The 71,099-nt window shown below is 31.3% G+C and overlaps 6 protein-coding genes, 1 long non-coding RNA gene and 2 pseudogenes across 9 annotated transcripts; 7 read left to right on the forward strand and 2 right to left on the reverse strand.

Annotated features, from left to right (window-relative positions):
* The first annotated feature begins 8,713 nt into the window (after positions 1–8,713).
* Positions 8,714–10,784, forward strand: LOC105765072 (probable enoyl-CoA hydratase 2, mitochondrial; annotated as a pseudogene).
* Positions 10,785–11,637: 853 nt separating this feature from the next.
* LOC105762265 (AP2/ERF and B3 domain-containing transcription factor At1g51120-like) lies at positions 11,638–12,606 on the forward strand (annotated as a pseudogene).
* Positions 12,607–12,788: 182 nt separating this feature from the next.
* Positions 12,789–36,037, forward strand: LOC105765075 (ubiquitin carboxyl-terminal hydrolase 3). Of its 3 annotated transcripts, none has more exons than XM_052624973.1 (9): positions 12,789–12,952; positions 33,203–33,334; positions 33,472–33,510; positions 33,939–34,044; positions 34,424–34,482; positions 34,609–34,683; positions 34,928–34,976; positions 35,178–35,254; positions 35,638–36,037. In XM_052624973.1, the coding sequence occupies exons 1-9, from the start codon at positions 12,878–12,880 to the stop codon at positions 35,740–35,742; spliced, it is 717 nt and encodes a 238-aa protein (XP_052480933.1). In that variant the 5' UTR covers positions 12,789–12,877; the 3' UTR covers positions 35,743–36,037. The 3 variants fall into 3 exon arrangements, with proteins under 3 accessions (XP_052480933.1, XP_052480932.1, XP_012439444.1); XM_052624972.1 differs by lacking the exon at positions 33,203–33,334 and adding an exon at positions 19,750–19,881 and having other exon boundaries at positions 12,791–12,952; XM_012583990.2 differs by lacking the exon at positions 12,789–12,952 and adding an exon at positions 32,786–32,996.
* On the reverse strand, positions 21,801–22,737 carry LOC105765073 (uncharacterized). Its single transcript, XR_001124786.2, has 2 exons — positions 22,491–22,737; positions 21,801–22,405 (listed from the first exon to the last, which is right to left on the reverse strand). It is a non-coding gene; the product is annotated as an uncharacterized LOC105765073 (long non-coding RNA).
* LOC105765071 (probable enoyl-CoA hydratase 2, mitochondrial) lies at positions 28,438–30,846 on the forward strand. The gene is made up of 8 exons (XM_012583987.2): positions 28,438–28,780; positions 28,897–29,066; positions 29,316–29,390; positions 29,698–29,788; positions 29,914–29,965; positions 30,052–30,155; positions 30,243–30,319; positions 30,503–30,846. The coding sequence occupies exons 1-8, from the start codon at positions 28,597–28,599 to the stop codon at positions 30,677–30,679; spliced, it is 930 nt and encodes a 309-aa protein (XP_012439441.1). The 5' UTR covers positions 28,438–28,596; the 3' UTR covers positions 30,680–30,846.
* LOC105765074 (AP2/ERF and B3 domain-containing transcription factor At1g51120) lies at positions 31,775–32,683 on the forward strand. The gene has a single exon (XM_052624971.1). It carries the CDS (start codon positions 31,779–31,781, stop codon positions 32,652–32,654), a length of 876 nt encoding a protein of 291 aa, XP_052480931.1. The 5' UTR covers positions 31,775–31,778; the 3' UTR covers positions 32,655–32,683.
* A 1,110-nt stretch (positions 36,038–37,147) lies between the features above and the next one.
* Positions 37,148–38,284, reverse strand: LOC105765076 (ethylene-responsive transcription factor 2). Its single transcript, XM_012583991.2, has one exon. The coding sequence runs from the start codon at positions 38,125–38,127 to the stop codon at positions 37,360–37,362; it is 768 nt and encodes a 255-aa protein (XP_012439445.1). The 5' UTR covers positions 38,128–38,284; the 3' UTR covers positions 37,148–37,359.
* A 12,383-nt stretch (positions 38,285–50,667) lies between these two features.
* On the forward strand, positions 50,668–51,827 carry LOC105765078 (ethylene-responsive transcription factor 5). Its single transcript, XM_012583992.2, has one exon. The coding sequence runs from the start codon at positions 50,784–50,786 to the stop codon at positions 51,738–51,740; it is 957 nt and encodes a 318-aa protein (XP_012439446.2). The 5' UTR covers positions 50,668–50,783; the 3' UTR covers positions 51,741–51,827.
* Positions 51,828–56,666: 4,839 nt separating this feature from the next.
* Positions 56,667–57,818, forward strand: LOC128035320 (ethylene-responsive transcription factor ERF105-like). Its single transcript, XM_052624730.1, has one exon. It carries the CDS (start codon positions 56,766–56,768, stop codon positions 57,726–57,728), a length of 963 nt encoding a protein of 320 aa, XP_052480690.1. The 5' UTR covers positions 56,667–56,765; the 3' UTR covers positions 57,729–57,818.
* The last annotated feature ends 13,281 nt before the right edge of the window (positions 57,819–71,099 follow it).

The following is a 71,099-nucleotide window of genomic DNA, read 5'->3' on the forward strand; positions in this document are numbered from 1 at the left end:
AGACCTTTAAGCAATGCCGAGACGCATTTCTGTACTGCAAGCCGTTGATACAAATTGACGGTACCTTCATGTTCGGTAGGTACACTCATCGGCTATTGGTTGTAGTGGCACAGGACGGCGGTGGGAGAATTCTTCCAATTGCATATGCAATAACACCGGGGGAGTCGTCTGATGACTGAGATTTCTTTCTCTCTAGGTTAAGGAGGCATGTGTGCCCCCAACCTGATATCTGTGTTATTTCAGATCGGGGCGCCTGTATACTAGCTGCATTTGATCGAGAGGGAAGCTTGTGGCAGCGTACACACCATAGATATTGTCTGAGACACGTTACTTCGAACTACTACAGGCAATATCCATCTAAGACGGAACGACGACAAGTGACCAACATGGGTATTTACTGTATAACTGTATTATTTCGTTTGTCAAATTGAATTAGTTTTATTGGTAGAAGCGGTATAAAATATTCGCTATGTTCTTATATTGGTAGGGTATGAAATGAATAAAGATCGTTTTCACGAGATGTTGGCAATCTTGCGATCCCAAAATGCAGAAGGGGCGGACTACCTTTGCAACATACGTTTCGAACAGTGGGCACAAGCATACGACGGAGGCCTACGATATGGCCATATGACGTCGAACTGGCGTAATGCATAAATTACGTTTAAAGGAACGCGTCATCTACCGATAACAGCGGTTGTGCGAGAGACATATTTTCGTTTGGCGGCGCTATTTCCAAAGTGAGCAGCAACTTATGCAGGCCAGATGCAGGGTGGGCATGTATGGTGCAGTAAGGTAATTTAAGAAATTAACAAGGCGAAGGTGAGGGCAAACATCATACACGCTGTGTGTCACGATCGAGACAATTTATGATTTCGCGTGACGGAGTTCGACATACCACACCAAGGTGTTGTTGGCGGGCAATATCGTGTACACTTGCGAAACAGGACTTGTGATTGTGGGAAGTTCGATGCACTTCGTTATCCATGCGCTCATGTTATTGCAACCTGTCAGAAACTCCGTCTGGATCCGCTGAGTTATTGGGACGAAGTGTACAAATTAGAAAACATGTACAACGTATAGAGACACATTTTCCCACCGGTCCCAGATGAACGTAAGTGACCGCCCGTATCTGTTGCTCCTTTTAAGTTGTTACCGGATAAAGAATTACGTCGCAAGCCGAAGGGTCGACCTTTCTCCACTAGAATACGGAACAATATGGATATCCGAGAAACAGCCAGTCAACAGAAGTTGTGCGGATGGTGTAGGAACCCAGGCCATACAAGTCAATCATGCCCTAATCGTAATAGTTGAATGTAATTATAGAAAAAATTACCTTTTATTCAATTATTAATTGATAATTGTATTAATTATTAGTAAAATTATCAAATTACTACAATTTCTTAAATGTTAGTACCAGTCAAAACATTTTACGAAATCCAACATTATGTAAAACTACAATTTCTTAAATAGTTAGTAAGATTATCAAATCCATTGAGTTATGTTAGGGTTTTTACATTAATTAAATTAGGTTAGGGTTTTTAATTAAATTAAATTAGGTTAGGGTTTTAATTAAGTTAGGTTAGGGTTTTAATTAAATTACGTTAGGGTTTTTAATTAAATTAAATTAGGTTAGGTTTTAATTAAGTTAAGTTAGGATTTTTAATTAAATTAAGTTAGTTTAGGGTTTTAATTAAATTAGGTTAGGGTTTTAATTAAATTAAATTAGGTTAGGTTTTTAATTAAATTAGGTTAGGGTTAGGGTTTTTAACTAAATTAGGTTAGGGTTAGGGTTTTTAATCAAATAATGTCAAAATAACTCGGAAAAATTTCTATGTGTATTACATCGTCATAAACTTCTATTTCATTACATCAAATGATAAATTTTAATACTGTAATCAATGTCTATGACCAGGGGATTCGGTTCCACATGGCCGCCGTCGACGGTTACGAGCTGGATTCCTCCTTCCTCTAGCTTCCGGCGGCGGTTGTTTTTCCTCGGGTGGTGATTGTTGTTCTTCTGCTTGTCGGACTTGGGACGATGATCCACCTTTAAAGAATAGTGTATGTGGAGGTGTTTGCATCATGAACGGCGTCGGAGTTTGAAAGCCATGCGTTGTTGGCGATTGGTAAAAAGGAGAGCTCCCCGACGGCCCCCCTTGCGACCCCTCCTGCGCCGATGGCCTAGTTATCGGTGGTCCGCTCGGTATTACAGGAAATGGAGCTGATCCGGGCATTTGGCTCCAACCTGCCATAGGATTCGAAAAAGGATACATGTACGGGTTAGGGTACATATAAGGGTTAGGAAACATACCTGGCATCATAGGGAAAGGCGATTGCATGGGTATCATCTGTTGAATTGCTGCGTCAGCTGACTGCGTTGGTGCTCTCGTTGGGAACGGTGATTGCATGGCCGCTGATGATGAGCCGGGTGAATGTCTGGGCCTCATTGATGGGCTGCCCTCGTAGTCTTGTCCCCTTGGATTTAGAGGCCCACGCCTTTCCCTTCCGACACGTATTTGCCGCTGCCTCTCCTCTGGCGTAAGTAAATACGGCTTCCCATGGATCATAAACCATGGCATGTATTCTGGAACGCAGGCTAACTCGGGAACGATGATTTCTTCCCGAGTAGGTAGATATTCATTCCGATTTTTCCACATTTCCGTGTACTCTGACCAGTATCTAGGCCAATCCGTACCTAATAGCCGAAGGTCGATTTTGTGGTGCTCTTCAAACACCTCAGGGTCCGCAGGGATCTGTTGTCTACATCCAAACTGTCGTAGGACTCTGTCTGTCTGGTGGGGCTCCACAGTTGCATAGTTGATCAACACCACTTTCACGTGCCAAGCGTCCGGATTTTGTAAAAACTCTTCCGGGATTACTGCCCGGATTGCCGGATCCTCGTATGATGTCCATTGAAACTACATGAACATGATAGAAATATTACTTATATACATAATACTAAATAGGAAATACTAAATATCAATCCACTAGCGAATGTATGGAAATATCTATTTGCAATAATACTTACTTATGCTTCCGACCGTTGGTCCAATAGAAGCCGTATATATTCAAGTTCAGACGGTAATCCACGATAACTCGCCGGATGGTTCCACCTAATTAAATAAATTTTTAGCATACTTTTATTCTTACAAATCTACATAACAATTTCAAAATGTAATATAAAATTTACCTCGTTACGAGTGGGAATGTATATGGGTGGTTCACTCGAGGACGTAGAAATGGAAAGCGAAACCGTGCCCATGATTGCAGTAGTGACAGGCATCCTCTGATTTTTGCTCTCCTCGGTTTGGTCGCCCCGCACATCTCCCGATATAATGTTGCCAAGACGGCAGACCCCCAACTAAATTCACCTGCTGCTCTAAAATCAATGAGTTTTAGCAGCCACCTTAGATGTACACGGCTCCGTGACGTGTCGGCCATGAGATAGCCTCTAATTATTTGAAGAATGTATGATCGAGCATATCAGATTCTTTCAATTTCGGTTGAATTTTCATTCAGATCGGGGAAGGTGGCACGTAACCAGCCCATCTCCACCTTACCTCCATCCATTTTATCCGGAACGACGCCCAAAAGCTCGTAGCACACCGCCTCCCAATTGCTAGATTGGGCAGACCCGGTCACTGGGTGCCCGTCCACTGGCAATCCCAAATGCAGATAGACATCTTCTAGAGTGATAGTGCACTCTCCACATGGAAGATGAAATGTGTGCGTCTCAGGTCTCCACCTCCCGATCAACGTTTTCGGCTCCAACTTGCATCCCCGGCCTACCGTCGCCACGTGCCAAAATCCCGCTTCCCGCAGGTAGTTCTCTACTAACGGTGATAGAGGAGCATGCATATTCCGAATATTGCATTTCAATACCCGATCTTTAGCCTTTTATAACAAAAAATAAATTAATAAATATTTAAAAATACATAAATAAAAATATCTTGAAATAAAATTTAAAATTTAAATTTAATACTTACCATGTTCATTTGCTCCACCGATATGTGATTCCTATCAAGACGAATCAATAATCCGGCCATTGTTGAAAATATTAAAAATTTTAAAATTATTTAAAAAATTAAAAAAAAATTAAAATTTTCTTAAAAAATGAAATTTAATGGAAAAAGAAATTTAATATGGATTTGGAGATTTTTTGAAGGAAATTGAAAGGATTTTGAAAGGAATTTGAGAGTTTGAGAGAATTTTGGAAGGAAATTGAGAGAATTTTTGAAGGGAATTGAGAGAATTTTTGAAGGAAATTGATATTGAATTTGTTTGTGAAAATAAAAGGGGTGGGGGGTTTATATAGTAAAAAAAAAATTTGACCGTTGGGGGGGCAACGGTCAATTTTTTGACCGTTGGGCACTGTTCACGCGCGCGGCCACATCGCTTCCACGTTAGCGCGACCTGCTGACGTGGACGCGATGTCCTGTCACGTACCCTGACATCGCGCTGACGTGACCGCGATTTCGCGAAAAATGGCCCATTCCGGTAAATAATTAAAAAACCGGCCTATTTCGGTATTTTTTTAAAAAAATGGGCTTTTTTTGGTAAATTAACCGAAATTATATCATATGAGAAAGAGGAACTGTCTAATTTTATAAATTAAATAATAATAAAATTTAAACATAATTAATAGAATTGTTGAAAAGATTATATTAAATAGCATTTATATTCCTTTTCTTTTCCAGATTCCTTTTTTAAATATATATGATATATTTTAGAGCTGAGTCTAACACTTTAATTATGTTAGAATAAAAAACGATCGGTTGAACCCGTTAGATTAGGAATCAGTCAAAGTATCGGTCTAAATAATGACTTTGAACTAGTTATATCAAGAATTGATATGAATGGATTGAACTAGCGATGATTTTTTTTAATAATTTTTTAATCAAATCGTTTGGACCGACAAACTAATGGTTTGACCGATTCGACTATTGATTCATTTCTAAAATCATTGGGTATGTCTAACCCCATTAGTTTATGTATTCTTTAAAATTTTGAAATTTAGTTTCAATATTTTAATTTCAAAACTTTGAGCTTTATATTTTTTGATTTAACAATGTTGAACTGATTACAACACTTTCTATTGTTCATATGTCAAGTTAAGTCGAGTTACAACTTATTTCTAAAGCGTACCTAAACTTGAGTCTCATTTGATTTGATCCAATCAAAACGACCAACTTTATTGTTCAAAAAATAATAAAATAATAAAAATATTATTTTATATTTATAATTTATAATTAATTTTATATAAAAATATTTTTAAACCGTTTAACTTGAATTACTATCCACCCCTAAAAGCTTAAGGTTTAAAAATTCTTACCCAATCCTTGCCTCAAGTGGGTTAAGCGTGTCACTTACTCATTAACAAGTTTAGTTAACGTGGTAAGGTGTCATTCGGCTAAACAATCACTTAACTATTAATAAATTTCTTTTTGGTTATGCAACTATGAAAATTTACAAAATAGTCACTTAACTATTTGATCACTTAACTATGAAAAGTTACAAAATAACCATTGAACAATTTAATTTTGTCTTTTTTGGTGACATGCGACTTTAAAATTAGAATAACAGCAACTATTCAATTTAACTGTTGTAGTTTTAAAATTAGAATAATAGCAACTTTAACCTCAACATTTATACATTGTATCAATTTGTCATTACTCTATAAAATTTAACCCTCAACATTTACATATTGTGTAAATTGATTTTTTTTGTAGTTTTTTTTCTTTATGACCCTTTCACTTTAAAAGCTAAAAACTATTAGCTAAATTTGATTGAAAATATACAAAATGGAAACACCCAAAATTCAAAATAATAATTTTATATTCTCATTAATTTAAAATTAACCCTCAATGTTACAAAAGGAAAAAAATAAATTACACAATATGTAAATGTTCAGGGTTATTTTTTAGGATCAAGACTAATTTCACATAAGTTAAAATTGTTAGGCAACTAGTGACGAAAAAGATAGAATTGAATAATTTATTGATTATTTTATAACTTTTCATAATTAACTGATTGAAAATAAAATTTACTAATAATAGGGTATCTATTGTATAATTTACCGTTAAATTAAAAGGGTGACGTGAATTTGTGTGCCCATATGATATTTAATGATAAGAGCATGTGATACCTAATTTAATTTAAAAGATTTAAGAGAGTATAGAGTACATCAAAATTTTTTAGCATTTGATATATTCAAATGGCTCAATTAAATTTAAACAACTTAAAATATATATTTATTTAATACTAAAGTAAACTAAATATCTAATTTTTTAATCAAAATCAAGGTATTTATTGTTAGTAGTCGTAGTTAATCTGTTAGTTGTAAGTGCTCTTAAAAGAAGCAAACATTAACTATAAAATATATTTCATTTTTTAATAAAAATTAAAACCCCAACGATATAATTAAACAACCCTTATCATTAAAAACATCCAAAAGCTTATTCTTATCCATTATAATTAATAATGTTGGTAAAATTAATTTAATGCCAGTGTAACATACATACGATGGCTTCTCAAGCCCTGTAGACCTGTTTTTTCCTTTGGTAGGTCCCACGGTTCTTTCCTTGTTGCTCACCAGAGAATTTTTGAACCAAACTTTCTCCAAATTAGAGAAAGAAAATAAAGAAGAAGAAAGTTTCATGTAGTTGAACGACAGCTCTCCATTCACATGCAACCATCTTATTATTGCCTTACCCCTAACCCAATTAATTCCTTTCTTTTCCCATTAATAAATTTATCCACTTTTAACAACCTTCATTTCTTTTCAAAGGTTGTACCTAGAAATTAATTTCACATTGGTGAAGAAAAGTCTTTGGGTATTGAGTATCTAAGTTTGAGGTTCATCATGCGTAATTATATATGCGTGTCACTAAATTTCATCATGTGCGAGATTTAGTTCAATTAGTTTAGTGTCTAGATTGCTCTCGTTCTTAATTGATTAGTGTTATAATAATTTGATTCTACTATGTGATTACTCAGACTTTTCGTTATGTTGTAATAACTTAATATTTACTGTACTCTAATTATAACGTACTTGTAACACTTTAAAAATAAAAGTGGATGACAAAGAAACGAAATAGAGAATAACTCCAAAACCATATATACTTATATTTTTCTACGAATTAATAGTTTGATGCCAAATATTTTAAAAACCATTTTATATATTGGAACATTTTTGTTAATGAAGACTTGGTTGGTTGGGGGGACAAACACATTTTAAGATGTTTCAACACAGAGACGAGTGCAGACATTAATCAATTCCTAAATTGTAGATAACTCAAAATTTAGGAAATTTACCAAGTACCAATTGGACTTTCCTCATTAATTTGTCTTGTATAATTATAATTTATAAAGTTAGATGAAGAGGTGTCTATTTCATCATTTTAACTTAAGGTATTAATTAATGATATTACAAAAATAAAATTAAAATATAAACGTATTTATCTTTTTAAATAATTATAAAGAAAATTTCCTAAGGACAACTTTTATTATTAAAAGTTCCTTCAAATGTTTTGTCCAGAACTTATAAAATTATATGGATATCTTTAGTCTTTTCGTTTTCTTTCTCATTATGTAATTAATATAAATATATATAAATATATATATGAAGGGTTAATATTTGATATGCTGACAATATGTATTTTTATTCCACGGGTGGTTTTAAAAATTCAAAATATTTTACTATATTCTTATAAAATAATTGTCAACTACTTAACCTCGATTGTGGAGTCTAAAAACTCCATTGGTAATATACCAAATATTTTTCCATATATTAATATAAACACACTTCACCAAAAAAGGTTTTCTCATTATATATTTAATATAAACATGTTTTTTCATAATTAATTAATATAAAATGTTCCAATAAAAATTGCAATTTATTAAAATTATTTTATATTGTCTTTAGTGGCAAAAATTCAACTTTAATCACTAGTTTAATTTATAACCACATTACCTATTAAGGATGGGTGACGAATTTAAAAGTTAAGTTAATTCATATATTTAATCACTACTTTATATAATTATTTATATTTTAATAAAATGTCTGATTAAATTTGATGTCTTAAATCAAGTGACATAAACTCAATTGGTAAAAACACAAAAAGTTGAAGTAATTATTTTGTTAAATATAGAAATAATTATATCATTCGAACATTTTATAAAATAAATTAAAATTTTCAGCTAACTACTTAAAAATCATTTTCTGATTCATACCTAGCTTCCACTACATGAAAAGCAGCAACACTATCAATTTCGACAATAACCTTCTTTGTACCTAGCTTCCAGGCTTGTTCCAGACCATGGTGTGCACCCAGAGTTCAGCTTCGATAATTGAGAAAATATTTTAGAGGAAGCAAACTGGTATCAGTTTAATCAGAAATTGATTGATCCAATGGTTAAATCAGATAATTTAACCAAATTTTATGAGAATAGTTTCAACCCGTACTAAACCAGAAACTGTGAACCCAATTTTATCATCATTTAAGATGGGCCATTTTACCAGTTTTATAACTTAAACCCAAATATTAACCCAACAAAACTGCGCTCTAACGGGCTAGGGCACCACACATCATCCTTCTCAGCCTTTTTCAACACTGCCAGGCTATGCATTCATTAGGGAAGCGTTGCGTTTCAAGTCCGATGACGACATGACGTCACGACCCTGTCATTGACCATTTTGACCCTAAGCAACGGCCGAGGCTCCAATAGGCGAAAGCTCACCCACTCTTCCTCGCTCCACGCAGCAAATTTTATTTTTTGCTTCCGATAAAGAATTAAAGCAGAAAAAGGGGCCAAAAATGGCTGCATTAACCGTTCTGACAAAATCGCTCGGCTATCACTGCGCCAAAAGATGTAAAATTTCTACCTTTTCTCAAAATTTCCCTTCACATAACTCTCGGTTTCAAACATTAAGGACTCTGATTTTAGAACCCTCTTTATCCGAATCTGTCAAGCTCAACCGTCTCTCCGACTATGATTCCGGTACTTATTTTTCCTTGTTTTACTTGTTTCTTTTATTACTCTTTGTTCCTTTGCCTTCTGAAAGTAAAAAAAGAAAAAGGGTATTTTTTGTAAAGTGAAAATTTGATTTCATCTTAAATGATAATGTGGTTATTAGCAGTAATGAGGGTGAATTTCCTGCTGGGGGATGCGATAATTTGATCATTAACGGTCAAGCTTGAGTTAAGTGAGATAATTTGATCTTGTTGTTTGCTCGGCCTTTGATTGGCAGGAACGGAAGAAGATGACTGCTGCTGAGGTTCACTCTTTTGTCAACTACTTACAATCCACTTTCTCGTTAATAGAGGTTATTCCTTAGTTTCTAACATGTTTTGTGATGGTTGATTGACTTGTTAACACATTGATATTCAAATGGTATGATTATTATGTTTTTGTGTGTATATATATATATATATATATTCAAACAGTGAGATGCGAGGAAGTGTATGTCTCAGTTCCAATATTTTTCATCCTAAAGCTGGGTCCGGGTTTCAATCTTTTAACATTGTTGCATAAAGATACACTTCACTATCAACTTCATGATTCCTTTACTAATGCTGTTGGAATGGTCTTTTCTTAGATTGAGTGCTTACATGGACTACTGTTTATTTAGTTCAGGAACTTCAAATTCCTACTATTGCTGTTATCGAAGGTGCTGCATTGGGTGGAGGACTTGAAATGGCTTTGTCATGTGATCTTAGGATCTGTGGTTAGTCTTATATTTTAAATCATTTCGTAATCACCTTTATTTGCTTCTAGAGTGTCTGGTTACATTGTCTGTTTTTTTTCCCTCGAGATTATCTTTTTAATGAATTTTCCTTCAAATTTTCGTAGGGGAAACTGCATTATTGAGTTTGCCAGAAACAGGACTTGCCATAATACCCGGGTTTGAACTAAATCTCGTTTCAGTATTTGATCATGTTTTCGATTGAAATCTGAAGGTGGTAGCTCATTGGCCCCTATATTTAACAGTGCAGGTGGGACTCAAAGACTTCCTTGATTGGTTGGAAAATCAATAGCAAAGGACATTATTTTTACTGGTCGAAGAATGGGTGGCAGGGATGCAATGTCCATGGGTATGCAAACCAATAAGCTTATTTTTTCCCTTCCTGTGTTTTATAGCTATCCAACTCCAGTAGTAAACAAGGTCTGTGATATTTCAGGTCTTGTTAATTACTGTGTTCCTGCTGGTGAAGCTCATCCCAAAGCTTTAGAAATTGCTCGGGAAATTAATCAGAAGGTAATATTTATGCATCTTCAGAATTGTCTTTGCTTGGAAGTCCATGTGGTATTTTCTTTCTCTAAGTTCGTTCATTTAACATCCATGAAATTTTAATTTAAGTTTAATCAGAAATGCAAAGGCTTCAGCTCTATGTTACCCTATACAAATTATTGAATGTTCAAAGCAACATATTCTTTGCAGGGTCCGATAGCAATAAGGATGGCAAAAAGGGCTATAAACGAGGGGATTGACAGAGAGATGGTTTCAGCTTTGGATTTAGAAGAAGAATGCTACGAACAGACTTTGAATACAAAGGATCGCTTGGAAGGCTTAGCAGCATTTGCTGAAAAGCGAAAGCCAATATATACCGGGGAATAAGAAAGACCCAGACTGTTACTAAAAAAATGGCTTCTTCATAAGTTTGTTTACTGATAACAGTTCTCACTTTGTTCTAAATTTGGACCTTTGAGAAGTCTTTATGACAGAAATAATAATTTATATCAACCTTGAATGCCAAAATCATTTCTATGGTGGTTTGAATTTTTTAAGCAGCTGTGTTCTTAATGGTATTTGTTTCGAAGATCTAAATCCCCACTTTCCGAAGCCCAAGCTTTATTCATTTGAAAATAGGTTCATGTGGTCACTCCTGAGAGCATAGCAAGTTTAGGGTTAGAATCTCTGCATCTAAAATCTTTCTCCAATTCTTCCTTGTAAATAAGAAAGGGAAAAAAAAAAGTGATTGTAACATACCCACTTCGATTACACAATGTGGGTATCGCGTGAAGACATTTGATCAATAGGTCCAACGTTGAGCTTTTTAGCTTTCATAATAAATGCGAAATATAAAACTATCATGTTTGTAGTATTACCATTCATCACCAACTAGGGCTTCAATAATTAAAAGCAAAGAATCAATAAATGGTAACTTTTATTAGAACCGTCGAAATAATTTGAAAATCATGGTATTGATATATAACTTTTGTACATAAATTTTAATTTCTAATCAGTTCATCGTCAATTAACAGTATGTATACGTTATATAATATATGCGTGTGATGTTTGTCCTTCATTATCTGGTTGAGAAATGTGATAATTATACATGAATGAACCGAATCAATGACAATACTGAAAAGGAAAAAAAGCCAACGACAGCTCAGCAACAGCCCTGGAATGTGTCATTTTTATTAACAATTACAATGTCTCATTCCATAAATAGAGTATGGCCTCAAACAAGTTTTTTACTTTCCATTCTTGTTAATGTCTGAAGTTCACGTTAGGAAAGTCAGTGATAGGGCTACCATAACAATAGTCATGTTTGATGAATTTTCCAGTCTCTAGTTACCATAACCAGCCCTTTCCATGTTGGGCTTTGTACAAGTTGCTGTCCTTGAGAAGTAATGGTTTCTCCTTATAAAAGGCAGAATCCCTATGGTCTCTGGGTGTGTTTTCATTTCAAACAGGTCTTTGTAGGTGGAGTAGCAATGGAAGGAAGTCCAAATTCAAACAACAAGACTACCCCATATCAGAAGATCAGTGGCAGATGCAGCGGCACCGACACCGGCAGCAGGAGGTTGTCCACGAGATTCAAAGGAGTGCTTCCACTCGAAAGACACAAATGGGGTGCAAGGATTTCTTTCAATTACAGAGCATACTGGCTTGGAACATATTACACAGAAGAGGAGGCAGCCATTGCTTATGATAGAGCAGCTCTCAAGTTGCTGAAAACCGACGCTCCCCTAAACTTACCTTAAAACATTTACACACCTCAAGAGAAATCATTCCAGAGCTGGTACTCAGATGATGATATCCTGAACATGATCAAGGATAAAACATACTCATCTCATTTCCCCGCCTTCCTTGTACATCAATCTCTGGCAAAGAAAACTCTACCAGGCAGCTTAACAAACGCAAAGGGTCTCTCATATGAAATGTTATTCCATAAGGAGCTGACACAAATAGATGTGAGTAACGCCGACCTGTTTCAAATCCCCAAGGAATACGCATTGCAATTCTTGCCCCCAGTTGGTAACAACAGTTCAGGGAATGGAGTTCAAATGGGAAGAGACTCCATTGATATAACTTTCTATGACAAATATTACAGACCCTGGACTTTCCGATACTCATATTGGGGTAGAATCAAGGTTTTTTTATTCGCTAAAGGATGGAGAGACTTCGTTATAATGAACAGCTTGAACCCTGGAGACACTGTCATCTTCTATGGATGTTACCATGTAGATGAGGAAGGACAAAAAAGAATGTTTTACATGATAGATATACATCGAAATGTCCCAGAAAAGTACATTGTTGGTGAACGATATGTTGATGGTATTAATGGGGTTAAGCTTTTTGGTGTCAGAATAGGCTAAAAAAGCACCATAAAAACATGATGTACTTGCTGTTCTTGTTTTATTTTTTTCAAAGTTAACTGTACGGGCCCATCAAGAGCCCATGAAACAAAGTTTATGTTTTTATTATTAGTCCTTTTTCATCAGATTTAAAATTAAAAAGAAAAACACTGCCAAAGCTTGAAACTTTTAATCGACTCATTGTTCAGTTTTCCCTTACACTCCAATCCGAAACCCTATTTATTGAAAATATTGAATTCCCCATTTATATCAAAACAAAAAAGCAAGCAAAATGGCAACTCCAGCAGGAAGTTCTTCTGCTAAGAGGTGGCTTCCTCTCGAGGCTAATCCCGATGTCATGAACCAGGTGCTTTTCATTTTCCAACTTTCTTTTTCTTTTCTTTTTTTTTTTTTTTTGTAATCCACTTTCTTAATTGTACAGCCCAAATTTGCCCGGCCCCGTTACCAAAATTAAATGGACCAACCCAAGTACACTAACCCAACAGACCCAAACGGCCCAAGTACAAAAAGCCCAAAACCATAGCCCAAAATATCAAATCAGAAGCAGAAGAAGGGTCAAACCCTAGGTGCGCCGCACCTAGGGTCTGTTGACCCCTGACCTGCTATAAAACTCATTCAAACAACTAGCATTACTTTTCAACATATTTTTACAAAATTTCCTTCTTACCACATTATCATAAAATTTCATGGCAAACATTAACAAATCTCCCTCTAGATATACATATAATAAAACATAATTATCACTTATAACATTAATCAAAAACATAGGATTTGGATGCTAGCCGTAGTATAGAAGCAATATTTGAAAACGAAATTTCATTATTTTCCTACTGAAAACATGAAACACCATCAAGATACATCTAAAAACACAAATTACAATTGCAAGTTCATGTTGCTTACAAGCTTCTGATTTGATGTATTCAGGAAAAAGCAAAGATAGCAATGACGGCTTTATGATGTTGGAAATCTATGAGAACTCGAAAAAAGATAATGAAACTTACTATTTCTCCTCTTGTCCATTATCTTCTTTGACTAAAGAGATCAAGTAAAACCCCAAACTTTTACAATTACTGCAAAGTAAACGTTAACTACTGCATAAATTCTAAACTTTTACTTATGCACTTCTGGAAAAGTTCAAGTTCTGAAGCCAATGGTTCGAAAATACTCGGCTAACATACTTTCATCAGTTCCCTCAGGTAAATTACAAACATAGATGGAACCATTTGTAGGGTATCCTCTTCCTGAATTGGTTGCCATAGTTTCTTCACCTCATCAAAATCCTTCTCGAAAGTTCTAAACAAAATTAAATGCTTCGCTAAATTTATAATTAGAAATAAAAGTAAAAAAATGCTTAATTGATACTGCATAGTGGCATTAACAGAAAATATTATAAAATTTATTAATATTACAACGAAATAAAAACAGATAGAAAAAGAAAAGATTGAACCTAAATCGAAATTTTAAACTAAATAAATTAAAAACACTAAAATTTAGGATAATCGGGAAACATAGATAAAGATTTGAAGCGTAGAAATTAAAGGAAATGAGACAAGGTATTCTCACTGGTAGTAGAGGCGCAAGCGGCGGTGCTGGAAGTTCAAATATGTGAAAGTGATGACATTTTTTGTAACACCCCTTACCCGAGACCGTTGTCGGAGTCGAGCACGAGGCGTTACTTAGCTTATCTTACTAATTCGGAGTATAAAAACTTGTTTTGAAAATTAATTTCACTATTTACTGCAAATCTGTCCAATCGTGTAACAGTTACTAAATTAATTATAACTCGAGTTACGGGATTCAAAATTTAATTCCACAAATTTTCCCTGAAACTAGACTCATATATCTTCCTACTATAAAATTTTCTGAATTTTTGCTTTAGTCAATTAGTACAGATTATTAGTTAAAGACTCCCCTGTTTCACCACTTGACTGTCCTGGCATCTTGCCACTAAAAATAAATTTTCTCATTGTAGGATTTTCATATGAAGTTATTACTTGTTTCTACAGAAAATAGACTCAATAAGGAATCTAAGCATGTAAAATACAACTCATAAATATTTTTGTACAATTTTTAGTGATTTCCTAAACTCAAAACAGGGGACACCAAAAACTGTTCTGACTCTGTGTCACGAAAATTCAAATATCTTAAAATATAAAACTCCTTTTGTTAAACCTTTATTTTTACATGAAAATAGACACAACAAGATTTAATTCCATATATCATTCACCTTCTAACTCATTATATACTATCCTAGGTGATTTTTCAAAGTCACATCACTGTAGCTGCTTGAATTCTGTTTATTTGCAAACTTTTACTCTTTCATGATTTCCATGCATGATTTATCATCTAAATATACATATTACCAAACATTATCACATACTCACACATCTTCCTTTAGCAATATCATAGATAAAAACATTCAAAATGACTAATCCCTATACATCACTTAGGTATAAACATTACTTAGGTACATGCCACGTTATCAAAAGAAAGGTACATCGCTAAATTTCACTGAGGTCGGGACTACTCTGGATGCTGGACCGAACACTGGTTTTCTACTAACCTGCGCACGGAAACAACCGTACGCTGAGTATAGGAATACTCAGTGGTATTACCATAATTCAAATTTATAACATTAATCGATAAATTATATATATTCAATTTATATCTACAATTATTCATTAATTGTCTCATACTTTAAATCAAGTAGATCATTAAAAACAATAAGCAATATTTCAAATCTTGTATAAATTGTATTCAAATTAACTCATACACTATTTCTTAATACAATTTATACCATTAATATTTCAATAAACATTTAATACATTAAATCAACTTGTTTCAACAATAACAATGATAATAATAACTATCTTTCAATTCGATTCGTTCATTTATAATCAATTTACACATATGATCTTTTAACACTCAATTTGTACATTAAATCCATAAATAAGTTTTAATAACTTGTATTAAAATTTCATATTATTCACTATTTCAAATCATTTTATTTTCACTTGTCATTTTACATCATTTCATATTACCAAAAACTATTTCATAAAATTTATCATTATTTGTTTCTTGAACCATAATTCTCACATTCCATTTTCACATCTCAATTCAATGTCTTATTTCAAATCAATTTACTTCAATTCAAATTGCTTTTAATTTCCAATCCATATACTTTCAAATATTCACATAATTCATAATTCAATATCATTTCTTACTTCAATTCTTTTATTTTCCCCTATTAACATGACTCGGACTTTGGCGGATACACGGATCCAACCAAACACACCAAGACGGCACCCAAGGCCTCATCGGATAGTTCAAGCAATAGTTGACACCAGTGTCTCATCGGCAAAGCCAAGTAAGTTGGTACCCAGTACCTCATCGAATCTATCCGAAATAACAAGATGACACCCAGTGTCTCATCGACTCAAGGTCAAGTATCCTGAACACTTCCAAATCCTATGGCATGCCAACTATATCCGACTCAGCCCGACTAGTTAATAGGGTATTCAAATCATTTTTCTATTTCAAACTCACTTTCGATTCAATTCACAATTCAATTCAAATTCACTTTCCACTTTCAAATCAATATACAATTCAATACCAATACACATTTCAGATATTCACATGTAATCATACCTCGATTTCCAAGTCACATATCAATTCACAATTCACATATTCACACATAATCATAATTTAATTCACTTTCATTCAATTCATATTTTAGTTCATTTTCCAATCAAATTCAAATCACTAATTTATTTTTCATTCAATATACATTTCAATATCACATTAATTCTTTTAATTCAAATCATATCACTAGTAATTTCCATTCAATTCACATACAATTCAAGATCGATATTCACATTATTTTTATTTACTAAACATATTATTCAAAATTCAACGATTACTATTAATAAATTCAATATCAATACGTATTTAAAATTTAATTCAATCGTGATACTTACCTCAATTTGCTTATCATGTATATTAATTTAAATTTTAACGATTAATAAGTAAATTCGAATTATGGTAATACTAACCGAAATTTCTCTCGAGTCACTCATTGTTCACCTTCTCCTTTCCTTTCTCGGACAATAACTCTTGCACGACATTAGCTACGTAATTAAACAATTAAAAATCATTAATACACAATTTCATTAAAATATTTCCTTTTGTACCTAAACTTTACCCAAATTCTAATTTAATTCCTTATCAATATTAATTTCATTTTCCCATTCTAACTCCATATTCTCTCTTAATTCTTACTACAAACTCAATTAGCTCTTCAATTTCACCATAAATCCCTAATTTCGGGATTCTTTCAATTTAGTCCCTACTTTTCAAAACTTACACTTTATTTTACAATTAAATCCTTTACTAACTTCTAACTTGAAATTTAATCAATTTAACCCCTAATTCTTTCATTTATCAACATAATCAATGTCTAGAAATATAATAATATAATATAATTTACAATATAATAAAATAATAATATACTTAAAAAACCTCAGATTTTATCATGCATATGCCGCCTCATTTATGGGACTTGGCATATTTACTTATTTAGTCCTTTTAACTTTTCTTTAATCTATTATTTAACTTTTACCCTATTGTAATTTAGTCCTTTTAATCAATTAACCATCAAAACATTAAAATTTCTTAATGAAACTTTAATACTACCCTAATGACACTCCGTAAATATTTATAAAAATATTTAGGGCTCAGTTTATAATATCGAGGTCTCGATACCTCATTTTCGACCCAATTTTCCTAATAATTTCTTTTAAATCACAAAATTCGCTAATTCAAAAATATTTCTAAAATCACGCTGAACTTATAATTATTAATTAATAAATTTTTCTAACGTTTTCATCAGATTTAGTGATCTCAAATCACTATTCTGACACTACTGAAAATTGGGCTGTTACATTTTTCGTTCCTGATAAAATGAAGAGCAAAAACGTAGGAGAAGATGGAGCTGAGGGCAGAAATCGGTTTTAAGTTCCCAAACGTAAGAAGGAAAAATCAATGAAGAAAAGAAGTAAAAAGATTACCTCTGCAATCAATGGAAGGGAAACGTCGGAGAGGATGAAGCTTGATGAGGGCAGAAAAAGATTACCTCCATTCCCGCTACTGTTTCTCAGTCGCTGCAAGAAGCGGAAGAATGGTGAGGCCCTTTGGCTGTCAGCATACCTTTGGCTGGAAGAAGATGAAGGCGAATCGATTTGGCTGGCAGAAGATGTGAAAACGTGAAGGCGAATCAATTTGGCTTGATTTGAGAATATGAAATTGATGGGAAATTTTTGGGGAGAAGAAGGCAGGCTATTTTGGTCTCAAAATTAAAGAAGAAAACAGTGAATAGCTATTACAAACTAAAATCTCGGAGTACCTATTACAGCTGCAGAGGGAATAGGCAAGGAATAGCAAAACCTCCGAATCAGTAAACGGTGAACCAAACGGCGTATTGGGTGGGGCCACCGAATCGGGGTGTAATGGCTAATCCATTACACCCAACCAAACATGGTGTTAGATTTGTCAAAAGTATGAAATTTTAAGAATATAAGTAATACTCGGTATTTGGTATCTTTGAGAGAATCGAGCCCTAACGTATTGGGTTCCGATATTCTTCGTTGAATCTAAATAATCGAGGTTACTCTTTTAAAAATAATAAAAAGCTAATTATCGGGAATTCAATACGTTGTATCCTAACGCATTAGACATGACACGTTATTTTCCCAATAGGAGAATTTTTAAAAAAATAATAATAAATGCAGAATTTTGCGTTTAGATTTGAGATAGTCGTGCCCTAACTTACTGGGTTTCGATTTTCACAATAAATCTAAACACGTGAATATTTCCAAACTCAAGTTTTAAATGATCTCGGGAATAAAAAAGATCTTGTCCTAACTTACTGGTTGTGATCCCTTTTTTAAATTTGAGATAGCTAAATACCTTTTAAATTTTCGGCATTCATTCGCGTATTGGGAATTCGAGACATTGTGTCCTAACTTACTGGATATGATGCCTTTTTTTCGATTAACGTGAAATATGCCCCTTTTTCCGAAAATTTTTAACATTTTAATACAAGGATCGTATTTTTAAAATTCTTCAAAGTTTTTAATTTTCGACATTAAGACATTAACTAATCAACTAGGTACCAATTTTGGGCGTTACGAGGGTGCTAATCCTTCCTCGTACGTAACCGACTCCCGAACCCGTTTTTTTGAATTTCGTGGACCAAAATCGTTGTTTTAATAAAATCAAATCGTTTATTAAAAACAACCACTTTTCAAGGTGATCCGATCACACCTCAAAAAGGATTGGTGGCGACTCCCATTTTCATTTTCAAAATCCAAGTCGACACCGTTTTCATCAAAAAAAATGGTGTCAACATTAATGTTTGGTTACAGAGAAAAACATCAAACTTTTTTCATCGTAAATTTCGTTCCATCCTAATAGAGAGTTGTTATTTTCCCCCCTGAAGCAAATTAAACTGTAATCAGTCTATTGCTGATATTAGAGCATGTTTGCCAATACACCCCTAATCGGTGGGCCCCACTTAAGCCTCCTTTATTCACTTGTTTGGTTCATGGTAATACTATTACAGGTGTAATACATTACTGACCAAATCGGTGAAATCCACCGATTTGTAATAAATCCCCAAAGCTCAGTTTAGGTGCTGTTTCGTTTACTCTCCCTGTTTTACCCTCCTGATTGGCTTTCCCATTGCGTCTCCTCTTCCTTCCTTCTGCCTTCTGTCGATTTGCTCAAGTTTCAACCGATTTGCTCCCTCTGTCTCTCAACCTTTTCTTTTCTTTTACTTTACAACCATTGCTGGAGTTCTTGCAAGAGCGACAACTATACCCAGATGAACAGATCTTGAAAGCAAAGATCGAGCTTTTGAACAAGACAAATATTCCATAAGAGCCTGTACCGCACCGATGATGTCCCTCAGGACATGGTCGATAGGAGAGTCGAGGTTGTCGCTCGTCTCAAAGCTTTGGAAGATGCCGCCGCTCCTCTCGTCACTTTCTTGCAAAACGCTAACGCTGTTCAGGAACTGCGTGCTGATATTAATATATATATATATTTTAATTCCTTGGAAATGTTAATATGGGTATTATTCTGCAGTTTCTTTGGGGTCTGGGCCTTCCAGAGAATGAAGCAGAGTGTTGCGATGTATACGGCTTGGAGGATGAACTGTTAGCAATGGTTCCTCAGCCTGTTCTTGCTGTCCTTTTTCTTTTCCCAATAACTTCTCAGGTATTTGTAACTTATAGACTTTAATTCTTTTCCAGCATTGGCACTCGCCTAGTCGGCTCATATCTTGGAAATTAACTTCATTGATACAACTGAAATCAACACAAGTTGTAATGTTTCAATGGTTTGAATGTTTTCAGACTGCGGCAGGATAATGAGAAAAGAGTATGTGCAATTCAGTTCTTTTTTTTCCTTTGCGCTTTGCATTACACTGTTGCCAGATTAACCGGAAATGTTTAATCCATAAAATGGTTGCAATTTAAATTGTGCAGACTTGTGTAGTTACGCCTTGTGATTGCTATATGATTATGATCTCGACTTGTTCAAAGAACTTGTACATTCTATATATATCCTCCTTGTCAACCGCATATTTGTATATTTGTGTTGGATACTGCATAGTGTTCATATTTTTGAATTTATTAGGTTTATGAGACTAACTACTCTATTTATGATGGAGTTCATCAAATTACCAAAGTACAAGGTTTAGAATTGACAATGGTAACTAATAGATGTAGTTTCTGATGGTAACTAGAAAATGAAATTTTTAACTTTGTATGATTCAGTTCGAAACTTTTTCTCTTTTTTTGTTTTGAGTGTAGGATGCTAGCTGCAAAGTTTATTTCATGAAACAAACCGATGAGTACATGACTTTTGACATAGAGAGATTTTGTCTCTCTCGTTTGCGAAGGAGAAATTATAATAATAATCGAATACTTTATTTTTAAAATTACAATTATAAAAATTGGATGAATTATCAAATAAAAGAATTTCACGGTTAAATTTGTAATGCCTCTCACCTGTCCCGATGGTAGGTACGAACGTGAGACATTAACGGGACATTTTCGGGAAAAAAACCAATACTTTATTTAAGAAAATAAATGATAAAATATTAGAAAAATATTTAAATTCTATTCAAAATGAGTTTTATGCTTCCAAAACAAAGTTCAAAAAAATCTGAAAAAGCCAATTAAAACAAAAGAATTAGATAATTTGTAAAATATAGGAATGTTATTTAGTTTGTTAAAAGTTACTCAAATCGTTAAAGAAATTATAAGAAATTAAGTAAAACAAAAAAGATTAATAGTATGTTAAATTACCGCCAAGGTGGCAACGACTCCCGTCTAGACGGTACTGGAGTTATTAGTTTTTTTTTTTTTTGCTAAGGAGCCTCTTAAATATGTGATGTTACTATGTGACTTGAAAACAAGGTATTTGTTAGTGTGCTACTATATGTGATGTGTTTAAGGTACATAAAATATATATGTATGATCTGTGTTCTGTTAAATCTGATGGTATGTCTCTATGTTGCAGTGTTGTTTTTGAGTATAAGATGTTTGAATATGTTGAACTGTAAATTTCTGAATTTTCTAAATGACCATGCATGTGACATTGTGATTTTTCTGGTCAAAGTGATTCGTTATCTAGTATATTTGTCTGCAAAGCGTAATTAGAGGAATCAATTTGTATAAACAAGAAGGGAATCCCTAGGGCCGAGTATGTTGGTCGCCTATTAAATGTTAATCACACATTCAACACTACAAACGAAAAGATTATGGGTCTACTGTTGTCGCTTTGCGCCTTGCACTATCACTTTCCAAAGGGTGCTGCTCCCTTTGATTTTTTATTTTAATAGTATTAACTATGTTGAAATTCTCATTTGATTTTTTCTACTAAAATAGTGATTAGAGATTTAATGCTAATTTAATTCGACTCCTACGATAGAGATATCTTCGTCGATTAATAAATATAGATTTACTAGATACATTCACCACCTATTCTAAAATTAGTATATAGATAGTGAAAAGTTCTCATTCCACAAAATTGAGATTTTGTCGCATATTTTTTTCTTTTTAACCTTTTAACTACAATTTAAGACCACTGCTAATGTATTAAATAATTGTCCTCCATATAAATTTTGAATATGACAAGAATGCTAGTACCATTTCTAATTTGGAAATAGGGTCTTGCAACCTACAAACTGCAGTATACAGAGGATAACTGTACGGCACAGGATGTTTAGCAACGCTACAAAACATACTGGCTGAATAAATCTCAAATATAACCCAACAAACAGCCTGAGCCAATGGTTGTGGAGATATTTAAGACCACCATGGAGCGTCACCAGTTCTGAAATCTGTTTCCACCCATGGAACAAATACTACCTTCCCGTCTTCAACACCAGCGTGTGCCAATGCCAACGACTGTTCGATCACACAATAAAGTTGCCCATTAACTCATTATTATAAACAATTAGATTATATATATAAAAGAAACTATAACAAAATGATACAAAAACACTCCGTAGCAGCTACTGCTAGAGAAACAGAGGTGAATCCAACATGGCTGAAATCCCAGATCTAACCGATGAATACAGGAAGGTGATGAAAGAATTTGCATTGAAATTGGAGAAACTACAGCAGCTCCTCTGCTAGTTTCTCCAATTTCAATGCAAATTCTTTCATCACCTTCGTGTATTCAAGCTTTCCACTCTGTCCATAAATTCATAGGGAATCCCATGGTTCAACACCTGCACCAAATGAACCACGCTAATAATTAGCAAAAATCTACCAAGGAGAATAGACTATATGTACATATAAAGTAGCAATCGGCACCTCAAAGAAGCCCCAATTCTCACAGGCATCTTTGATTAGATCCATGGTTGCTGCTCTCTCACCATTCAGTTTCTCCAAGTTGATCACTGGGAATTTTGCCATTTCTCTTACGACTTTATTTTTTTTCTAAAGGACTCTCAGAGTGAGGCTGTTTTACGATGGAGATGTTATTATGCAAAAGCTTAGATTTGTTTAATGCAGAATGGAGGAAAGGGGTATGGGGCTATTTATAGATAGTTACAAGTGAGGTTTAAAGGTATATAATTCAAGCGGGTGTCCGCTTGTGGGTCAAAAATTAATAGTATCAACAAATTAACAAAGGTATATAATTGCCTAGAAACTTTCTAATTTCACTTTTACTTTACTTTATTTCAAGTTATGCCACCTCATCTTTTCATTTAGCCATAATTTCTATTTAGGTCTTTCTTTATTTATTAGTCAAGTCATTTAGTCACTTTATTATTATAATTAGTTAGTTTTACACCTTTTTCAGTTTAGTCCTTTTAATTAATTAACTGTCAAACGTTAAAATTTTTCAATGAAACTTTAATATTACCTTAATGACACTCCGTAAATATTTATAAAAATATTTACGGCTCGGTTTATAGTAACAAGGTCTCGATACCTCAGTTTCTAAAACCACTTAAACTAGGGTTTTATCACTCGAATCTAATAATTTATTATAAGACATAAATTAATAATTCAAAATTTTTTTAAACCACATTTGACTCGTAAATATTAAATAATAAAATTTACGAGCTTACTCGCCGGATGTGGTGGCCTCAAACCACTGTTTCCGACATCACTAAAAATCGGGCTGTTACAATTACTCATATAGTATGAATAATAAAATAAGACAATTAATAGATAAAATAAAGAAAAAAATATGAGAAAGTGAACGATAAAAAAAAGTCTACCCACATTTTGTGTTAGGTTGATTGTTTATTTATATCAAAATATAGAGTAAAATTTTAAAAATCAAAATATACTCTAAGCAAGATTTTTATAATTGGATCGGTGGTCGAACTGGTTAGACCACTGGTTTGTATGGGTTCAATTGAAAAAATCACTAAAAAAGAAAAAAAAACATTTTAAAAACAAAAAAAACTAGCTCAATCAATTTTTTAGCTTGATTCAACTGGTCCCGATCGATTCAAACAACCATGACTCTATACATTGCACATTTGAAATTTAGTCTTCCTACTTTTATTTTCAAGACTTCAATCCTTATACTTTTTGGATTTATAAATCTACTTTAAAAATATATATAAATCACATAACATTTTAATGGAAAAGTTAACGATATCAACTATTTAAACTAGTTAATTACATTATAAAAATATTAAATTAATATAATAACATAATAAAATATAGAGATAAAATTATGTTAGAATTAAAATATAAGGATTAAATCTCAAATTTAAACATATTAAAAGGACCAAAGCTAAAATTTAACCACTTTTATAAAATGTAAAGAAAAGGAGACAGAAACCTGGCGGGCGTGTTCCATGTGACCTTACTTTTTTTTTTTTTGACCTTTCTTTAATATATAGATGTAAATATTTTAAAAGAGATAAAATGAGTTATTTGGCGACTAAAATTAGTGGTTAAAAATAGACGTAGTCTTAAAAAAGATTGTTTTAATTTTTAAGAAAAATATTTTATTTTATATAAAAAAAAGATAAAGGTCCTAAACGAGGGCGGGAAAATAAAATGAAAAATAAAAAGAAAGAAGTTATATATCATATGAGAAACAGAAACTGTCTAATTTTATAAATTAAATAATAATAAAATTTAAACATAATTAATAGAATTGTTGAAAAGATTATATCAAATAGCATTTATATTCCTTTTCTTTTCAGATTCCTTTTTAAATATATATATGATATATTTTAGAGCTGAGTCCAACACTTTAATTATGTTAGAATCAAAAACGATCGGTTGAACCCGTTAGATTAGGAATCAGTCAAAGTATCGGTCTAAATAATGACTTTGAACTAGTTATATCAGGAATTGATATGAATGGATTGAACTAGCGATTGATTTTTTTAATAATTTTTTAATCAAATCGTTTGGAACGACAAACTAATGGTTTGACCGATTCGACTATTGGTTCATTTCTAAAATTATTGGGTATGTCTAACCCCATTAGTTTATGTATTCTTTAAAATTTTGAAACTTAGTTTCAATATTTTAATTTCAAAACTTTGAGCTTTATACTTTTTTCGATTTAACAATGTTGAACTGATTACAACACTTTCTATTGTTCATATGTCAAGTTAAGTCGAGTTACAACTTATTTCTAAAGCGTACCTAAACTTGAGTCTCATTTGATTTGATCCAATCAAAACGACCAACTTTATTGTTCAAAAAATAATAAAATAATAAAAATATTATTTTATATTTATAATTTATAATTAATTTTATATAAAAATATTTTTAAACCGTTTAACTTGAATTACTATCCGCCCCTAAAAGCTTAAGGTTTAAAAATTCTTACCCAATCCTTGCCTCAAGTGGGTTAAGCATGTCACTTACTCATTAACAAGTTTAGTTAACGTGGTAAGGTGTCATTCGACTAAACAATCACTTAACTATTAATAAATTTCTTTTTTGTTATGCAACTATGAAAATTTACAAAATGGTCACTTAACTATGAAAAGTTACAAAATGGCCATTGAACAATTTGATTTTGTCTTTTTTGGTGACATGCGACTTTAAAATTAGAATAATAGCAACTATTCAATTTAACTGTTGTAGTTTTTAAAATTAGAATAATAGCAACTTTAACCTCAACATTTATACATTGTATCAATTTGTCTTTACTCTATAAAATTTAACCCTCAACATTTACATATTGTGTAAATTGATTTTTTTTGCAGTTTTTTTTCTTTGTGACCCTTTCACTTTAAAAGCTAAAACCTATTAGCTAAATTTGATTGAAAATATACAAAATGGAAACACCCAAAATTCAAAATAATAATTTTTATATTCTCATTAATTTAAAATTAACCCTCAATGTTACAAAAGGGAAAAAAACAAATTACACAATGTGTAAATGTTGAGGGTTTTTTTAGGATCAAGACTAATTTCACATAATTTAAAATTGTTGAGAGTTAAAATTGTTATTATGCCAATTTGAAAAGCTCCTATCGTTAGCCAACTAGTGACGAACAAGATAGAATTGAATAATTTATTGACCATTTTATAACTTTTTATAATTAAATGATCAAAATAAAATTTACTAATAATAGGGTATCTATTGTATAATTTACCGTTAAATTAAAAGGGTGACGTGAATTTGTGTGCCCATATGATATTTAATGATAAGATCATGTGAGACCTAATTTAATTTAAAAGATTTGCGAGGATAGAGTACATCAATTTTTTTAACATTTGATGTACTCAAATGGCTCAAGTAAATTTAAACAAGTTAAAAAATATATTTATTTAATATTAAAGTAAAATAAATATCTAATTTTTTAATCAAAATCGGTATTTATTGTTAGTAGCCGTAGTTAATCTGTTCGTTGTAGGTACTCTTTAAAGAAGCAAATGACTGACTAACTATAAAATATATTTCATTTTTTAGTAGAAATTAAAACCCCAACCATATAATTAAACAACCCTTGTCATTAAAACATCCAAAAGTTTCTTCTTATCCATCATAATTAATAATGTTGGTAAAATTAATTTAATGCCAGGGTAACATGCATACGATGGCTTCTCAAGCCCTTTAGACCTGTTTTTTCCTTTTGTAGGTCCCATTTTAGAAGTATTTATAGTTAAGTTTCCAAAGATTTAAGAAATAGAGAACTTTTGAACCAAACTTTCTCCAAATTACAGAAGAAAAATAAAGAAGAAGAAAGTTTCATGTAGTTGAATGACGGCTCTCCATTCACATGCAACCATCTTATTATTTCCTTTCTTTCCCCTCTACTTGATGCCATTAATAAATTTATCCACTTTTAATAACCTTGATTTCTTTTCAAAAGGGTTGTAACTAGAAATTAAATTCACATTGGTGAAGAGAAGCCTTTGGGTCTTAAGTATTTAAGTTTGAGGTTCATCATGCGTAATTATATATGCGTGTCACTAAATTTCATCATGTGCGATTGTTATTTGCAAGATTTAGTTCAGTTAATTTAGTGTCTAGATTGCTCTCGTTCTTAATTGATTAGTGTTATAATAGTTTGATTCTACTCTCTGATTACTCAAACTATTAATTATGTTGTAATAACTTAATATTTATTGTACTTGTAACACTTTAAAAATAAAAGCGGATGACAAAGAAACGAAATAGAGAATAACTCCAAAACCATATATACTTATATTTTTCTACGAATTAATAGTTAGACTTAGCCGCTTGCCGAATATTTTAAAAACCATTTTATATATTGGAACATTTTTGTTAATGAAGACTTGGTTGGTTGGGGGGCTAAACATATTTTAAGATGGTCAACACAGAGACACAGTGCAATTCCTAAATTCTAGATAACTCAAAAATTCAGGAAATTTACCAAGTACAAATTGAACTTTCCTCGTTAATTTGTCTTGTATAATTATAACTTAAAAAGTTAGATGAAGAGGTGTCTATTTCATCATTTTAACTTAAGGTATTAATTAATGATATTACAAAAATAAAATTAAGTACGGTAGAGGAAATCATATAAGTTTAAATTTTCTTTAATTTTTTTATAAACATATTTATATTTTTAAAATTTCCTAAAAAAACTTTTAATAAAAATCTGGCTAGGACAAATTTTATTATTAAAAGTTCCTTCAAATGTTTTGTCTAGAATTTATAAAATTATATGGATATCTTTAGTCTTTTCGTTTTCTTTCTCGTTATGTAATTAATATAAATATATATATATATATGTATGAAGGGTTAATATTTGATATCTTGACAATGTATATTTTTATTTCACGGTGGTTTTAAAAATTCAAAATATTTTACTATATTCTTATAAAATAATTGTCAACTACTTAACCCGATTGTGGAGTCTAAAACTCCATTGGTAATATACCAAATATTTTTCCATATATTAATATAAACACACTTCACCAAAAAAGGTTTTCTCATTATATATTTAATATAAACATGTTTTTTAATAATTAATTAATATAAAATGTTCCAATAAAAAATGCAATTTATTAAAATTATTTTATATTGTCTTTAGTGGCAAAATTCAACTTTAATCACTAGTTTAATTTATAACCACATTACCTATTATAAAAATATGACATAAAAGATAATTATAATAGAGAAAATATAAGGATGGGTGACGAATTTAAAAGTTAAGTTAATTCATATATTTAATCACTACTTTATATAATTATTTATATTTTAATAAAATGTCTGATTAAATTTGATGTCTTAAATCAAGTGACATAAACTCAATTGGTAAAAACACAAAAAAGTTGAAGTAATTATTTTGTTAAATATAGAAATAATTATATCATTCGAACATTTTATAAAATAAATTAAAAATTTTCAGCTAACTACTTAAAAAATCATTTTCTGATTCATACCTAGCTTCCACTACATGAAAAGCAGCAACACTATCAATTTCGACAATAACCTTCTTTGTACCTAGCTTCCAGGCTTGTTCCAGACCATGGTGTGCACCCAGAGTTCAGCTTCGATAATTGAGAAAATATTTTAGAGGAAGCAAACTGGTATCAGTTTAATCAGAAATTGATTGATCCAATGGTTAAATCAGATAATTTAACCAAATTTTATGAGAATAGTTTCAACCCGTACTAAACCAGAAACTGTGAACCCAATTTTATCATCATTTAAGATGGGCCATTTTACCAGTTTTATAACTTAAACCCAAATCTTAGCCCAACAAAATTGCGCTCTAACGGGCTAGGGCACCACACATCATCCTTCTCAGCCTTTTTCAACACTGCCAGGCTATGCATTCATTAGGGAAGCGTTGCGTTTCAAGTCCGATGAGGACATGACGTCACGACCTTCTCATTGACCATTTTGACCCTAAGCAACGGCCGAGACTCCAATAGGCGAATTCCTCGCTCCACGCCGCAAATTTTATTTTTTGCTTCCGATAAAGAATTAAAGCAGAAAAAGGGGCTAAAAATGGCTGCATTAACCGCTCTGACAAAATCGCTCGGCTATCACTGCGCCAAAAGATCTAAAATTTCGACCTTTTCTCAAAACTTCCCTTCGCATAACCCTCGGTTTCAAACATTAAGGACTCTGATTTTAGAACCCTCTTTATCCGAATCTGTCAAGCTCAACCGTCTCTCCGACTATGATTCCGGTACTTATTTTTCCATTAAAGAAATCTCACGACTTTTTTTTATTTTCTTATTTTAGCTTTATCCCGTGTCGTGTTTAAGCTCAAAAGCTTAATTTTTTTAAGTACGTAATTGACAGGAATCGTTGAGGTCAATTTGGACCGGCCTGAAGCAAAAAATGCAATTGGGAAAGAAATGTTGAGTGGCTTACGCCATGCCTTCGAAGCTGTCGATCGAGATTCCTCAGCTCGTGTAGTTATGATCTCTAGCTCTGTTCCCAAGGTTTTCTGCGCTGGCGCTGATTTAAAGGTGAAATTTGCTTTCTTTTACCTGTTTCTTTTATTACTCTTTGTTCCTTTGCCTTCTGAAAGTAAAAAAAAGAAAAAGGGTATTTTTTGTAAAGTGAAAATTTGATTTCATCTTAATTGATAATGTGTTTATTAGCAGTAATGAGGGTGAATTTCCTGCTGGGGGATGCGATAATTTGATCATTAACGGTCAAGCTTGAGTTAAGTGAGATAATTTGATCTTGTTGTTTGCTCGGCCTTTGATTGGCAGGAACGGAAGAAGATGACTGCTGCTGAGGTTCACTCTTTTGTCAACTACTTACGATCCACTTTCTCGTTAATAGAGGTTATTCCTTAGTTTCTAACATGTTTTGTGATGGTTGATTGACTTGTTAACACATTGATATTCAAATGGTATGATTATTATGTTTTTGTGTGTGTATATATATATATATTCAAACAGTGAGATGCGAGGAAGTGTATGTCTCAGTTCCAATATTTTTCATCCTAAAGCTGGGTCCGGGTTTCAATCTTTTAACATTGTTGCATAAAGATACACTTCACTATCAACTTCATGATTCCTTTACTAATGCTGTTGGAATGGTCTTATTTTAGATTGAGTGCTTACATGGACTACTGTTTATTTAGTTCAGGAACTTCAAATTCCTACTATTGCTGTTATCGAAGGTGCTGCATTGGGTGGAGGACTTGAAATGGCTTTGTCATGTGATCTTAGGATCTGTGGTTAGTCTTATATTTTAAATCATTTCGTAATCACTTTTATTTGCTTCTAGAGTGTCTGGTTACATTGTCTGTTTTTTTTCCCTCGAGATTATCTTTTTAATGAATTTTCCTTCAAATTTTCTTAGGGGAAAATGCATTATTGGGTTTGCCAGAAACAGGACTTGCCATAATACCCGGGTTTGAACTAAATCTCATTTCAGTATTTGATCAGGTTTTCAATTGAAATCTGAAGGTGGTAGCTCATTGGCCCCTATATTTAACAGTGCAGGTGGGACTCAAAGACTTCCTAGGTTGGTTGGAAAATCAATAGCAAAGGACATTATTTTTACTGGTCGAAGAATGGGTGGCAGGGATGCAATGTCCATGGGTATGCAAACCAATAAGCTTATTTTTTCCCTTCCTGTGTTTTATAGCTATCCAACTCCAGTAGTAAACAAGGTCTGTGATATTTCAGGTCTTGTTAATTACTGTGTTCCTGCTGGTGAAGCTCATCCCAAAGCTTTAGAAATTGCTCGGGAAATTAATCAGAAGGTAATATTTATGCATCTTCAGAATTGTCTTTGCTTGGAAGTCCATGTGGTATTTTCTTTCTCTAAGTTCGTTCATTTAACATCCATGAAATTTTAATTTAAGTTTAATCAGAAATGCAAAGGCTTCAGCTCTATGTTACCCTATACAAATTATTGAATGTTCAAAGCAACATATTCTTTGCAGGGTCCGATAGCAATAAGGATGGCAAAAAGGGCTATAAACGAGGGGATTGACAGAGAGATGGTTTCAGCTTTGGATTTAGAAGAAGAATGCTACGAACAGACTTTGAATACAAAGGATCGCTTGGAAGGCTTAGCAGCATTTGCTGAAAAGCGAAAGCCAATATATACCGGGGAATAAGAAAGACCCAGACTGTTACTAAAAAAATGGCTTCTTCATAAGTTTGTTTACTGATAACAGTTCTCACTTTGTTCTAAATTTGGACCTTTGAGAAGTCTTTATGACAGAAATAATAATTTATATCAACCTTGAATGCCAAAATCATTTCTATGGTGGTTTGAATTTTATAGGCAGCTGTGTTCTTAATGGTATTTGTTTCGAAGATCTAAATCCCCACTTTCCGAAACCCAAGCTTTATTCATTTGAAAATAGGTTCATGTGGTCACTCCTGAGAGCATAGCAAGTTTAGGGTTAGAATCTCTGCATCTAAAATCTTTCTCCAATTCTAGTATTGTAATTTCCTTGTAAATAAAAAAGGGAAAAAAAGTGATTGTAACATACCCACTTCGATTACACAACGTGGGTATTGGGTGAAGACATTTGATCAATAGGTCCAACGTTGAGGTTTTTAGCTTTCATAGTAAATGCTAAATACAAAACTATCATGTTTGTAGTATTACCATTCATCACCAACTAGGGCTTCAATAATTAAAAGCAAAGAATCAATAAATGGCAACTTTTATTAGAACCGTCGAAATAATTTGAAAATCATAGTATTGATATACAACTTTTGTACATAAATTTTAATTTCTAATCAGTTCTTCGTCAATTAACAGTATATATGCCTTATATAATATATGTGTGTGATGTTTGTCCTTCATTATCTGGTTGAGAATTGTGATAATTTTACATGAATGAACCGAATCAATGACAATACTGAAAAGGAAAACAAGCCAAAGACAGCTCAGCAACAGCCCTGGAATGTGTCATTTTTATTAACAATTACAATGTCTCATTCCATAAATAGAGTATGGCCTCAAACAAGTTTTTTACTTTCCATTCTTGTTAATGTCTGAAGTTCACGTTAGGAAAGTCAGTGATAGCTACCATAACAATAGTCATGTTTGATGAATTTTCCAGTCTCTAGTTACCATAACCAGCCCTTTCCATGTTGGGCTTTGTACAAGTTGCTGTTCTTGAGAAGTAATGGTTTCTCCTTATAAAAGGCAGAATCCCCATGTGTTTTCATTTCAAACAGGTCTTTATAGGTGGAGTAGCAATGGAAGGAAGTCCAAATTCAAACAACAAGACTACCCCATATCAGAAGATCAGTGGCAGATGCAGCGGCACCGACACCGGCAGCAGGAGGTTGTCCACGAGATTCAAAGGAGTGCTTCCACTCGAAAGTCACAAATGGGGTGCAAGGATTTCTTTCAATTACAGAGCATACTGGCTTGGAACATATTACACAGAAGAGGAGGCAGCCATTGCTTATGATAGAGCAGCTCTCAAGTTGCTGAAAACCGACGCTCCCCTCAACTTACCTTACAACATTTACACACCTCAAGAGAAATCATTCCAGAGCTGGTACTCAGATGATGAGATCCTGAACATGATCAAGGATAAAACATACTCATCTCATTTCACCGTACATCAATCTCTGGCAAAGAAAACTCTACCAGGCAGCTTAACAAACGCAAAGGGTCTCTCATATGAAATGTTATTCCATAAGGAGCTGACACAAATAGATGTGAGTAACGCCGACCTGTTTCAAATCCCCAAGGAATACGCATTGCAATTCTTGCCCCCAGTTGGTAACAACAGTTCAGAGAATGGAGTTCAAATGGGAAGAGACTCCATTGATATAACTTTCTATGACAAATATTACAGACCCTGGACTTTCCGATACTCATATTGGGGTAGAATCAAGGTTTTTTTATTCGCTAAAGGATGGAGAGACTTCGTTATAATGAACAGCTTGAACCCTGGAGACACTGTCATCTTCTATGGATGTTACCATGTAGATGAGGAAGGACAAAAAAGAATGTTTTACATGATAGATATACATCGAAATGTCCCAGAAAAGTACATTGTTAGTGAACGATATGTTGATGGTATTAATGGGGTTAAGCTTTTTGGTGTCAGAATAGGCTAAAAAAGCACCATAAAAACATGATGTACTTGCTGTTCTTGTTTTTTTTTTTTTCAAAGTTAACTGTACGGGCCCATCAAGAGCCCATGAAACAAAGTTTATGTTTTTATTATTAGTCTGTTTTCATCAGATTTAAAATTAAAAAGAAAAACACAAGCTTGAAACTTTTAATCGACTCATTGTTCAGTTTTCCCTTACACCACAATCCGAAACCCTATTTATTGAAAATATTGAATTCCCCATTTATATCAAAACAAAAAAGCAAGCAAAATGGCAACTCCAGCAGGAAGTTCTTCTGCTAAGAGGTGGCTTCCTCTCGAGGCTAATCCCGATGTCATGAACCAGGTGCTTTTTTTTTTTTGTAATCCACTTTCTTAATGTTTGGTTACAGAGAAAACATCAAACTTTTTTCATGGAAAATTTCGTTCCATCCTAATAGAGAGTTGCTATTTTCCCCCCTGAAGCAAATTAAACTGTAATCAGTCTATTGCTGATATTAATATATATATTTTTAATTCCTTGGAAATGTTAATGTGGGTATTATTCTGCAGTTTCTTTGGGGTCTGGGTCTTCCAGAGAATGAAGCAGAGTGTTGCGATGTATACGGCTTGGAGGATGAACTGTTAGCAATGGTTCCTCAGCCTGTTCTTGCTGTCCTTTTTCTTTTCCCAATAACTTCTCAGGTATTTGCAACTTATAAACTTTAATTCTTTTCCAGCATTGGCACTCGCCTAGTCGGCTCATATCTTGAAAATTAACTTCATTGATACAACTCAAATCAACACAAGTTGTAATGTTTCAATGGTTTGAATGTTTTCAGACTGAAGAAGAGAGACTGCGGCAGGATAATGAGAAAAGAGTAAGTGCAATTCAGTTCTTTTTTCCTTTGCATTTTGCATTACACTGTTGCCAGATTAACCGGAAATGTTTAATCCATAAAATGGTTGCAATTTAAATTGTGCAGACTTGTGTAGTTACGCCTTGTGATTGCTATATGATTATGATCTCGACTTGTTCAAAGAACTTGTACATTCTATATATATCCTCCTTGTCAACCGCATATTTGTATATTTGTGTTGGATACTGCATAGTGTTCATATTTTTGAATTTATTAGGTTTATGAGACTAACTACTCTATTTATGATGGAGTTCATCAAATTACCAAAGTACAAGGTTTAGAATTGACAATGGTAACTAATAGATGTAGTTTCTGATGGTAACTAGAAAATGAAAATTTTAACTTTGATTCAGTTCGAAACTTTTTCTCTTTTTTTGTTTTGAGTGTAGGATGCTAGCTGCAAAGTTTATTTCATGAAACAAACCGTGGGAAATGCTTGTGGAACGATTGGGCTTCTTCACGGCGTTGGAAATGTCACTTCTGAAATCAAGCTTCGTAAGTTTGGTCTTAATATTCATCATTTATTGAGGAGTAATGCTTTTTTTTTTATATTCATGTTAGACCTCTCATATGCTGTAACGTGTGATATCTTTAACATGTAATGTTTCGGTTTAATTATCATATTTCAGCTTGCTTGTTGTCATGAGATGGAATAACAGTTATTGGGAGAGTCACAATTAAGAAATATACTGTATTGATGAGTAGGCTTTTTCTTAGTTCTTTCCCTTTTCCTGTTTCAAGTGAGGAACTGAATTTCATTGTGATCTTTGACAAACCAAGCAGTTTTTAGCATTGAACTAAAGGGTATTAGGTAGCTATTAAGCATGTTTTGTGAAAAGCATCCATTAACTGTTCTTTTTCTTGTCTTTTTCAGAAGAGGGATCGTATTTAGATAGGTTTTTTAAGTCTACTGCCAGCATGGATCCATTGGAGGTTCTTCTTCTTCTTCTTCTTCTTCTCTCTGTCTCTGTGTCTGCATGCACACATGTGTGCACGTGTTTTTGCCTGCATATTTTGAGATTTGTCATAGCTGACTTCAAATTGTTGTATGGTTTAAAGCGCGCGGCATTTCTTGAGAAAGAAAGAGAAATGGAAGTTGCTCACTCCGTAGCAGCTACTGCTGGAGAAACAGAGGTAAATCCATTATAAGTAACTTTTTTTCTACATGGTCCATTAATTGAAAACCAGGACATCTTGAAGTTAGGGTAGGATATAATTATGTACAATATGGCTCATCAAGGTTTCATTCTGCAATATGTCATAGCGAAGCTGAGCTACTCTATTGATGAATCTTTGCAATACTTACAACTGAGGGTTAATTTTTTTTTCCGGTCTAATCCCATTTCTCTTGTTCTGTCTTATCAATTTCCCTTGTCAGGCTTCAGACAATGTGAATACTCATTTTATCTGCTTCTCATGTGTTGATGGTACATTCTCTCTCTCTCTCTCTCTCTCTCTCTCTCTCTCTCTGTGTGTGCATCCTTTTGGAATATAACAAAACAAAAAATGAAAGGGAAAGATGATCTCTATAATCTATTGCTCTGGTCATTAGGGGTGCTTTTTAAATATCTTAAATGTAGTTGTTTTCACTGCCTTGGTCTTAAATGTTTTTTCCCTTGTTGATGTAGGGAAACTATATGAGCTTGATGGAAGAAAGTCGGGACCAATTTCACATGGGGCTTCCTCACCAAGTAGCTTATTGCAGGTTTGTACTGGCCAGTTAAAACTTTATTTTTCTTGTGATTTTCCTTTTACCATATATTTAGCTGTCAAAAAGATGATGATGCTAAATATTTTAGCTAGGTGCATAGCTCATCTATATCTTTCAACTTTGGGGTTAGGGAATTGCAACTGGTAGAATAAGTTAATAGTTTGAAGCATCAACTTCATCGTTAACAATCCATCTCCCAACTCCGTGTCCCTTTCGTGTTTCAGAAGAGTTTGCCACCTCTCTAAGTTTAGTGTGAATGTTAATTTTCAGCATTCTTCTACATGTTTCCCTTAATTTCTCAGTGATAAACATTCGTATTATGCTCTAATAACATAACGATTACGACTAACTGCCATTGTTTCCTTGTACAACAACAGGATGCAGCAAAAGTGATAAAGGGCATGATCCAGAAAAATCCAGAGTCACTCAACTTCAATGTCATTGCACTTCATAAGATGGGAATGGCAGCAGGTACATACTAACATCAATTTCCTATCAACAATTACTGATTAGATTCCAAAATCTTCATGTACTGTGACGTAGTTAAACATATCATATGACTCTCTCACTATATGCCCTTCATCCTTATATATATATCAGCAAACAAACAAAACCCTTGCTTTTCAAGATATAGAGGAAAAGTAATGGCTTTCTCTGTTTTAAGATAAAATGAAAAGGTACTAGTATCATATTTTGTATCAGTGTGACTGCATTCTTTTTATTCAAGGCTCTTGAATTGCTCCAGCTATCTAATAAGATTGATTCACTCCATGATCAGAGTTGGTTCAGTTCATTTCAAAATCTAAAGCTGAAATCCGAATCATATATTGAAAGTCTATTTTAATCCAATAAATTAATGTAAGTTCAAAATATTCCTCTGCAGCAGCCATTTTTGAGTTCTTACTAAAATTTATGTTTCAAAAACCAAACCAAACATGTTTTATTTTATAGTTTAATGTTTTTGAATTGAATGGTTTAGATGTCGAATTGAAATATCAACAAGAGTCAAAAATCAAAATGGTATTAAATATTTAAATCCAATTTATAAGCATTTATTTGACATATGGTACAAATTTTGAATGAAATTGGACTCTTGGTTTGTTGTACACTAATGATCCTTTTAGCATCATTAATCATTACCGAGTTCATACAAGTCTACGTTATAGTTTGTCAAATTAATTACTCCGGATTCAACATGCTGATAGCGTTACCAATGTCATATATATATTTAGGGTAAACTATAAAAATAGTCATTTTTATTTACCTCATATTATATTTTACTCACTTATGTTTTAGTTACTTACGTTATCGTTTTGTTACAAAACGGTCACTCTACCGTTAAGTTCCGTTACCTATCTAATGGCGATCCTACGTGGCAGTTCAAATGGGTTTTAAATGCCAATTTAAATGTCTTACGTGGCAGTACAAATTAAATTTATTTAATTAAAAACTTATTTTCAACTCAGCAACTGGACATCCAAGTTAGAATTTAAAATTCATTTGGACTGCCTTTAGGGAGTTTAATTGTAGAGTGACTATTTCGCAACAAAACGGTTTTTTGTAGTGGCTAGAACGTAACATTTCAAACATAAATAACTAAAATGTAATCTGAGTCAAACAAAAGTGATTATTTTTATAGTTTATCCTTATATTTAATTATCATACCTTAGTATGGAATTGGATGGATCAGGGACTGCTCCCCTTGATCGAAAAGGCCTTTTAACAGTCTTTTTTATTTTATAATTTTTTTTAATCTTTAGTATTGCTCAAATCTATACACTGTTCTATTAATCGTAGAAACTATGCTGACCAATTAGCATGGATGGTATAATTTTCTTTATCATATATTGGTTTATATATTAATCAAGTTCCATTGGAAAAGTATAATTTTGCTTTAGAATGGGCTTACTTTAACCACGCTGTTAATAGTATTTTTAAGAACAAAAAGAACTTTTTTTCTGATTCTACAAAATTCCAATGGGATGGAGGTTGTCCATAACTATAAGCTTACTTCTGCTTACATTACACTATTAACACCTCAGCAGCATTTCACTGACTAATAGCTGTTCGCCACATGTACAAGTTCCCACTTCAATACTTTACGCTCCAAAACCCATATTTAAACCGGCTTGAGCTACAACCGGAGCCGAGCTACCTACTTTTCTCCTCCTTTTTGGTGACCCGTTCTCTGAACCCGAGGACGAAGAAGTAGATGGCTCAGGTGTTGCCCTCTTTGACGTGATCCTAACCGGGTCGGGTTCCCCGGAATTCACCCTCAATGGGAAATTCAACAAAGCCCTTGAGCCACGCATCCTATAAGCTGCCTTATCATAAGCCAAAGCCGCATCCTCAGCTGTCTCGAAAGTGCCTAGCCAAACTCGAGCCCCGTTTTTAGCCGGATCCCTAATCTCAGCCGCGAACTTTCCCCACGGCCTTTGCCTTACTCCTCTGTAATGCTTCCCTTTGGCCGGAACCACCGTGGGAACCGCCCCATTCGCCACCGTAGGAACCTCTTTCACCGCTGTCTCCATCGGAATCTCTTGAGGTTCCGGTTTAATTGGCGGGAAAGTCGGGGAAGAGTGATCGGAGGGGGCCCAACCGACGGTTAAAGCATCTCTAAGGTACCCGAAAACAAGCATGTCTTCAGAATCGTTCTCTTTGAGTGGGAGGTCACCCCAGGTGTCAGTCAAACAAGGGTACAAGCGGCTAAAGCTGGAGCTCCTGCAAAACATAGGGGGAGCCGCGCCCACGTTGGCACAGTCATTTGAAGAAGTGAATCGCAAGTCGGATGATTCGCCGAGTAAGTGTCTCCGAATTGAGTCCAGCATCATTAAATCGGAATCAATCGTACTCGGGTGCATTTCCATAACGAAAATTGAAAGCTTTTCCGATGCTAAAAATTCAAATTTTCAGGTAAAACAAGTTCGTAAGCTGAAATTTCAGGTAAAACTGAAAATTGCGATGCTTTTTGTTCAAGAGAGAGAATAAAAAGAAAATTAAGAAATCTGAATCTTTGCTTGGCAAATGGAATTTGGGTTTATATAGGGAATTTAGATACATGAATTTGGGTGGCGGATTTTTCAAAAAAAAAAATTAATTATTAGGTGACAAGTAAATAATAATAATAGTGGGGATGGTGGGTTCTCTTTTCTTTTTCATGCTTTAGGGAATGAGTTTCTCAGAAAGTTCATTTAATGCACGTGGTTAATATTTCACGTCTGTTGGGTGCTTACGAATTGAGGCGGATGACGTCACCAGTTGACACAAGCAGATTTGTCGGGTTCCCTCAAATTGATATTATTTTTAATTTAAATTTTATAATTAGTATCGTTTAGATATAATTAAATTCAAAATCTTTGTGTTAAATAGTCATGTTTATCGTATTTATTTGGCTTAATATAATTTTTCTCACATTAGCCCCTAATTTTTTAATAATATTGACTCCTAAAATTAACACTCGTTTCTTTGGAATTATAACAATGAAATGGACTTAATAGAAATTCAGTATCATTTTCTACCTTTCCTTTTCATTTAATTTTCAAATTAATTTTTCTTTCCTTTTTTCCAAAAATCTTTGTTTTAATGGGATGACTTTCTTCTTTGGTCTTTGCTTTAAGCTTGACTCAGAAAAGACCTTTAACATTTCACTGCGGGGATAATGAATCATATACTTACCATATTAATTTTCATTCTTGTTTTTTATTTTTAATATAAAATTTCAAAAAAAATTCTTTTTATTTTAAAAATTAAAATCAAAAACACATTTACAAATCCAAATCCAAATCCAAATCCAAATTTATTTCAACAATGAAAACATGTTTGGTAATTATTTTCTATACCAACAACATGATAAAAAAATAAAATGTTACATTTATATAAATTTAAACTAGTGTACCATATTTAATACTTAAAAACTATCGTTAAAATTATTATTTTATCGTTTTCACTTTTACAATGCATTTTAGTGAAAATCATTTTATTGTTCAACATTTTCACATTCTAATAATTCCTTTTCACAATCCATTCATTAATTTAAGTTAGATTTAAAATTTAGCATTGATAAATAATTTTAAATAATAAGTATCATTTGATTAGTAAAACTACTATTTGACATAAATATTAAATACATTTTTTATTCTCATGTATTTGAATTTAAACACATATCCCACAATTAATTTTAATCTCACAATCACAGTAACTAATTGCTACAATTAGCAATACTATATTTTAAAAATTATAATAATGCTTGAAATAATTATATTTACTAATTAAATATTTTTTTATATTTTTCCTAACATGTCACTATTTGCAACTTGTTACATTAAAAATTGAAGATTTGTTGAGTAGTTAGCCTTTTACAAAAAATATATATATACTTAGAGTAGTGCAGAATTATTAAATAATATTATATCACTTAAAGTATTTTTTATAGAATAAAATAATTGTATATTTTATATTATATTCAAGTATTTATTTTGCATCTTTCATAATAATATAGCTTATTAATTCTAAGATTTTTATAAAATATGCTTTAAATTATTTTTAAAACTTAGAAAATGATTTAACGGTGGAAAAGATTATATATATGGTATATACATTAAGATTTGGAATTAGTAATTATATATCTATAGATTATAACAGCTTCACCTTTTAAATTGTATTCATCATAAAATAGACATGGTACGGATTAAGAAAATTAGTTAATATAATACAACAGGAGGAGCAAAAAGAAAAGTAAGAATAAGTAATAGGAAAAGACAAAATGGAAGACTTTTTATTCCTTGTGGAAAACGGGTACATCGCCCCTAGACAATGTACTAAAATAATAAATAAATTTTTTTATAAAATAACATGGTGATAGTGACGTTTGGATAAGTGTCGCATAAAATCAATTGTCCCCCTGCTTTTCTTTCTATATTTTTTCTTCCAGGAAGGAAGTTGTAATATTACCGAAGGTGTATAATAAAAATTATTAAATTATAAAATAATTCTAATTTACATATTTATATGGATAGTTCTAAGCATTATATTAAAAAGAACCTATAATAATTAAATTAATGAAGATGCCTTTTTGAAAAATCTACCTGGATTGCACTTTGAAATTTCAGTTTTCGTTTTATTTTAACTTTGCCTTTCCAATTTGGATACTTTAAATTGGACATTGGCTGCTTAATGATCTTTACTTGGATTTCCCAAAGGATTAATTAAATAATAATTTATTTGTATTATTGTTGTATAAATCCACCTACATTCTTTGTTTTGACAATGGATTTTAGTTGAATTGAAAATAATGTTCAAATTTGCTTAAGTTTTAATTTAATTAGTTTGAAGTTTGAAATTTTATGAATATTATATCACTATCACGCGGCATTTTTAGAAGTGTCAGCTAAACATTTGAGAGCAGATCTTTACCCTCCATCCATCGAGCTATATTCAGTTGACCAACCTCTCAGATTGACTACTCGTCATCTATTCACTCGCTTTTCAGTGACCATTAGGATCCACTTGAACGCAACAACTTTGTACTATATAAAGGAACAACATAATAAACTCCACAATACACGCTCTTCACACGATGAAAAAAGAATCATTCACCCCTTACGTAATTCATTGAATGGAGTAAAAATAGATTGTAAGATTTTATTATTGTTTCTTTTTGTATTAAAATAATAAAATATATCATAGTTTATACCTAAACCACTAAAAATTCCTTTGTATTGAATGATGGTCTACTAAAATAAATATTAAATTTATTCAATTCATTGAATTTTCATTAAAGTATTTCTTAAGCATTGAAATTTTAGTCCAGTGACAAACTCAGTTGGCTTCTTTTAAGGCTTGTGACGTTCTCTACCTACAATCATAACCACTCTTCTTCACTTGAAATTTTAATGGATAGATCAAGTTAAAAATTTTATATTGACGGACTGATATAGAAATAATAATAGATTAGCTTAGAATTATTAATTGGGTGTTAATTTAATTAGTGTTGGTTGTTTTTTTTTACTTTAAGAGAATTTTACGATATAATTCACCATTCGAGTATTCTCCTCACGACTGTATTGTATCAACCGAATGTGCTGCAACATATTAGATCAATGCACATCATCGAGGTCCCCTAACAGCCTCATCACTTCCATATTATCACTACTATACGATTATATTCTAATGAACACTCACAGCTCACTTATACCTTGTACCTGAATTTTTTTTATCGAAAATTTTGTTGTACTCAAACCAAAAAAAAGGCATACCAAAAATTTCAAGTTATACCAAAAAAACAAACATACCAATACTTTTTTTTTTTTGCCTTTGCATTAATTTTTTATTTTTAAACATAAAAAATTAAGAAAAAAAATTTAAAAATAAGGATCCTTGGTCGTTTTAAGCAACAACCAACTACGTCATTAAAGAAAGAAGTAGAACCTTTGGTTGGTCAATACATGACATTGACTGAATAAAAATTCGGGCAAAAAATAAAATAACCTTGACTGCATCGCACCTGGTCACAACGTCGGCAGCACGTGCGGTTCACGTTTCAAAGTTACTACTTTTATATTCTAATAAATATTATTAATCAATTAATTATGTTCAGGATCTTGTTCAATCCATTTTTCATATTAAGTGTCATACATGGTGACATATTACCCCTTTAACAGTAACACATGTCATGAGTGATACTCCCCAAAAAATTAGGTTGATAAGCTGAATGCAGGCGAGTCGAGAAGGACGTGGTGAGCTAAGAAAAGCGTCATGAGTTAGACAACCCCAAAAAGATACAAAGTGAAGAGAGTGAGCAATTGAATAGCGGAGGGCGTTAAAAAATATTTTTGTCAGAAATGTACAAATTTGTATTAGATAATCTTTGAAATGACAACTCCTAATAATATTATTATAACATCTTGAAGCAACAGCATAGTTTTTGTGCACATGCGTAATTGATTCCATCTAATGCTTTCATTTTCCAACCTGAAATTAATAAACTAAGTTATTGTATTAAGTAATCAAGATGCAAATCATTTCGATTTCTAAAAATCAAAGTTGCATCTTCTTTTCAAATACAATTTCTTTAAAGAAATTTTTAATCAAAGTTTGAAGATTCCTTTTCAAAAGTTTCAAGTAATATTTTCTTTATAAGACTTAAAATGATAATTTTCTTAATTAATATATTTTTCAGCATGAGAGCTATAAAAGAATTAATAAAATAAATCATGCCACACTCACCAAAAATATATAAAACAAACGGTGGTTTGATTAAAATGATGAAGTCCATGGTGTTTAAGTTCTAATCCCTATCTTATCAATTTTATATAAAAATATTAAAAAACTCAAATTAATATATTTATTAACTAATTTTATTCATTTCAGTAACCAAGTTGGGACCTTGCTTATAGATGATATTAATTTAGTCAAACACTTAAAAACTGTATAGATTATAGTATAAAATAGTGTTTTATTTTTTTTCTTGGTGAAAAATAAACTAGATAAGCAATTACATCATATTGAAATGAGAAAAACCTCCACTAGCTTTGTCTTGTTGCAGAATCTTCAAAACTTCATTTGGCGCATCGTCAAAAATTTGTAGACCTGATCTTGTTAAGCTCAACTTAGCCAAGTAGTCCACTACTAAGTTGTTCTCTATGGGGTTTTATCTAATCTGCCATTGCCCTCCAGTTTGCATAATTTGTTGAATCCTTCTAAGTAATGTGATTCCTGAGTCCATTATCGCCTCATCTTGCAAGACCCTAACTACCTCTAGGTTATCAAATTGGACTATTACTCTTTTGAATCCTCTGTTGAGCAGTACGAAGAATCTATCTCAAATGCCCCATAGTTCAGCCTCAAATACAGAGCACCATCCTAGGTAGCGAGTAAACCCCAAAATCCAATTCTCATGATGATAGCGTATAACGCCTCCAGCAGATACATGCCCATTATCGTTCGCCACTACCCTATCAATAAATAGATGCACCCACATTTCCCCTAAAGTTATATCGGAGTCAGAAGTGTGTCGGTAACTGCAATGGCTTAGTTCATGCTGTTGAGCTCAACTGCAAGAAATCTTGATAATCTTCGGTGCCAACCAAGTTATTCATTGGAAAATAAATCAATTCCTATTTTTCTAGATTCTCCAAGCAATGAGACCAAGTAGGCGAGACCAAGTTACTCCTCTTATAGACAGCCTTACATGACAATCGAGGTTAATATTAAACCAATCATCCAAAGTCCCAGAAAAGAACCTGAAAAGTTGATTATCTGGAATAATGTGTTTCCAAATCTCCTTTGCTGCCGAGCAATCTCTAAGGACATAAAGAGTATCCTCTGGTTCTTTACCACAAACAGAACAGGTGCTATTCTGACCAATACCACGTCGAACACACTCTACATTAGTTAGCAGTTTTTGCTTAGATGCTAACCATAGGAAAAATTTGACTCTCTGCAAACCTTGATACTTCCAACTCCTCTTCCAGAATGGATCTCTAGGATTCCAAGATTCTTCTTTCAAGGACCAATAAGCACTGCAGATTGAAAAGGATCCTGAAGAAGTGTTTTATTTTGATAACATATATAACAATCAATTGTTATATCTAAGAACTCGAGTTGTGATCTATTATTTAAGTATTGACCTTTCGTAGGAATAGTCTAACTTGGAGTAGCAATTGTACCAAAAAAAATATTATAAAAATTTAATATTTTGGCGATAATAAAACCCCATTGTTGACTGTTTTAGTTTGAAGAACATGCACATTGCAATAAAGAGAATGCCAAAGTTTTCGTTTACTCAAATCTAACTTACTGATAAATTAAAGAAAGTCTTAGATGGTTAAATCTCAAACCACAACATTGGTAGGTATCTTCACCCGCTTCTTGTATGCACATTTCAAGCAAATGCATGCATGAGATAAGGACTAAGGGTGGGTTTGGATAGGCGATTCGGTGCGGTGCGTTTAGCTTACTTTTTGTCTCACGCTACAGTATCACTATAGTATCTAATCTCACCGCCACCTCTGTTTTTACACTAACCGCAGGTAAACGCACCGCCCATCCAAACTCACCCTAAGAATGGTGTCAATACATGACTTTAAAAATTCAAGAGTGCTACGATTTTTTTTTAAATGTATACAAATATTATTTAGAAAATCAGTTTATTTTTAATTATTTAAATACATAAAAAAAAATTTACAAAAAAAACCTCTAATATCAAGTGATGGGTTCAATACGAGCAATATAAGGGTGAAGCTAGAAAATTACTTGGGGTAGAGATGAATCATAAATTTTCTTTTCGGGGAGGGGAACAAAATCATACCCTATAATATAATATTTATATTATATAGAGGGCTAAAATGATTTTTTTTATCATAAAGTTTGCAAGCTGTTCATGGTGCTTGTATTTGACACTATTATCTCAAATGGCATCATACCCTACACTATGGTGTAAGAAAATCTTTTATTCGCGTAATTAGTATTGACCTTATAATATAATATTTACAAAGAAGTTATTTTCATAACACTTCTTATAAATAATATATTCTTTCATAACTTTAGAAAATATTTTTATAAATAAACTATAATAAAAAATTATAATATTTCTTTTATGAATAAATATATTATTTTATAATATATAACATGTACATATAAATAAAATATGTCCATACTTGGCCATAACTTTTATAAACAAATATATTATAACATTTTTATAACATGTTAATTATTTTTATAATATTTTTTGTTAACTTTAATTTTTTAAGATTTAAATAATATATTTCTGTTATAAATTTATAAAATACACAAATTAATTTTATAAAATATTTTAAAAAATTTATAATATCAAAATTTTTCAAAAAGATTTTTTTACTGAAATACATATTTCTCAGGGTGAAATATAATTGTAGAGACTATATGAAAAATGTTAGCACAAATTTTTGAAAATAATAATAATCATCACTATTAACTACCTAAATTTCAACCAGGGTGACCAGTACGCACTTTTCTTTTTAAATTTATATTTTACATTTGAAAAAAATAATATTGACAAAAATTTTCAATTATTTAATGATGTTTTAATAATTTTTCCATATTATTGATACATAATTTTGATAATTTTTTAACTTGAATTCAAAACCTAGAACTCAAATCCAAATAACTTGATCTTTTGGTTTAGAGTTTCAAGTTTCAAGTTTGAGGTTTAGATTCTAGGTAAAAAAATTACCAAAATTATGTATTAATAACATAAAATTATTAAAATATTATTAAATAATTAAAAATATATAAAATGACATGACGCTATGTTCATATAATCCTTTCTCGATATATGAACTTACTCATTGAATTTATCCAAATGTCTGAATTGATGGAAAAGAATTCCCTCGATTTTCATCCCAGTGCACTAATAGCATAAATCATTGACAACATACCAAATATTTTTCTCATATATAAATACAAAATTTTATATAAGCTCTACAAAAACATTTTATGATTCATTAAATTCTATTTAGTTGCTACTAAATGAATTGAAAAATATTGCCCCATTAAATTATGTTTCAATAGGTATCAATTAGTGGTAGCTTTACGATCGGGGTGAAGCTAATAAATTTTTTTGGGATAATTAAATTATATATTTTTCAATAGTAAAATGTAATTTTATCATTTTAATAGTCTATAACTTCATAAATTTTAAAGAATTAAATCAAAATTTTATCATTTTTTGGGGTCAAAATGCACTTTTATCATTATTAATTTAAAATTTTATAAAACCTAAATAGAATTTTTTTTCATTTTAGGGGGGTCAGTGCCCCTGCCCAGTGTCAGCCCCCTGGATTTGCTCTGTAACAATACACTATCTATTCAATAGGTAAGATTGAATTACTTCTCCTTAAGATTTTCTACCCAAAATCTGAAGTAAAACTCACAAATTTAAGAAATAAAATTGGAAAGAATAATGACCTCTCAAAGATTGATATATAATGTTTAAGCTCCACCAATCAAGTTGCTCCACTCTGTGAATTCACAGCGCTTTCCGTCAAATTAGGTGACAAGATCCTGACACCAAGACAATACCTTCGATTATTGAGAGTAATATCAACTACTTGACAGACGACACATCGAGGACTTCTCTCAAAGAAGTTTTATCCCCTCAACAAAAACTAAAAAAATTAGTTTAAGATGTAGGAACCTAAATGCCGAAACAATACTACTAAATGACCTATTAAAAAGTAGGATTTACTTAATTCTATTAAAAGTCTTAAGAGAGCAATAATAATGAAAGAACAAGCATTCCATCAAATTAGATGTCATGAAAAAGGTGGGCAAATTTACTATTTTACAGTACCACCGTTAAATGAGATGTTGGCACATCATCAAAGATATATCATTAACGATGTATAATATAAATTCATAAATAATAATTAAAAGAAATAGTTTATTATTATAATTGATAAAACGTTGTAAAGTTGAAGGATTTATGAAAAATATGATTATCTTAAACAAGACTATATCGTACATTCATTGTTATTAGTATTAATATTGGGCACATAAGCAAGGACTTGAGAATAATATTTGGTTTAATTAAGCTACCCTGGATCCACTTGCGTTGTATAGGTTTGAAAGAATGGCTTAAGGAGGAGACTTTGCAAATTACTCTGCCCTCTTAAATATCCTTTTAATTATTATAAATTTATAACATTTTTCACATTTATAGATAAAATATTTAATTTTACTAAAATAATTGGTCAAATGAAAATTTATCAGTCGTCAATTTATATATAAAAATTATTATATTTCCATTAACCAAAAAAATAAAAGGAAAATTTTGTTTTAATTATTTATAATAGTTAATTTATTTTTCATATAAAATTTTACACATAATACTTTTATTTAATATGAAAAATATTTAGTATCTTGTCTGTGGAGTTTTTAAACTCCACAGGCCGGGTCAAGGGTTGACAAGTGTTCTACAAGAATATAGTAAAATATTTTAAAAATAGACACATGGTAATTTTTTAAGGCTACTTATAGAATAAAAAAAAAGTACAGTACCAGTGAACCAATTACTAACCTATTTAATATATGAAATAATATTTGTGGAGTTTTTAAACTTCACAAATAGGGTCAAGGGTTAACAAGTGTCCTATAGAGGTATAATAAAATATTAAAAAACAAATATTTAAATAAAACAAACACATAACAATTTTTAAGGTTGCTTGTGGAATAAAAAATGCATTTTCAATGTACCAATTACTAACCCTTAATATATTATATTTATATTAATTACATATTACCTACAAATTATTATGGTTAAATTGTTGAAGGTTAACAAAAATAAAAAATTGAATAGTGATTTTATAAATGCTTTAAATTGATTAATATATGTTTTTTAATAATGATGCTTTGCGTTAATTATATAAAGTAAAATATATTGTATGCTGAACATGTTTAAAATATTTTAATTATGATTTGATAATTTTATTATTATAATATTTAATTTGTTAAATAAATTATTATATTTTAATTAGATTGAACGATTCAAATAAGAAATATTGTTTTACATTAATTATAGTAATTAAAATTACATTATCTAAAAGATTAATTAAAAATCAAACATATAAATTTACATGCAACACATGTAACATTGGAAACTAGTCAGATTAAATAAGGATTTGAGTTCGTATTTTGATTTTCGAAATGAAATTTTGAAAATCTTGAAATAATTTTTGAATCCATTTAGTGCTCAAAGGTGTCGAATTTTTGGGCTAGTTTACTATTAAGATTGGAAAGTGCTTTTGAAAACTTGGAAGCGTTTAGGATTGTTGCAAAAAAGTATTTTCCAGAAGATAGAATCTAATTTAATATTTTCAAAATTGGATCGGATTGGTCGATTCGATTAGTTGAATTAGAAATTGATCAAGGTATTAGTCTGAAGATAGAAACCAATTGAGCCGATTTTCTCTTTTTATTTTTTTTAAATTTTTAATAAATTGTCGATTAAACTGGACAAACCAGTGAAATTGATAAAACCTTAAATCTGATTCCTCTTTTATAGAAAATTATAAACGAGCAAGCAGTATCCGCTGCCATCGATGTCAAAAACAATTTTCACGTTATATATGTGGGGTAGGCAATAGAATAAAGAGGAATAATAGCAAATTTAGGAAATACAAACAAAATGTAAATGGGTTTGGTTGCGTGAGAGACATACACATCCTTATACGCTACTCGTGTTGCTGGAATGGATGAATTTTAAGGCAGTTGAATTTTATTATAAAGAAACGTATTATGGTTTTTAAATGTGCCAAACTATTCTTATACACCATTAGCGTTTCAATTAAATCCCTGAAAGGATTAATTATATATATTTTATTCTTGAAGGGCCTAAATTGAATAATGAATTTTGATGGGAGCAAAGCACAATTCCATCATTATGTCAGCTTGTAGTTTTTCATTTTTAGCCGCCTTTCTCAAATGGTAAATTAGTTTTTACGATAGAGTTGGGTTTTGTTTTATTAATCATAAAATCGTGTTTTGCGTTTTTCTTTTAATGTGATATTTATATGTTTTTGGTCCAATAAGATAGTTATATTTCACAAAAGTTATACATTTTTGTATTAAAGGTAATAATATTAAATTTTGAGTATTTAATCCTGTTTTAGGATTGATTTAATCAAAATTAATTATTAATATTATTAGATTTCATTTTCATTTTTTAACAAAATAAATTTGGTGCTAAGTGTATTTTTTAAAATTCGTTACATTAATCATGTCTTTTCGTTATTAAATTCGTTAATTTAACCATTAAATGGCATATTAAATATTATGTAGTTAAATTTAAAATAAAAAATAATGTAAAAACTATTAAAACATCTATTTTTATAATATTATTTTTTTCATTTTAAATTATGACACGCAAGATTTAATGTTTCATTTAACAATTGAATTAATGATTTTAATAATAAAATGACTCAATTAATATAATCTTAATAATTTCAAGATATAAGTAAAATGTTTTAAATTTTAAATACCAACTTAAAATAAAAGTGATAATTTAGGGATGTTTGATGCAATAACCAACCAAGAAAGGCACAACGCAACAAATAAAAGTAGACAAAAATGTAATATAAAATGGGTAAGTCTTTGGTATATTAAAACTTAAAAGTGTATTTTTGTTCATTTTTTATAAATTTTTTAAATATTTTATTGTATCTTACTTACACTTGTCATGTCTTAATAAAATTTTTAAATTTCACGTTGAAATATTTTCCATTTGAAATACCATTTGCCGCCGATGCAATCATGGTCATGATGAGAACTTAGAAAAATTTTAGGTAAATTATATCATTAGTTATTCAATTATCAACATATTTCCATTTTGGTCACAAAATTATAAAATTTTCAATTTTATCAGCAGCTGTTTTAATCATCTTCTCTTAAATCATACTGATCATTGAGTGATTAATATTGTAGTTTATCCAAACTTTAATATCATATTAAAGTTCTATCATTGGTTTTGTAGTTATTCCAAATACTTCGAATTGAGTTGTTTAGATTATTGTAATTAATTACTTTGATAATTATAATGATTATTCAATTATATGATGATAAATTTTAGCATGATTGCAATAAAAGAATTTAGAAGGATTGATCTACGTTAAAAAGAAAATTAGGGTTTGAGTCATACCTAAATCTCTTTAGATTTATTCATAGGTCAGACTATTCGTTCAGGCTCGAAGATTCGTCCAAAATTTGAGAGGATTTTAGAAAAAATATTAATCCCGTAAAATGGGCTAGGGCAAAAAATAAAATAGACTCGTTTAAAACATGAATCGGACTTGGGCTTGAACATTCAATGGCCAAATCCGACCCATTCTTAAGTTTATAATATTTTATATTAAATTATTTTTATATATTATGTAATTTACAACATATTAAAAAAAACTATACTAAATATATAATACTACCCTAATGTAGATATTAAAATAATATTAAAATTACTATATAAGAAATTTTAATAAACAAAAATTTAAAATTTAAAAATTAAATATTAAATATTAAATTAAAATAATATAATTTCTTAAAAGAATAAAAAATATGTGCAAACTTAAGATGAATCAATCTTTTATAAATATGAGTAAATTTAAGTAAAATTTTAAACTTATATTTCAAGTCGGATTAGACAACATAAAATAAATTTTTATTATACTTAGCCTCGACCCAAATCTGCCCGAACTATAATAACCCCTAAATCTCCTAAATGATGCGAACTCTTTTGAGGGTAGAGCCGACCCGACCCACGTCTGCACAAACCTATTTAGCAAATTTGCGCGCACGTTGCCTGCCTCCTCGTAGCATCCTGACTCAGTAAAAAAGTCAACGAATTCAACTTGCCTTGGATCTCTTATAAATACCTTACACTCCCCCTTTCCAGTTCCACTCTCAACCGAAAATTTCAGTATCTTTCAGAAATCTCTTAGCTTCTCTTCTTTTTTCTTTTTCATCCCTGAAATTTTTATAGGTTTTTCATTTATTGGATATGGAAAGTAGCAGTGAAGTGTCGAGTGCGCTTCAATATATCGAACAATATTTACTTGATGAAAATCAATTTACTCCTGCGGGATTGGGGAGCTTTTCAACTGCAAATCAATGGATAAATGAACCGATACCCGAGGTTTCCACCTCTCCGTCTCAGTCTCTTTGCTCTCAAACTTCCACCTCTGGTTCCTGTCTTACGCTATCCAATTTTAATTGCCTCGACGACGATGATTTCTTCAACTTCTCTCCCAATTTCCCAGGTTTCGAGTCTAACCGAATTGATGTTTTTCAATTTGACTCGAAACCTCAATTTATCAATCTAACCGCTCCTAAGCCCTTTGAATTTACACCTCAAATCACTGAACTTTCAGCTGTAAAACCTCCAACTCCTTCGAGTTCGAGTTCCAGCTCTCATAATCGAAAACCGTCGCTCAAAATATCGTTACCGCATAAAGTAGAGTGGATTCAATTCCGCAAACCGGATTCAACTAAGGCACAGCCGACGAATTCAAATTCCGAAGACAAAAATAAGCATTACAGAGGTGTCCGACAGAGACCGTGGGGGAAGTTTGCAGCCGAGATCCGCGATCCGAACCGAAGAGGTTCACGGATCTGGTTGGGAACCTTTGATACCGCAATAGAAGCCGCAAAGGCTTACGACCGAGCCGCTTTTAAGCTACGTGGCTCGAAAGCGATTCTTAACTTCCCTCTCGAAGCCGGGAAGCTGGATGTAACCGCCGTCGACGGAGAGAGGAAACGGAGCAGAGACGACGGCGCTGGGAATGAGAAACAAGTTAAGGCCGTGAAGAGAGCAAATGATGACGTGACTAAAGCGAGAGATAACGGCGATGCGCCTTTAACGCCGTCAAATTGGACATCATTTTTGGATAACATGCCATTGTTATCGCCGTTATCTCCGCACCCGCCGTTAGGCTTTCAACAAGTTAAAGTCATCTAATGATACTGTATATAAATTCTTTTATTTGTTTTTAGAATTCTGGAATTCTCTTCTTTCAAAAGAAAAAAAAAATTGGGATTCTCTAAAGTAGTATCAACCTAATTATCCCTAAACTTTCGATAACTCAATTTTCAAAAACTTACATAATAATCACTAATATTATCGAATTATTAATGTTAACTACGCGTCAATTAACTTTCGTTAATAACACTAATTAATAATTTAGTCATTAAACTATAACTCAAATATCAATTTGATATTTAATTTTTTTTGCTAATATATATTAAAAATAAATAAAACTTATTAAAGACTTTCTCCATATCATCACTGTTCTGGCTTATTTTTAATTTCTGGATTTTCATCATCTTGAAATCAACCATCATCACTTAAGCTACACAAATCTACCTCGATCGCCATTAAAGCCCAAAGGAAATAAACCGTAAACAAAAGAAACCAATGTACTAAAAATAAATGAAGAATCGAATTATAGGGGGAAAAAAAAGACTAAATAGGGTTTTGGCTCAGACTATGTTAAATTTACTTTGAAGGTCTCAAATGGAATTTAGGATGGGTAAATCTAGACCAAAAACCTTTAATGGATCAAATGGATCGGAATCGGAAGAGGAGGATGATTTGATTGCAGCTGAGGTGGTTGAGGAGGAGGAGGAAGATGTAGTAAAAGTTGGGATTATCAAAATATTTGTAAATTTCTCATCAAAATTTCATATCTTATAGGTTTTTGTTTAACAATTTTTTTAAATATCAAAATAATATTTTAGTTATAGTTTAGGGACTAAATTAACTATTAATTTTTTAAATTAACATGTCAAGTAATCTTTTTAAAAGAAATTAGCGGATAAATGACTTCAACAACGTCAGTGACTGTTATGTAATTTTTGAAAGTTGGGTATATTAAAATATAATTTTAAGTAAAATTAAGAAATAATTAATAAAATCTATTATTTTATTATCAATGATTGCTTTACGACACAGCTTACGTGCAAAATTAAAACCTTATCAACCAATTTATTTTTTCTTTTGATTTGTTTTGTAATATGTTTTTTATCAACCAATTTCTGAAGACAACGTATGTAATAAAAAATCATTGCCAATCTCTTACTTTCGTTATAAGAAAACTCTTTTCATTAATTTTTTGTGTTTTACTTGTGTATAAAGTTGGTACTTACCACAAATTTTGATGTTTTCTTTCCGTCTCATTTAGTGTTTGATAGATTTGTAAATTTAAATGGTGATTGTTCTGTCGATAGAGTCTTAACTCGATTGGCATCAGCATTGTTGTCGGTGCAATAGGACGTGAATAGTTCTAGGCATTGTATAAAAAAGAACAGATACTATAAAAACTTATGCGATATCATATTGTAGAAATAGATACTAACCTTTTAAAAATATTTAAAAAATATAATCATTTAAATAAGTTATTGAACTTAATTAATAATATTAAAATTTATATTTTGTATAAATATATTTATGTATAATTGAGGTATATTAGTATTATATATAAAAATATTTAAAATCATTTATGCTAAAAAAATATTTTAAAAGTGTTGGTGGCTTGAGTTCAAATATTACAATAAGTAAATTTTATGATACCAAAAAATACTCATCAATTATATAAAGTATTCTTTAATAAGCTTCACAAGCAGGAAGAAGCTATAAATTTTTAGGGGCTAAATTAAATTGTCTATTTTACAATAATAAAATGCAATTTCACTGTTTTAATACCCTATATCTTTATAGTTTTTAAAGTGAATTAATTTTTTATCATTTGAGGGTCAATGTGCAATTTTACAATTACCAATTTAAAATTTATAAATTATAAAATGATCTAAATGAAAAAAATCATTTTAAGGGGGTCGGAGTAGCCCCTAGCTCCGCCATTGTTCACAAATATAATACATTATTAAACAAACTCAAAATAAACGGACAAAAAATTATTTTATAAATTAAATAATAAGATCATTCCATACTATGCATATAACAATTCATAATTTAAGAAATAAATAATAAATAATAAAATACTTAAATTTCAATTTAAAATTATTTTTTTAGTATGCACAAGTGAAATTAAGCAGTACACATTGGTGCAACCGGTATGTATTAAATTTTACACCGGAATGAAACTTAAAATTTGTTGCTCTGGTTTACTACCATGATAGAAACTTAACCAAGAATAAATAAATTTTGGATAAACTGTATAAATAGTGACCCAACTATTAGCGAGTTTTTATTTTCGTCATTTAGGTTTAAAATTTTCTATTTTAGTCACTAATGTTATCGATATTTAATATTTTGGTCTCCCTTCATTGAATCACTAACGGAATAATGACATGATCTTTTTATTGGCATAATAACAAATTTAGCCTCCAATGTTTACTGATTCTATCAAATTGGTCTTAATTCTAAAATAATAAAAATTAGCCCTCAACTTTACACATTCTATCAATTTAGCCATGATTCTTAAAATTAAAAAACATATTTAAAAATTCATTTTCTATAAAATACACACTATTTTATAAAAATACATACAAAATTATAAAAAATGAATATCTATTTTCTCAGTTTATAAAATTTGTTTATTAAAATGATAAATTTATAAATAAAATAATTTAAGGGGAAAAAACAAGAAGAATAATTAAGTAGATTTAGGTATTATGTTTTTTTTTCCCAACATTAATGATCATCGTGTGCAAGTTGGGTCAAAAACTACAACATGAGCTTCAAAAGGGTAAGATTCAATGCCTTTAGGTAGTTACCTAGAATGAGTTTATTGCGATTGAGGTTGTGCTTAAGGGCGGGAATGATTGTAAACATAAAAGAGGATAAGGTCTTAGAGATCAAGTAGGTGGAAGGTTATGCCAACAACTTGCAACAATAGAGGATGTGAAAACTTAGAAGTTATGAGTAAGTGTTATTAATGCTAATGATTGTATGTGAAGACGGTGCTTAGCACTCGATAAATTTAATGAGGACTAGGAAACAAGGCCAAACATATAATAAATAAATTATTATTTATAAAATACAACTAAAAAAGAAAAGAAAAGAAATGTATGAATTTGGTTTAAGAATTGTTTGTGGGTTTTTTAAGAAAATTGTTTTATTTATAATATTATTATTTTAATAAATAAATTTTGTGTTAGAAAAAAGAGAAAATGAGTATGTATTTATAATTTTGTATGTATTTTTATTGAAAATTGAACTTTTAATTTTTTAAAGTTTTTTAATTTTTTGAATCAAGGATAAATTGATGAATGTTAGAACTTATAAATATTAGAGGATAAATTTGTTATTACGTTAATAAAAATATCACATCAACACTTCGCTAGTAATTTAACAAATAAGTGAATAAAATATGATAATATTAATAATTAAAATAAATTTTTTAAAACTAAACGAACAAAAAAAATTCGTTAATAATTGTGTGAATATTGATAAAGTTTGCCCACAAATTCTATCCAAATATTTTATCCAAAGCACAACTTCATTTTGTCGGGAACCAACCAAGTAAAACTAAACAAAACATAAACAATGCTTCGAGATTTGAAATTAACGTTAACTACTAGGCACTAGCCGCCGCCGCCGCCGCCTGCTCCTCCTCCTCTGTCTTACACACCTTTTTCAATGAACCTGAGGATGATTAATGAGGAGGCTATTCAACCAAGTCCTATTTGTTTAAATCTCAAAATTTTGTCTGACAAGGTTTTGGCTGGTATAAACAGATTAAGCAAGAAAACGAGTTTATTTATAAATAATAATAAAATGGATAAAGCCTTTAATTTAATGTCACTGTCCAAAATCCATCTAACCTAATAATTATATCTACATTTTTAATTTTATTTTTAATTTTAAAGAGATTATTTTTCAATAAAAGTTGAATCACTTTTTTAATAAAATGTTAACTAAAACATTTTACATAACACTATTTATTTCATAAGTTATGTCAACAAGTGATTTAAAGTTTATAAAAATATTAAAAAAGTCAAAATTTATAATGATTCAAAAACAACATGTGCATATGAATTATTACGTGGGTTGCATAGTTTAAGTCCCTAAAGTATATTGCTTTTCAGTTTCCACTGAAGTGGGCAAAAATATATGGACTAAAGTGAGAAAAACAATATACTTTAGGGACTTAAATTGTGCATTAAACTTATTATTATTATTTTAGATACATATTCTATAATAATTAAATTTTTTCTTTCACAAAGTGAATGTGCATGTAATTAATTTTGATAGAGTTATCTAAATTATTCTGATTTGTTAGTTGGACAATATATTTAATTATTCAATGATGTATTACGATAGTAACTTTTTGTATTATTACCATTTTTTTTTTTTTTTGATGTTCAGAACAGAAGGACTTAAATCTCCTAAATGCAACCAAGTCTTTTGAGAGATTGACCCGACCCACGTTAATGCCTGTCAGCTCCTAAACTGTAGTTGGTTAAAATATGCCATTAATATCTGTATTTGAGAAAAATTGATATTTAGTCCTCTCGAGTTTATCAATAAATTTTTTTATTTATTCTGTAAAAGTTTCGATTTACGATTTAAAAACCATAGTACAATCATTGATATTTTAGGTAATTTTTATCAAAATTTATTAATTTGATATGTTAATTAGACTGCTTTCATGAGACATATGATTAATAAAATTGAAAATACAACGCTCTTAATGACTGGACTTGAAATTTTAAACTAAGAAAGAAAGAGAATTTAATTTTTAACTTTAAAAGTAAAGGGACTAAGTTTTATTTTCTGTAAAAGTAGAAGGACTAAAAACAGATTTTGACCATAGTAATTTTACATCGCACGTTGCTTCTTGGTTGCATCGCGGAAGCTCCTGTTGAATAGTCAGAAAATTCAACTTGCCTTAGATCCCTTATAAATACCTTTCCACTCCCCCCTTCCACTCTCAAGTGAGAGAACTAAGAATCTCCAATTCAAACCCACAACTAAAAAAAATCCTTATCTTCTCATTTTCTCTCTTGTTTTCAGTTTTTGGATATGGAAAGTAGCAGTGAAGTGTCGAGCAGGCTTCAATATATTGAACAATATTTACTTGATGAAAATCAATTTCCTCCTGTGGGATTGTGGAGCTTTTTAAATGAAAATCAATGGACAAATTATCCGAAATCCGAGGTTTCCACCTCTCAATCTCACTCTCTTTACTCTCAAACTTCCACCTCTGATTCCTGTCTTACAGCATCCAATTTTAATAGCCTTGACGAAGATGATTTCTTCAACTTCTCTACCAGTTTCCCAGGTTTCGAGTCTAACCATAGTGATGTTTTCGAATTTGACTCCAAACCTCAATTTATCCATCTCACCACGCCTAAGCCTCTCACTTCCGACGCCACTGCTTGTGAATTCCAAGTGAAATCTCGATCTTCTTCGAATTCGACTTCCAATTCTCAGAGTCGAAAACCTTCGCTGAAAATCTCGTTGCCGCATAAAGTGGAGTGGATTCAGTTCGGCAAACCGGATTTAACCGAGGTAAAGCCGAAGAATTCAAATACCGAAGAGAGAAGTAAGCATTACAGAGGAGTCCGACAAAGGCCGTGGGGAAAGTTCGCAGCCGAGATCCGAGATCCTAACCGAAAAGGTTCACGGGTCTGGTTGGGAACTTTTGACACCGCCATAGAAGCCGCAAAGGCTTACGACCGAGCCGCCTTTAAGTTACGTGGCTCAAAAGCGATTCTTAACTTCCCTCTCGAAGCTGGGAAGTTGGATGTAATCGCCGCTGACGGAGAGAGGAAACGGAGCAGAGACGACGGCGCTGGGGATGAGAGAGAAGTTAAAGCCGTGAAGAGAGTAAATGATGATGTGACTAAAGCGAGAGATAACGGCGATGCGCCTTTAACGCCGTCAAATTGGACATCATTTTTGGATTGCGATAACGACACGAAGGGGTTATTTAACATGCCATTGTTGTCGCCGTTAGGCTTGCACCAAGTTATAGTCATCTAGCGACGATAAGTCGATAATGTATATAAATTGTTTTTATTTGTTTTTTCTTTCAATTCACTTATTGAATAAATCGATCCATGGTTTTTTTAATCAACGATTGCTTTATTATTTCTTTTAAATTATATTAAAACATCGTATTGAAATTAATTAATAATAATATATTAAATATATATGATATTAAAGTAAAAAAATTAAAATTAAAATTATTAGTAAAAACAAAAAATTTATGTCATATGAAAAATATTAAATGAATACGATTTGTTTATCATAGCGTTATTATCAATTTTGAGTTAGTGTCGAGTTAATTTGTAATATAAACTTAATCAAAATAATATTAACATTGAATTTTGTCACACTCATGATGTAAGTGAAAATAATATTATATTTTCCTCTAAAATTTATTCAATAATGAATATAAGTGGAGCAAGAACAAATTTGTATTTTAATATTACTGAACACGTGTTCAATTATTGAATTTATAATTTATAATTGTTTTATTCAAAGACCATATACAAATATGAATAGATAAATGTGCTATCGTAATAACATTAATTATAATTTAAAAGAATAAATATTTCGTAATTTCATAATTGAGTTAGTGATCCGAATAAGGATGACATCAACTCAAGAAATGTTATAGTAATTATATATATAATCGATGGATGTAATGTATATAAAAATATTAAAATGATTTTTATTTTCAAAGTTAAAGATTAAAGTAAACTTAATAACTTTCATATGACGTGCAATATTCGCATTTGATTATTACCTCTGCCGTTATTTTATTTTATTTGTTGTCCTTAGTCCTTACAATTATTATTTGAAAATATAAAATAATATTTTAAGATTTAAAAGAAATTAATTTAATTAATTTCAATATTATAGTAACAAATAGGTTGTCACTACTAAAAGGATAATTTTTTTAATAACTTATTTAGTTGATTTTGATGTTTTGAAATTTAATATTTCAATATTAGAAAAATAAATCTAGAACTTTTGCAAGGGTGAACAAGTACAATCCGACAAATTTTAAAGCTTTATTTTAGTTTCTATCGTTTTTCACTTTAATCTTTAATGTTTTTACCTCGATCAATATTATAAAAATAATATTTTTTGGGTGACCAAAATAAAAGTGTGAACATAATGTGACGGTGTACATGTTAACTACATATAGAGATTCAATGATTGAGTGACTAAAATGAAAATACCTTAAAAATTAGGTAATCAACTAGATAATTTATCTAAATTAATAACAAATGCTCGTCATAGATAGTGAAGGACAAGCTTCATCAACACAACAAACGCTTTAGCCTTAGAATTGATAGAATATTATGACACATTAACAATTGCTTTGCCACAACTCAAGTATGACATATCTGAAGTGATTGCAAGCACTTAATACGATAAGGAATTCAACCCCAGATAGTCCAAAGCGGCGAGCAAAAATCGATAAAAGAATCGAGCATTTACCAAACTAGAAAGGATGACAACAAAACCATCCCTAAAATCACTTGTAAAACTAAGGTTACATGCATAAACAAGACTAAAAAACGTGCTACAATAGCAGACAAAAACTTCTAAAACTGAAAACTTATTAAACAATGGGAAAACAAACAAAAGGCATATAAAACTTGTACTATGTAATCTTTTTAAAGATTTGTGTAAACAAATTTGAATTAAAAAAAGGGGGTAAACCACAAAAATAGTCAATTTTGTTTGCCTCGGATTACATTTTAGCCACTTATGTTTGAAATATTACGTTTTAGTCACTTACATTATCGTTTTGTTACAAAGTGGTCACTCTACCGTTAAACTCCGGTAGCTCCCTAACGGCCGTCCTACATGACAGTCCAAATGAGTTTTAAATGCCAACTTGGATGTCCAATTGCTGGGATGAAAATAAGTTTTTAATTAAACAAATTTAATTTGGATTGCCACATAGGACTGTTGTTAGTGAGGTAACGGAGCTTAACAGTAGAGTAATCACTTCGTAACAAAACGATAACGTAAGCGACTAAAATATAACATTTCAAATAAAAGTGACTAAAATGTAATCTGAAGCAAACAAAAATGACTATTTTTATAGTTTATCCCTTAAAAATGTATTTTTTGAAAAAAAAAATTACAAGCGCCATCAGCGAATTAAACTTGGTCACCATTTTCAAAATTACAACTAAATTTATTGTTTAATTGACGCGTGTTATTTTAATACAATACAAAACCCATGCTATTTTCAAAAACAAGAAAAACTGTGAGTTTCGACGTTAGACTAATTATTAAAAACAAATTGCATGAAAGATTTATATTTGGTGAAAAATACTAACGATGGTGATGGTTATTTTATTTTATTTTAAATAAAAAGATTTTTAACTTGTTAAGCAACCTTTTAAACAAATATTAACTCAAGTTCACGTTTATTTTGTTATTGTATCCAAGTATGAGTTAAAAATAAGAAAGTTAAAGAAAGGTTAGGAGCAATGGCGGAGTCCAAAAAATTTTTGGGTCGAAATTAAATTATATATTTTTACGATAATAAAAATATAATTTTACTATTTTAATAGTCTATATATTTTCAATTTTTAAAGGATTAGATCAAAATTTTATTATTTTTAAAGGTTAAAGTATAAATTTATCATTACTAATTTAAAATTTTATAAATTATCAAGAAATTAAATGAAAAATTTTCCATAAAGGCCACGGCCTTGCCAGCCTCCTAATTCTGCCACTGATTAAGAGAAAGACATGCGTGCAAGTAGTGAAGTCGGCGAAAATAGAGATGGTAATGTTCCACGGTTTTAACTTTTAATTACAAAATTTCAACATTCAATAATCGTCCTGCTATACTATGTGACCATGTGCAAGTGAATCGTCATTTTTGACTCCTTTCCCTCCTTTCATCCATCCATGTTTGGATAGCAAAAATTTTCCGCCCTCACCATTTATTATTTAGAATATATTTGTCATACTTGTTTCGTCCAAAAGAGCCTTGTCACTTGCGCTTAGATAAACCTCGTTCGATGAGATACTTTGTTGGATTATAAGTTTCACTGGTGTATGACGTGTTCAACACGTGGATGATAGATGTCAAGCTTGTAAAATTTTGCCAAGACTATTCAAGTTCAAATAAATCCAAGGGTGAAGTTAGAAAATTTTTTGAGGGAGGTGTATGTTTTTATGATAGCAAAAATGTAATTTTATCATTTTAATAGTGTATACTTTTATAATTTTTAAAAGATTTAATCAATATTTTTATTTTTGGGACATCAAAGTACAATTTCACTATGTGCTAATTTAAAATTTTATAAATTATAAAGGAGTAAAAGGTGAAATTTTCTATTTTAAAAAGGGCTCCGCACCGATGTGAATCTAATCACTATGTCGCTAGTAGCCTCTCTTGCTCCCTAAGGGCATATGAAGATCTGATCACGATGGACACATGTCATGGCTTAGAAGAAGGTTGATCACCCTTTTGCTTATGCCATTAGAAGACTCTGTTTCTTGAGTTAAAACTTGGCTAAAATCTTTTCACAATTTTCTTCAACAATATTAAAATAATATTTTTATGTTACTAATGAGTAGTATTTTAAATCAACATTTATAATATATGGTTTTTAATTTGAGCACACAACTAAAAACATTAAATTTCAAACATGCTACGTGTTAATTTGGCTATTTAAGAGGTTGAAAATTGAACAGTCCTTGAGTTGACCATGTAGGAAATAATATTCTAAAACCATATTATATGGATTTGTGAAATATAAGTCAAGATTTGGAGTTTGAATGATGGGTTATTTTATTTGAAATCAGAGTTGATGGATTTTGACCGATTAATTTACATTCATTTTAAATATTTCAATGTATGACAAAATCAATCAAAACTTTGTTTTCCACTGTTCATTGACTTCGTATGTTTAAATCATTTTAATGTCACTCATATTTACAGCCACAGTCATTATCACTCAATTTTTATTTTATTTTATTTAGAAAAATGCTAATTTAAATATATTTCTAAAAAGCCCAAAAGACAATGATGTGCAGTAGCAGACCAAATAAGTTTTTGAGAGTTTTTCTATAACAAAGACGAATGGTGTAGTTTGTATTTAATTTCCACGTTAATTAAATTGGAATCAGTTGAACAAAATCTCTTGCGGTTTTTAAATTGGGAATGGAAAAAAGTATATAATTGGAGTGATAACCGGTTTGCGTAAAATATTATGTTATAACTGGCTATTTAAGTGTTTTATTTTTCTTTTCTTAGGTCAAAGATTATAATATATAATAAAGAATTAATTAATATTTTTCACATGTGCTAGCTCTTTATACTTTAGATTCAAACTTCTTGACTCCATAGTCCCTTGGAATACAGCTACATACGTGACGTAAACCAAATTACACACGTGTATTATTTCTCATAATTCTCAAGCCAATAGGTCTTAACATCCCTTAACTCCAATGGTACGACAAGCATTGATATCAGAAACGAGAATATGGGAAATAGAAAAAGGACAAGAAACAAAATGGGAACGGTTTGCTACCCGAGCAAGATGATGAGCCACCTTATTTGTAACAGCCAGTTTTTAGTGAAATCAGAATAATAGTTTTGGGACCATAAATTTGACGTCGGAAGAAAATTTATTTTAATATTATTTTATGGTCTATAGCATGATGGAAATATCGTATGAAAATTTCGTTAAGAAATTTTACTATTTACATGTCTAATTTGATAAAAAGGACCAAATTGCATAAAGTGCAAAAGTTGAATTCTAGTAGCTAAAGTTATCAATTAGCTATGGAATTCAAAATTAGAGGTCCTTATATGGCAAATAGACCATTTAGTGGAGTTAATAGATAAGAATGATTATTCATCATTGGAAATTAGTAAATTATTAAGGGTAATTTCGAAAGATGATTGAATAAAAGATGATAAATGAATTAAATAATAAATATCATCATTTTCATCATCGTTCCTAAAATTAAAAATGGAAAGCCTAGCCATGGAAGTTGAGTTCTAGAAAATTTATTTGGCTTAATTAGGTATTTATTTTTGTCCCGTTTTTAATGATTTTTATGTTTCCGAGATCGTAATAGCTTAATCTAGCTATCTCGGGGATTAATTTGCAAAACTACTAAGTGTTAGGGCTTTTCCATGGATAAGTATAGTTGAATTATGAAGTTTTATGTTAGAAAATGAAAGATTGTTGATAGATAAACAACTTTTGTAAAAAGAATCTTGATAAAATTATGATTTAGGGACTAAATTAAAAGATGGAAAATTCATGAAAAAAATTCTGCATTTTATGAAATACATGAGCTGCTATTGTGATACATAAAAATCAGCTAGGCTTGAAATAAGGATTAAATTGTATGAATTTCATTTTCCGAGCCTAGGGATAAAATCATAATTAATTAAAAGTATAGGGGCAAAATAATAATTTTGCCAAAGATGTGTATTGGACTGAATTGAATGTGAATTGTACTAAACTAAGCTAAATTCATTCGTATAGATCTGAATAGACACAATACGGAGTTAGATCAAGGAAAAGAAAAAATATCAGATTAGTACATTATAAACCTACGAACACTTATCGAGGTAAGTTCGTGTAACTAAATTGTATGTTTATATGTTTAAATTGAATGATATGTTTGTGAAATGTATAGTTGTCATGTACAAGTATTGATCACAAATCCGAAGATATCTGACAAGTACCAAATCCCGTTTGAACCTAAGAAATTCGATGGATATAAATGACATTGTCATTAAGGGTTCCCGAATTAGTTGTGGTCCTGCATGTGTTGCGGACACTCCACAACTCACAAGAGTGTTCCATTATTTAGCTCTTATGAGTATCTCGTTTAATGGCTCTCACGAGCTTCCCGATATTTGGCTCTTATGAGCTTTTCGATTAGTGGCTCTCTTGAGCTTCCCGTTTATGGCTCGTATGAGCTTCCCGATAATTAGCTCGCAAGAGCTTCCCATTACATGGCTCGAAAGAGCTTCCCATTTACATGCTCGTATGGACATACCTGTATATGAATTAACGGATTACAGATTTGTACACCTCGTGTGTACTACCTGTGTATAACACCCTTAACCCATATGCGTCACCAGAATAGGGTTACGAAGTATTATTGTAATTTACAGATCAAGTAAATAAACATTTCAAATCAAATAGCATTCATACCAGAATTCTATCATAATGTCTCTTATATGAGCCATCGAGGCCCAAACATACATTAGAAACAAGTCGAGACTAAACTGGGTACTCACAGGATTTTTCGCAAAATCTCAAAATTTTTCCAAGGTGCAGGGGACACACGCCTATGTGGTTAGGCCGTGTGGGTATTCGAAATAGGGCACACGATCGTGTCCCAACTCGTGTCTGTACCCGTGTAACTCTCTGACTTGGGTTACACGGCCAAGTCACACGCCCGTGTGCTAGGCCGTGTGAACATGATGATTTGCATTAAATAGGTGCAGGGGTCACACGGCCAAGCCACACGCCCGTGTGCTAGGCCATGTGATCAATTCTGAGCATTCTGTTTTGAAATTTTAAAGATGTAAGGGACACACGGCCAAGTCACATGCCCATGTGCTAGGCCGTATGTCACACACGGCTGAGACACACGCCCGTGTGGATGAAATAAGGCCAATTCTAAGCCATATTTCTCACCCAATTTTTGACATCAACCTATCACAATAATTTGCACATTTACAAACCATATCAAAACACCTAAACATGCTAAAATCATGTCTTAAACATGACATACTACCACATACAACCAATGTGCTCTTAAGCACCTCAAATGATTATTTATCATTATGTCATCCTAATACCCATATTTACCTAGATACCAAATGCATATATGCATAAACAACTCATATTTCAAGCATGATAAATCTACTTATATATATACATCAAAACATATTAATCATAAGTCATTCTAATGACTATTTACAACCAAAACATTTATATGCCAACATTGACCAATTGACCTATACATGCCATTATAACCAAAATTAATTTTATATTTGTATCGAAATAGGCCGGTGGATTGTGTAATGATATCTCCGCCAAGCTTTCAACCCAACGAGCCTCTGAATTGCTATAGAACAGAGGAAAATAAAACAGAGTAAGCTTTAAAGCTTAGTAAGTTCGTATAACATTGAATTTAACTTACCAATTAATTCACATTTAAGCTAAGCAAATAAACATGCGCAAACCAATTTGACCAAATGCCTAAACACATATCTTCATCAAGCATGTTAGTCATGCAATTCACATGAATATCAAGAAACATGTTTGAGCTCAATATCAATCAAATTTTTCATATACATATATATTCCAGATAACATGTACAAATCATATTCATGTATTTCAGGTATATTTTCGAAATAATTCATCACGAATTCAGATTATCTCATATCAGAACTTTGTCCGTTGAATTATACCTTATTTGATAGATACATGGGTAGTACACACGAAGTGTACAAATTTGTAATCCTTCAATTCATGTATTATCCGTTAATTCATAATCGAGAATGCTCATAACAACACATAAACGAGAAGCTCATGTGAGCTATGTAACGGGAAGCTCCGAAGAGCCATTAACGGGAAGCTCATACGAGCCAATATCGAGAAGCTCCAGAGAGCCAATTAATCGGGAAGCTCATGAAAGAGCCTTTAATCGAGAAGCTCATGAAAGAGCCTTTAATCGAGAAGCTCCAAAGAGCCATATATCAGGACGCTCATAAGAGCTGAGGTGTGTCCACAACACATGTAGGATCACAACCAATCGGGATGCTCCAAAGAGCTATTAACGGGAAGCTCGCAAGAACCATATAATGGGAAGCTCATGAGAGCTAATAACGGGACACTCTTTTGAGTTGTGGTGTGTCCGCAACACATGTAGGACCACAACCAATTCAGGAACCCTATATCCATCGATTCTCATTTATTCAAACGGGACTTAATATTTGTCGGACAATTGCAGATATGTGATTTATTTTCATACATGGAAATTACACAATTTACATACACAACATTCCATTCAATCATATAAATATACAATTTAGTTACACAAACTTACCTCGGTAATTGTTCGTGCATGCAAAATCTACTAATCCGACACTTTTTTTCCTTGATCTAACTCTGTATTTGGTCCATCGGGATCTATACGAATGAATTGAAAATTAATTTAATATAATTCGTACTCAATTCAATCCAATTCACACCTTAGGAAAAATTACCATTTTACCCCTAAACTTTTGATTAATTATAATTTCATCCCTAGGCTCGGAAAATGAAATTCATGCAATTTAATCCTTATTCCAAGCCTAGCCGATTTTTACATGTAACAATAGCAGCCCATGTATTTCACAAAATTCAAAATTTTCCATGAATTTTACATCTTTTCATTTTAGTCCCTAAATCATAATTTCATCAAAATTCCCTTTACAAAAGTTGTTTATCTATCAACAACCTTTCATTTTCTACCATAAAACTTCATAATTCATACATACTCATTCATGGAAAACCCTAAAACTTTGATAACTTTACAAATTAATCCCCAGGATAGCTAGATTAAGTTATTACGATATTAGAAATATAAAAAACACTAAAAACGGGACAAGAAAACATACCAAATTGAGCCAAATAAGTTTTCTCAAAACCTAAATTTCATAGCTAGGGTTTCCATATATTTTGATTTGGGAAAGATGATGAAATAAGATGAAATTAGATTTTTATCATCTTTAATTATTTCTCTTCCAATTTAGTCATTTTCTTTTCTTAAATTTCCAATGATGAATCATCACATTTATTTACTTAACTCCTCTAATTGGTCTATTTACCATATAAGAACCTCAAATTTTGAATTTTATAGCTATTTGATACTTATAGCTACTAGAATTCAACTTTTTCACTTTATGCAATTTGGTCCATTCTATTAAATTAAACATGTAATCAGTAAAATTTCTTTACGAATTTTTCATATGATTTTTCAATCATAATGCAGACTATGAAATAATATTAAAATAATTTTCTTTTCGAACTCGAATTTGTGGTCCCGGAATTACTGTTCCGATTTCACTGAAAACGGGTTGTTACACTGTGTATCCAATAATATTTTAAATGGTTCAACGGACTAAGTTTTGATATGAGATATTATGAATCCAATTCAGATTGTTATTTGTATATACATGAAATCACATAGAAATGATAGTACATGATATATGGAAATATGAGATAGGTGATACAAGTATGGAATGTAACACCCCAAACCCGTATTCGTCTCCGGAGTAGGGTTACGGAATATTACCAACCAATCAAAGCATTTAACAACCAATTCATAAGTAGTCATAAGCATATTTTAATTCAATCATTAAAATGCGAATTGTCCCTCAATTCTAAATTTAAAGTTCCTTTGAAAACATTTTGGGACTAATAGAAATCATTTAAAAAGTTAAAGAAGAATTTGCAATTTTTTTTAACTACAGGGTTTACACGCCCGTGTGGGCATTAGAAGTAGGGATACATGGTCGTGTCCCAATCCGTGTCTATACCCGTGTAACTCAATGACTTGGGTCACACAGCCAAGCCATACGTTCGTGTGCCAGGCCGTGTACCGTTCGAAATGGCCTCGCATGCCCATGTATCTCACACGGCCAAGTCACACGTTCGTGTGTCTAGCCGTGTGGACCTAAAATGTGCCTTAAACCACAAGTTTACCATTTCCTGTTTGCTTGGGCATTAAGCAACTCAAAAACCAATCGTTTAACCCATTCAAATCACGATCAAACACACTTAAAACATGCGAAAACAATTATCTTAGCTTCCTAACCAATGTACCCTCATCGATACCACATTTATATATAATCAAAACACATCAACAATGCATCATCCAAATCAAAGTTTAAAGTATGCCAAAATCACTCAATTTAGCCTAACATAAAGCTACTTAAGACACCAAACTTTAAGTTTCATACACATATCAAGCCTTTGGTCAAAACGCATACTAACATTTAGCTTCAACCATACACATATACTTATAACTCAATTTATTTGTAACACCCCTAACCCGTATCTATCGCCGAATTAAGGTTACGAGGCATTACTGAACAAAACAGAACCATCTCAAAATCAATACATATATATTATACATGTATATATACATTAAATATGCAAAATGTTAAACTTCTCTTCTAACCATTTTTAATAAACAAAGACATTATAATCCAACTAGTAAAGACATTACAAACTAGCAAATCCATAAGGAAACAAACCATTTTAGTATGGCTATTGTATTCATATACAATACAACAAAATAAGACCTTCAAAACATTTATCTAGTCTGTACATGCCATAGTTAGAATTTAAATATTTTAAATACTGAGACAATAGATAGGGTGATGAACTTGCTGACGATCCCTGAGCTTTAAGCTTGATTTTGATTTTTTTTTTGATCTATAAACAGATAGACGTAAACAAACAAAGTAAGCTTACATAGCTTAGTAAGTCTATAGCATAACTAAAATATATATAAAAGAAGAATCATATAAATTCATAATTAAACTTATTGAAATCGCAAATACCACATTTGTTACTATTTGAATATTTGTTACTCATAATCATCTTATTTATAATCAAATATATGTACTCATAGAATGCTTACCAATGAATATATAAATATGTATATACAATATGCATACCAACAATTGTATATTTAAATACTCATCAAAACTTACAACCGAATACTTTTATATATCAATTACATATAAACAAATGCATACATCATTATCAAATACCTAAAACCGAATGCATATACACTTCATATGTGTGTAACCGAACGCATATTTATGTACTTAACAAATTTTATAACCAATATATATATATATATACATACACATTAGACGAATATAACCAAATACATTTATACTTACCAAAATGCATATATAGATTTCTCACATACATCTATCTAATGCGAAAATACCTAACAATTTCATAAAATTGAATATATATATATATATATATATATATAAATCCATACTCATCAAATACATATAAACGAATGTTTATATCATCAAACACAATGACCAAATGTATATACATATTCTTTAAATCCATATGACTAAATCATATACATATCCGATAGATGTAAACACATGATATGAACAGATTCACTGGCACAAAACCTGCTAGGCTTAAGGCCTGATTCAATACACTGGCACTTAGCCTGCTAGACATAAAGTCTGAAATGTTTTACCGGCGTCAAGCCTGCTAGACTTAAAGTCTGAAATGTTTCACAGGCTTGAGCCTGCTAGAGTTAAAGTCTGAAATGTTTCACCAGCGTCAAGCCTGCTAGACTTAAAGTCTGAAACATATCACTGGCATCAAGCCTGCTAGGCACCGAGCCCGAACGCTCAATTTATATAAATACAAATCATTTTCAAAATGTATATGTATATAAGATTCCATGTATAAAAAATTAGCTCAATATATATAAATTATACCTTTAAACCATATAGGTATATAAAGTTCAGATATTGAATCCATCTCAATAACTTAATTATACATATGATCATATATGATATATAACTTAATACATTAAGGCCTACTATTAATATCATACATTCGAACATCTTATAGTAATCCAAATTAACAATTTTGTACCTTCAACTCCATTCAAAAGCTTCACATGAATATAATTACATAATTGAATCTCACATAAACTTATATAATTATCATACCTAAATTCAATACATAAACATGTACATATATAAATTTGTATATATTCGAGTCTCATACATACTTTATATAATAGTCATACCTAAATTTAACACAAAAACATATTCAATTATATTTATATTTCCGAACTTCATATAAACTTATATAAAATTATACCCAAACTCAATACAAAAACATATACATGTAAATATATATTTATGTGCTCATTCAATTCAATCATATACATATAAATTTCAACTCACATGTACATACCATTTCAAAACTACTTATGCAAATATAACATATATATTTTTAATCAATCCAATAGTTGTACATATATGTACTTACATATATATATATATATATATATATATATACATTCAACCTTATATATATATACACTATACATACCTTTCGATTAATAACCAAGAATTTATACATAAGCCATATTCATTCTTCAACTAAATTCAAGAGCTTACATATATGTGTATACATATATGTATATTCAACATTAATCATATATTTATATATATACATATCATTTATACTTTGACTAAATTCAACCTATATACTTTCAATTTGAGCCCATCCAAATACAATAGATATATATATATATATATATATATATATATATATATTAATTAATAACATTAAATTGCTAGTTGACTTACCTCGGACTGCGGAAAATCGAAACCGGACGATTATCCGACGATTTTAGCTTTCCCCCGATCTAACTCCGATTTCTTTGGTTCTTGATCTAAATATATCCAGAATGAACTAATTTAAATATTAAAACATTCAATTTAATCCAAAAACACATAAATAGGCAAATTACCATTTTGCCCTAATATTTTACACTTTTTGCATAATCCCTATTGCATAAAACACAATTTACACAAAATCTCACAACAACATAGCTAGGCCGAATCTTCCTTGTATTCATACAAGTCCATGCATTTCATTTATTTTTTATTTTAGTCCCTCAAAAATTTATTTTTTTTCAATTTAGACCTAATTACTCAAATTTACCAAAAATTTAAAGACAAAACATGTTAATCTAACACATATATTTCATAATCCATCAGCAAACATCATAGAACACAATTATTCATTAATGGCATAACTCAAAATATTCATCAAAATAAAAAATTCTAGCATGGGTCGGATAGTATTCGAAGCAACGATCTCAAAAATATAAAAATTATCAAAAACTGAGCTAGAACTCACCTTGAATCAAGCTCAACAATGGCCGAATACCCTAGCATTGTTTCTTTGTTTTCTTTTGTTTTGTTTTGTGATGAAGATGAAGTGAAAAAAAATGATAATGGCTTTTTTTTAATGTTTATTATTATATAATAATATATTATACCTTATTATAAAATATATATTATATTAATAATATAAGAAAACCATATATATCACCTAATGCCATCCACTAACTTGGAAAATGACTTAATTGCCACATAGAACCTCCAATTTATAACCCTCAAATTTTCATAAAACCATATATATCACCTAATGCCATCCACTAACTTTCATATTTAACCCTCAAATTTTCACTTTACGCGATTTAGTCATTTTCTCAAATTAAGCATACAAACAGTAAAATTATTTCACGAAACTTTCACATATATAATTTCACACATAT

The sequence above is a fragment of the Gossypium raimondii genome, chromosome 12 (genome assembly GCF_025698545.1).
Source record: "Gossypium raimondii isolate GPD5lz chromosome 12, ASM2569854v1, whole genome shotgun sequence".
In the NCBI taxonomy this organism is placed as follows: Eukaryota; Viridiplantae; Streptophyta; class Magnoliopsida; order Malvales; family Malvaceae; genus Gossypium; species Gossypium raimondii.

Excerpts from the sequence above, each read along its gene's own strand:
- LOC105765078 (XM_012583992.2), top strand. The coding sequence starts at position 50,784 with ATGGAAAGTAGCAGTGAAGTGTCGAGTGCGCTTCAATATATCGAACAA.
- LOC105765075 (XM_052624973.1), top strand. The coding sequence starts at position 12,878 with ATGGCAACTCCAGCAGGAAGTTCTTCTGCTAAGAGGTGGCTTCCTCTC. Across the intron at positions 33,511-33,938 it reads GGCAGGATAATGAGAAAAGA|GATGCTAGCTGCAAAGTTTA; the intron begins GTAAGTGCAATT and ends TTTTGAGTGTAG. Across the intron at positions 34,684-34,927 it reads CTACTGCTGGAGAAACAGAG|GCTTCAGACAATGTGAATAC; the intron begins GTAAATCCATTA and ends TTCCCTTGTCAG.
- LOC105765071 (XM_012583987.2), top strand. The coding sequence starts at position 28,597 with ATGGCTGCATTAACCGCTCTGACAAAATCGCTCGGCTATCACTGCGCC. Across the intron at positions 29,067-29,315 it reads GCGCTGGCGCTGATTTAAAG|GAACGGAAGAAGATGACTGC; the intron begins GTGAAATTTGCT and ends TTTGATTGGCAG. Across the intron at positions 29,966-30,051 it reads GGACTTGCCATAATACCCGG|TGCAGGTGGGACTCAAAGAC; the intron begins GTTTGAACTAAA and ends TATATTTAACAG.
- LOC105765074 (XM_052624971.1), top strand. The coding sequence starts at position 31,779 with ATGGAAGGAAGTCCAAATTCAAACAACAAGACTACCCCATATCAGAAG.
- LOC128035320 (XM_052624730.1), top strand. The coding sequence starts at position 56,766 with ATGGAAAGTAGCAGTGAAGTGTCGAGCAGGCTTCAATATATTGAACAA.
- LOC105765076 (XM_012583991.2), bottom strand. The coding sequence starts at position 38,127 with ATGGAAATGCACCCGAGTACGATTGATTCCGATTTAATGATGCTGGAC.